The 68,690-nt window shown below is 37.3% G+C and overlaps 1 protein-coding gene across 4 annotated transcripts; it reads right to left on the bottom strand.

Annotated features, from left to right (window-relative positions):
* Nucleotides 1-24,050: 24,050 nt before the first annotated feature.
* SREK1 (splicing regulatory glutamic acid and lysine rich protein 1) lies at nucleotides 24,051-67,195 on the bottom strand. Of its 4 annotated transcripts, XM_019652456.1 has the most exons (13): nucleotides 66,858-67,191; nucleotides 58,416-58,549; nucleotides 53,065-53,188; nucleotides 52,663-52,778; nucleotides 48,072-48,236; nucleotides 47,751-47,929; nucleotides 46,419-46,549; nucleotides 45,362-45,476; nucleotides 39,761-39,880; nucleotides 39,030-39,392; nucleotides 35,427-35,522; nucleotides 27,531-27,672; nucleotides 24,051-26,403 (listed from the first exon to the last, which is right to left on the bottom strand). In XM_019652456.1, exons 4-13 carry the CDS (start codon nucleotides 52,723-52,725, stop codon nucleotides 26,254-26,256), a joined length of 1,524 nt encoding a protein of 507 aa, XP_019508001.1. In that variant the 5' UTR covers nucleotides 52,726-52,778; nucleotides 53,065-53,188; nucleotides 58,416-58,549; nucleotides 66,858-67,191; the 3' UTR covers nucleotides 24,051-26,253. The 4 variants fall into 4 exon arrangements, with proteins under 4 accessions (XP_019508001.1, XP_019507998.1, XP_019507997.1 ...); XM_019652453.1 differs by lacking the exon at nucleotides 53,065-53,188 and having other exon boundaries at nucleotides 66,858-67,195; XM_019652452.1 differs by lacking the exon at nucleotides 53,065-53,188 and having other exon boundaries at nucleotides 27,531-27,675; nucleotides 66,858-67,193.
* Between the last annotated feature and the right edge of the window lie 1,495 nt (nucleotides 67,196-68,690).

Below are 68,690 nucleotides of genomic sequence, written 5' to 3'. Positions count from 1 at the left end.
TCCACAACTAGACTGAAGAACAAAAGGACAGCAACTTGTCTGTTCCCCTTCCCCCAATTCCCCTGCACTGTTCCCCTCCCCACCAATACCCCAATTAAAAAAAAAATAAAAAATAAATGTGCTGTAGAAGATTATTAAATAGTATGGAAAATATTCACTATGGATCAAGTAAAAAACAACAAGTTTCACAGTAGCATGCATAGCAATTCATATACATACAGTGTTTAGAAGAGTAGAAGGGTACCCATCAAAATGCTAAGAGTTATTTCTGGGTGGTGGGACTACACATCGTTTTTGTTTGATCATTCATGATTTTCTCCTTTCTCCAACATTTCAACAATAAATGTATAACACTTTGAAATCAGATTTTAAATATTTGACTCATATATTAATAATATTTGGGGAAATTCTCACAATAATATTGAATTACTAAACTATACACAGGGCGTGATTACAATTGGGTGTATGTGTTCACAAAGAAAATAGACTGGAAGGAAAGACACCAAAATATGAACAATGTTCATTTCTGAGTAATACGTTTCCAGGTCTGGGGGAAATGGAGTAGCAGATGCACCCTGTCTTTACCCACCACTGAATGAACTTATAAAACCTTAGACAGAATGCAAGGAGCAGCGATTTAAGGACTCTGCAAAATAAAGAGTAGCAGGATGACGGGGGGGGGGGGGGGGGGGGGGGGGGGGGGAACAGGCATTTGAAGTAACCCAAACCATTGGAGCGGTTACCCTGTTTTCAACTCCAGTGTACCCTTGCCTGGACTCAGGGTGCTGGGCGCAAATGGGGAGGAACCAAATATGGACTTCGGTACAGACAGCTCCAGGAGATACCCTGCAGTTCTGGCTCCAGGAGCAGTAAACAGGTCCTGTAGTAGTGAAAAAAAGGGGACCCAAGACAACTAAAACTCTGAGGGAGGGGACCTTCTCTAATCAGAGAAGAATGGGGCAGATCCCACTACTTTGTTCTCTGTGTCCTCCCAGCACTTGGTTCCATAGGCAGACATAGTTGTGAGCGTGCATGGCAGAGCAGGGTAATTAAAGCCACAGCTTTCTAGAAATACCAAAAAGAAGATTCCCCAGGGAATTGCAAGGTACTAAAGAAATCAAAAAGGAAGAAGTTTGCAAAATCAATTCCATAAAGTTGTTAATGAACCCCTGGGCTCACCACAAAGCTATACATGCATGGACATAATGTTAACCAGCATAACAACTTTGAGAGCCGAACTAAATGATAAGCTACCACCCAAGTGTCAGAGTGGTGGCACACACATGGGACAGGTCTGAATAGCACTGTGAAGGCCTTGAAAAGGAACTGACATTGAAACTCATGAAAGGCTGGTTAAGAACTTGCAGCCTGGACCCAAATGAGTCAGTGGCCTTAAAAGAAAACATGAACATGCTTCACAGATTTTAAACAATACCCAAAGTGTCATAACATAATCATCAAAATGTCTAATATACAATCCAAATTTACTTGGAGCATAAAGAACCAGGAAAATTTCAACTTCCAAAGGAAAAGACAAAGAACAGATGTTAACACAGAGATGCTGGAATTATCTGATTAAGACTTTAAAGCAGCTATTATAAAATTCCTCCATCATGTATGAGTGAATATTATTGAAATGAACAAAGAAAGAATGTGTCAGCAAAGGAACAGAAGATAGGAAGAAGAGTCAAATGGGAAATTTCCAACAAAAAGAACACATTAATAGCAGAATGAAGAAGACAGAGAAAAGAGTCAGTGAAGGTAAAGATATATCCATACAAATTATATAATTTGAGCAACAAAGAGGAAAAAATATTTAAAAAAATGAAACTGTGGGTAACTTTAGATACCTGTGGGACAAATAAAAAGGCCTAACATTCATGTCATTCGAGTCCCAGAGGAGGTGTGGTGTAAAAAAATATTTGGAGAAAAAATGGCTGAGAATTTACTAAATTGGGTGTAATACAAACCTACTGATTCAAGAAGCTCAGCAACTCCAACAAGATAAACCCCAGTAAATCCACACCCAGACACATGGTAATCAAACTGAAACTAAAGACAGAGAATAATGATGCACTACTTGTAGGGAACAGCGATTTGAATAACTGCAGATTCCTTTTCAGAAGCCCTAGAGGCTTAAAAGAAGGCAATATAAGTCCCCAGAGGAAAGGACTAACAGAATTCTATATCCAGGATAATATCCCTCAAGATGGAAGACATTCTCAGATGAAGAAAAACCAAGAGAATTCATTGCTAGCCAACCTGCTCTAAAAGAATTGCTGAAGGAAGTTCTTCAAACAGTGAAGAAATGATATCAGAAGGACACTTGGATCTTCAGGAACAAAGGAAGAGAAACAAAAAATGGCAAATATCTGGTAAATATAATAGATGAGTATTCCCCTCTTGAGTTCTTTAAAATATGCACGGCAGTTAAAAACAAAAGTATAACATTGTCTGATGAGGTTTTTGTTATATGTAGATGTTTTAAGATCACTGTAGCATAAACAGAGGAGAGTAAAGGGACCTATTTGCTGGTGACGTTGGAAAAAGAACTTGATTAATGGGAAAGACATTCATGCTGTGGGTATGAGTTGGGAGCAGGGAGAATGTTCTCCAGGCCAGAGCAAATCCCATAACCACTTTCATCTACTGAGCTAACTAGCCGCCCCTCTACACTTGTTTTATTTACAATAATTAGACTTACTAGGTTCTGCTACATTGTATCTATCCTGGAGCATCTTCTGGGTTCATAGAATTCCAACTGGAATGAATGACCTTAGTAACTTTAACCCTCTTATGCTACAGCTGACAAAATTGGCTGGTTTGCTTATTTCAAAATTAAGTTCAACCCATAAACGTGAAAAAAGGACAGGCCAATAAAAGGTTTGTGAACCAGTAGGTCTTCTTGACTGTGGCTCTTAAGCCTCCTCCAAATAACATGCGGGGGGGGGGGCCAGGGGAGAAGGCTGAGACAGTTGGAGGGAGCTTTGTGCAAATTACAAAGCCATTCTTGATTCTCGCTGAGATCAGAATGAAACAATTTACGTTTCTAAGCATCAATACCTTTCACTGACCTTGCTGCTCAATGCTTATTGTGATTTTTGTGCTGTGGCACATTCCAAGTTCAAAGTAAGATGGATATATCTTAGTAATACATGTTGGAGAAAAATCAATTTCTATGATAAATGGTGCAATGCTTGCCTGGTCTTGGGGCTGTGTGGGCAGCCCCGTCAGAGCACAGCATACCCACTCCTGAAAGACCACAGCTTGCCTGGTCTTGGGGCTGTGTGGGCAGCCCTGTCAGAGCACAGCATACCCACTCCTGAAAGACCACAGCTCTCACTCTGAGCACCATAAAGTGCTTGTTATCTTGGAATGTTTGGGAGCAGTGCACAGGGAAAGAAACAATATGTAACTATTTGATTATAATACCTGCTACAGTCTCAATGTGTCCCCCTCCCAAAAAAAATTCATGTTAAAATCCTACCCCCCAAAGATGATGGTATTAGGCGATAGGGACTTTGAGAGGTGCTTACGTCACGAGGGTGGAACACTCATGAACAGGCTTAGTGCTCTTACAAAAGAGCCTCGGGAGAGCTCCCTGGCCCCTTCTAATAGAAGGACACACTGAAAAGGCCCTGCTATGAATCAGGACAAAGGCCTTCACCCGACCATGCTGGCACCTTGATCTTGGACTTCCAAGCCTTAAAATTTCTGCTTTTAAGCAGTAAATTTCTGAGAAAATAAATTTCTGGTTTTTATAAGCTCCCCAGTCTATGTTATTTTGTTATAGCTGCCCATATGAACAAAGACAATATCTGAGGGAACTTTTCATGGAGGGGGCCCATTGTGTCGGGCATTGAAGAAGTGTAATTTGGACTTGAGAAATGGGATTGGAGGGGATGGGGTGCAGATGGTGTTCCCAGCTGAGAAGGCCAGGGCAGGAAACGGGGCCACGTAGCAGGGAGCCGAGTTTGACTAGGATGGGGCCTGTATTAGGCAGGATTCTCCCAATGGAAGTACTTGAAACCCAATTCAAATGAGTTGAGTCAAAAAAAGAAAATCCATTGACTCTTCCAACTGGAACCTCCAGGGATGCTGCCAGCCTCGGGCTCAGTTGGATCCAAGAGCTAAAAATACCCTCCATGTCTCTCTCCCCTCCCTCAGCTGTCTCCTTCTGCAGGCCAACTTCCTCCAGGCAGTCAAGGAAAGCAAGCGTCCACAGGTCAACCTCTGGCCTTGCCTGAGCCACTTGTCTCTCGTTGGGGCCATCACTGGGCCCTGGGGAAGTGGGTACCATGGTTGGCGAGGCCTGGGGTACATGCCCACACTATTGCCAGAGAATAGAGTCTGTGGCCAGAAGAAAGGGGGAGACAAAAACAAGGCTGCACATGGTCTACCCAGAGGGCCAGATCACAGAGGACTTTGAGCATCAGAGTACCAGTTTGGAACTGTTGTTTAGACAATGGCAGGGAAAGAGCGAATGCTTTTAAAGTGAGAAGCATAATCCGTAATGTGCGACAGAAAGAGGAGCCTAGTGGCGTGTGCAGGATGGACTGCAGGGGTGAGGGGAAGGGTCCCTCCAGCCCTGAGGCTCATGTCTGAGCTTTTACCCCATAGGGAACCAGAGGGCAGAGGACAGGTCCTGCCACGGTAGAAGGACAGGGGGGAGTAGAACCCTGGGAGACAGCTGTCCTTGCCCCTTCACCCTGAGAACCATGACAGCAACAGAGAACAAAGGCCCTGGTGAAACAATCAGCGTTCAGGGTTCTCACAAAGTCTGATCACATCAGACTCACAAAGCTTGTCTCCAACTGAACATTGGAGGAGAGGTGGGAGGCAGGATGAACTTTTCCCTGTGCATCAGATGGGGGCTCAGAATGATCATTACGTGAACTTTGCACGTGTATGCAGTGAGATCTAGAAGGATGCATACGAACCGTCAACAATGACGTATTTACAGAGGAGAGAGAGAACTTTCACTTTATAACTTGAACACTTTGATATTGTATAAAGTAAGTAGTTTTACATTTGTAATAAAAATATACCTATGCAGTGCCTGCATATCTGTCATGTACGCTATGCAGAAATGTATATCGTAAAGGAAAGAAATTGTGACTTTTTGTCCCTTGAGCTGGTGACTTGGGACACAACAGATTTGCTATGACAGGGGACGACCTGGGTACAGTGAGGGCACAAGAGGAAAGCAGGTCCGTCTGAGGCCCTCAGGAAAGTTTCATTGAGAAGAGGTTCGTTGTGCTGAGACTTGAAAGAGGAGCAAGTACTGACCAGACCAACAAGGCCGAGAAGAAGAGATGTTTGAGGCTGAGGAAACGGGGCAGATGGAGGGACGGGGCCCGCAGCCGCCTGGTAGGCCTGGAGAGCTAGCATACAGGGCAGTGACCACGTGGCGAGGCAGGCAGAGGCCAGCTCAATCACCCCAGGGAGGGGGCTTTGTTCTGAGGGCAACAGAAAGCCACTGAAAGATTTTATGCAGAGATGTGGCATGAGCAGCCTTGAGTTTATAAAGACCACTGAGTGCCAAGTTTAGAGGGAGGGAGAGAGACGGGAGGCCTGGAAGAATCAGAAAAGAACGAATGAGGGCCTGGTCCCGGGCCGGAGGATGGAAAGGGTTTCTCACATCTCTGAGGACTGTTTCCACGCTGAGCAGGGCGTGGTGGTCGTGGGAGTACAAGTCGGGGATCCTGGATAGCTTTCCAGTCTGAGTTGCCAATGGATGATAGGCTATGGGAGGAGGGGTATTTTCTCAAGGTCAAGTCTAAAGCTCTCTGGTCTTTATCATTATAAACCAGTGTTGACTTTTTCCCCCACCTGTTGGGTTAGCTCTCCACTTGGTGTCGGCCATTTAGGGATCCGATCATCCGACTGACACTAGGGAGGCCAGTTCGGTGGCAGCATGTCATAATGTCAACTACGACCACCCCTGAACTTCTCAAAAATGCCCAGCCACTCCTTGCCAGTGCATTCCTCATCCTTAAGGAAGGGTCCTCTGATTCTGAGTCAGGGGGTCAGTTCTCTGGCCTCACCCACTAAATCCCTTCTCACTTTCCCGTCTCCCTGAGCACCTAAGCCCTTCCTCCGCGCTCTGCTCGGGCAGCTGTGCCTTCCACCTGGTTAGCTACAGCTACCATGCTTGTCCCTGTCTCCACAGGCAAGCAGGCAGCCTGTCAGGACCAGCCCAGGTGTCTTTGCAAGGAGGACTCCCACGCCAATCAGCTCTCCGTTTTCATCCTTACATTCTCCCCATCCCCATGTCAAACCCTCATGATCCATCCACACCCAGCCCCCCAGGTCCTGTGGTCACCTGTGACCTAGGTCTTGCAATTATTTCAGCATGTGCTCTTCGGCTGTGCTTCACTCTCACTCTGGTTCTTGTCTAGAGGCAAATCTTGATGGGGGGGGGGGCAGGGGAGTGGTTCTTGAGGAGAACAAACACTCTCTTGCGAGACCATGCCTACATAAGTGCCTTGCAGGCTCCCGCAGGTGCCAGCTGCCATGGTCCAGGAGACTAGGAGCCAGAGCATAAGAGGCGTCTATTAACCAAAAGGCATTTGCTCAGCAATTTCAAACTCAAGTACAATCTTAAGGTTGCTCAAGAATGCTTTGGGAGATAATCATTATTTGTGAGCATTTTCCCCATGCCTCCGACCCACACTTTCACCTCTGCTTTCTTGCCCTTCACTTCCCTCCTCTCCCAGCTAAGAAGTTTTACAGACTTGGCTCCCTGCCACTGTTCTGTTGGACTTGGTCTGGAAAATGAGGACCCCGAGTCCCACTTAGAACAGGAAGCGGGGGAAGTTGGGCTCCGTGGAGCCTGAGAGCATACTCAGTCATTTTAAAAGCTTGTTATTTCTGAGGCCCCAAGCTCAAGAAATGAATTCAGAAAGAAAATGAAAAAAATAACAAGACGTATAGCAGGCGTGCAGCCTGCACGAACAAAAGCCGTCAGCTGAAACCAATTTGGACAGCTCGGCTCAGTCGCAGCTCATGAACTTTGCTTTACCTCAGAAAAGCCCTTCGGCCCAGCACACACACATGCACAGTTACAGAAGGCAGGCTGGGCTGCACGGCGATTTCAGCATGAAAGAGGCAAAGGAGACTTGCTTCCTTTTATTGAAGTGATAATCTCTGTGGTTTTGATCTCAGTGGTTTAACGTCTTTTGACAAGATCTTAGATGGAACTAGCTGCCCAGTCATCCTGGGACAGCAAAATGGATTTTTAGGAGACAGTTTGGGTTACTGAACCTCAGGACAAAAGTGGAAAATTCCAGAAACAGCTCCTGGTGCCCTCGTTTACACTAGCCACTTACCCCCGAAATACACCATCTTTCCACCCACCTTTATTTCTTCCAAACCTGGAAATGAAGGCTTCGAAGTCCGAAAATATTGGAAGTGCCCCAAGCCGGAGCTTACCAGAGAATGCCTGAGTCCGAATCTCTTGAAAAGAAAGTGTCTGGCCTACTCCTCAGGGAGATTAGAGGTCTTCCATGTCTGCTGGCTTCCATCACCTGGTGATGGGAGAAAGACAATGAAAGGCATGTTCTCTCCCCAGTTCCTTTAAGACCCCAGCCAAGTCACACCTTCTCCTGGGAACCTTCTGAAAACCCAAGCCAGGCCTCTCGGGTTTTAGAGTGCATGCCCCTGTTATCACCTCCCCCTGCACCCTGGCCTGAGGCACAGCCTTGCTCACCCAGTGCCTCCTGGCGTCTACCCAGCAGTGTGGATGCTTTCCCTGGATGACAGACAGTGCTGCACCTTCAGGCCATGACAGGAATGAGGTGGGAAATTGTCACTGTAATACCGAGTGAAAAAAGCTACGTGCAGAGCCCTGTGTATGGTGATCTGCTAATTGTACTAAAAGGGGAGACAATGAGAACATGAATATAAATTAATTTGCTTGCTGATAAATAAAATATCTCTGGAAGGACACACAAGAAATGAATTACGTTGCTTGTCATTGAGGAGGGAAACTATGTGAACGTATAGCCTATTCAAAAAAAAAGTAAGTAAAACAATTTAAAATACACATTTATTTGTAAAACATTTTTATTCACCAGAATCTCAAGGTAGACTAGGTGAGGTAGGCCTAATAAAAGTGAACTTCTGGGGAAAGGATTGGTCTACAGATGGCAGCAGAGGGAGAGACACAGGTCAGGACCGAGGACCTTCGGGAGACAAGTGCAGCTGTAAACAGTTACAGCACTAGCGTGGAACTGTACCCCCTCAGACCTTCAGCAGCATTTCTAAACTCACAAAACCATGAGCGTAATAGTGCTTTCTTAAACAGCATGAGGACCAGGACAAGGCTAAGGGACTGGCTCGTATGGGGCCAAGCTGAGCAGCACACTTGGATGCAGAAGCTTACTCCAGGCCACCTTGAGGAAGAAGGTCAGAAATTCAGAGAAGTCACAAGGAAGGTGTTGATACTCACCGACCAGGGATTTGAGCCAAGTCGCCCAAGAGCATGCCAAATGCCAGTACAGTAGTTTATGGGTTTCTGCTTACACTGAGATCAAGGCTATTCTTGAAGGGAAATCGCTTCTGAGACTCGGGGTTCTGAGGCCCGTGGGGCAGCACCACTGCTGGCCCACACAGAGCTTTCATGTGGTGGACAGAATGGCACTCCTTCCTCAAAGCCCTTTCCTGACATTTGCCAGAAAATGGTCAAACCTGTGGTGACTGCCTTGTGAATGGCACCCCCTAGGGCTGTGTGACCCACCACACCCGGGGTTGTAGAGGACAACTCTGGGCAGGTCGCAGGGAGCCTGCAGGGACGCATCTGTGACTCTCAAATGGAGGCAGGATTGCCTTCTAGAAAGCCTTAGTAACACACACACACACACACACACACACACACACTCACAGGTTTTTATAGAACAAAAACTTTAATGGGTAATTCACATTTCAAAAAACTATTTTATGAAAAAGACCAACAAATAAGCTCTGTTTTCTCAGGCTGAAAAATGGGATTTGTTATTACTCTATGTAATTCTCATATTTTTCTATTCCCTGAGATTTAATGTGTGCCCTGTTTCTCATGGTTCAAAAAATGTTGGAAACTCATGGTTGAAAGACTCTTAGAGGTGAAAGACCAGAGGCAACGCCTTCCCTAAGGAAGACATACTTCCTGCAGACTGCACTTGACACAAACTTAATTTAGTGATAACAGGGGGCTGAATTAAATTATTGTTTTAGTGATCTACTATGGCTAACAACCTTTGCAGCATACAGAAATTATCCTCAAATTCCCACCTGCATAAGAATCACCAGGGAAGCTTGTGAAAATATAATTCCCACCTCCCTCTATCCCTCCCACAGCCCCATTCTGACTCACTGGTCCCTAGTTTTCTTAAAAGCTAGGACAGTTGCTGTATGAACTTCACTCTCTAGTGTGAACTCAGTGGAGACCTGACAAACAAGAACAATAACTGTGATCTATTTTATTGCCAGTGGCTTTTAAACAAATATGCAATAATTGCATGGCTCCAGCAGGTACTTGAAGTGAATAAATCTAAAGTCCAGGGTAAGGGCCGGCTGAGTGTCTCAGTTGGTTAAGAGCTCACTCAAGAGTTTGAGCTCTGAGCAACAGGGTCCCGGGTTTGATTCACAGCCCGGGCTGAGCTGCCACTGAGCTGCCAACAGGTGGCAGGATGGCTCAGCTTAAAAAAAAAAGAAAAGTAATAAAATAAATAAATAAATAAATAAATAAATAAATAAATAAATAAATAAATAAAGTACAGGGTAGTCAGAATTGCTTTTGATGGCTGTTTACTCACTTGGGTCCCAGATGAAGAAACTGACTTGCGTTCAGGAGCTTTCTTACATGAGAAATAAATATACAGAATCCCAGTAAGAAGCATACAGCGCATAGAAAATGAGACTGACGCAGAAGACAACAGATTGGGCTCTCCCAATTCACGCCAACAGAGGAATAAAGGGACACACATGCCCTCAACAGAGGAATTAGTAGGCATTAAATTAAATAAAATACCTGTGTCATGCGATTTTGGTTTGGATGGCTTTAAGCAAAGGACTAAATAAGTTTAAGTTGTTCTAAAACATGTTTTTCTTTTGTCCTCTCTCCTCCTCCCCATTGCCCCAGTCCTGAAACACATGCCCATGAGTAAAGGGAGAGGAAGCCAACACTTACTGAGGCTCTGTGACATAGATGGTGGCGTTTTCATTTTGCAGGTGTGGGAACAGAAGCTCGGAGAGATTAAATGACTTGCTCTAGTCACACGGCCAGGACAAATCAGGGTAAGGATTCTCACGCTGGTCTGCTGGGGTTCCGAGTCTGACTCACTGCACCTTGCACATCTTGCTATGCACAAAATAATGGTAACTAACACGCTTAGTGGTTGCGTCGCTTGTTTTCAGTTTCTTAAGGCTTACTCCAATGACACTGTCTTCCCTCTACCCCCTTTCTTCAAATCTTGTGTATTGCCATGACTTTAAACTCTATCTATATACAGTTACCAGCTTCCAAACTTATATTGTCAGCCAGATCTTGTCTCTGACTTCAGAGACGTATCCACTAGGTGACATAGCCACTTGGATGACTTATGTGTCTGAAATTGAATATGTCAAACACTGAACTGTTTATTTACAGCCCCTCCCTCTCCAACAAAATCTTTTCCTTCCCCAGGCTTCACCATTTTACATCCTGGCACTGTCTTTGACCCAAGTGCTCAAACCAAAACGCCGAGCGTCATCCTGAATTCCTTCACCCTCCCACACACCGTATGGTGTGTGGGATGCTGCCTCCAAAATGTAACTGAAAATCTAACTACTACCACTAACTTCTCGTTTACCATCCAGTTGTGTAGATATGCATCTATGTACGTGTATTTCTCAGCTGTCAGGTTGCAATCAAATAGCTTGGCAGCCGCTCATTGCCCATCAGTGATGGCTCCTGCCTCCGTTCTTTGGTCTCGTCTATCATCTTGCACTCTGTTCCTTCAGTCCCTGGAAAGGGTTGAGCTCTTTCCCACCTCAGAGCCTTAGTTTTTGCTGTCGCCTCCACCTGGGACATTCTTCTCCTTGTCTTTTCCATGGCTGGCTCGTTGTCATCCTTCCAGTCTAAGTGTCATATCCTCAGAGAGGCCTCCCCTAAAAACACCATGTCCTACACATATTCATTTTGTCTAACACCTATCGGTTGACTTGTCATCAGTGTTTTCATGAGACTGAGCTTTGTGAAGACTAGGATGGTTTGTGTAAATGAGTCCCTGCACCCCACTTTTACCTGATGCAAAGAGCCCACAGAAAGGTAGGGTGATTAGTGGCTGCCAGTAGTGTTTTTGTGTTCATAGTAGTAGTAGGGTTGCATGCAGCAATGGGTAGAGTTGTGCCCCCAAAAAAGGTATGTTCAAGCCATAAACCCGTGAAGGTAACCCTACTTAGAAATAAAGTTGTTGCAGATACAGTTCTTTAAGATGAGGTCATACTGGGCCTACCAAGTGGCGCATTGGTTAAGAGTTGGCTTGGGGCACCAGCTCTGAGCAACAGGGCCCAGATCCCAGATCATGTGGTTCAGATCCCATATGAGGGCCAGTGACACTGCACCCTCTACAGCTAAGATGGTGAACAACAACTCAACCTAGAGCTGGGCCACCGTGAGTCTCCGGTGACAGCATGGACTGCAGTGGGCTGGCCAGCAGTTGGTGTGAGCTTTCGTGAGCCACCATGAGTGGCCGTCCAATGGCTGGCGAGTGACTGCCTCACCCGGGAAGAGCGCAATGATAATACCAACATGGGCGAGTGAAGCGACATTCTCCACAACTAGACTGAAGAACAAAAGGACAGCAACTTGTCTGTTCCCCTTCCCGGATTCCCCAATGCTGTTTCCTACCCCAATTCCCCAATAAAATCTCAAAAAAAAAAGTAGAAATAAGATGACGCCATACTAAACTAAGAAGGGCTCTTAATCCAATATCTCTGATGTCCTTATAAGAGACACAGGGACACATACAGGGAGAATGTCCTGTGACAAGGGAACTGGAGAGATGCATCTCTAAGCCACAAAAGGCCAAGGATTGCCAGCAGCACCAGAAGCTAAAAAAAAGGCCTGAAACAGATTCTCCAGAGGGAACGTGCCCCTGCCAAACCCTGGAGTTCAGACTTCCGGCCTCCAGAACTGAGAGAATGAATTTCTGTTGTGTTATGGCAGCCTTGTTGTCTGCCACTTGAGTAAAATGAGATATTAAAGGGTTTCTAAAATGAACTCTAGCTCTAAGGTTTGTGGATTTCATGAATAGTAACTAGTGAGGGGCTAAAGTTGGGCACAATATAGGATTTGGAGAACCTGGAGATGATTTCTAAGGCAGGTTTTATTCCTTGGAGGTAAAATACTCTAACTAAAACTCTTAATATTTCATCTGAACCAATGTTGCCTGAACCCTTTGAGCAAAAAATAAGACATATTTGATTCATCAAGCAATAAAATTGTTCATTAAACTTTTGCCACTTGACCTGGGAGAACAGAAAATCATATTAGAGTGATGTTAGAAGATGTTCTCATTATTTAATAACTATAATACTTTTAAAAGTCATTGTACTGATAATGAAGTTACATTGGCCTTTTTGGACATCTTCAAACACAAATAGCCTTAACACAGATGTCTCGGTTCATCAAGAGTGATGGAATTATTACTGTCAGAAGCCATGATTCTATGGAAATAAAAACTGTATTTTTCCAAATACTATAAATAACGTTGCTTGGAAGGCCTATAATCATTGAATCAGAGAACTTATCTTTTTATCTGTATTTTCGAGGTGGGTTGTACTATATGGCACTTTGGGGTTAGAAATCTATCCAAATTTTAATTTATAAAAATGGTATTAGATACTGGAAAGGCAACTGCTGAGAGTCGAGCGCTGGGTGGGTCCTGGAAAGAGCGCAGCCTAGAATCACAGCCCTCGGAGCCTGTCCAGACTGCTGCTTAGTGCTGAGACCTGGGGCTGCTCACTTCCTCTTTGAGCTTTGGGATTTCTCAGCGGTTAAAGAGCAGAAAGTAAAAAACTACATTTCCAAAAACCTTTCAGCTCTAAAACACTGTTGTCTGTGGACACTTTATTCCATTCCTCTGCAGCGTATTTACATTGGCTCAGGATTTCACAGTTAGGCTTTTATTCTTTTTGAAGCTAATAAATTTCTCACTGATCTCTGTCCCTGACCTGCCAAACAGGTCAGTCCGAGCCTGAGGCTTGAGGGAGAAGGCTTTTTACCCACAATTGTGTAGTCTTACTGTGCAGAGATTCCCCCACCAGGAGACAAGGGAGCCTGAACTCCAGACTGAGCTCTATTTGCCACGCCATGCACCCCTGAGGTTGCACCCACAGGCAGTTTTCTTAACTCACACAAAAGCACCAAAGAGGCTTGCAGCAGCCCTGCTCCCACCTCCCTGAATTTCATAGTTCCTTTGAGAGGCTGCCAGATTCCTTTCCTGTTTCAGAGAAAGCAGTTAAAGAATACGGTTATTCTTTATTATTGCTATTAATTTATTAATGTTAATTATAAGTGTTCTCAAGAACTGATAAAGAGCCTACAGGCACACGAACCTAGGGAGCTCTCAAAATGAGCTCACTAGGGAATTTCAAAATTCTAGTTGTTCTTGTATCATCATACTCTACAGATGACAACAACCGAAGTTGCTAAGTTGTAGTTTAAATTGTTTAGCTTAAATTGTTCATTTTGTGAGGTGTTCTATAATTGCATTATCCTCATTAGTGTAACCTAATCTCAGTTTAACCTCTGCAAGTTTCTGATATTAGCTTGCTCTCCATGCAATGAGCAGGAGCTTGAAGTTAGAACAACAAAGACAAAGATATGTCTTTCATATCCCCGTGGCAATATTGTGGCTACTAATTTGTACTTCCTAATCCCTTTACCTTCTCCCCCATACCAGGATGTGGAGTACAGCATAGGGAATAGTCAATGGAATTGTAACAGCTATATACCATGTCAGAAGGGTAGTCGATTGGGGGAGGGGAGGTTATCACTTTGTAAGGGGGGTGAATGTCTTAACTCTTACTTTGTTTTGTATACCTGAAAATAATAATAATAAAAGACAAAGGTATGCAACACAGACTCAGCTCCCGTGGTAAAGAAAGGCCTGTCCCATGCAGGAGGGCAACCTCATGGATAGATGGCCTCCTCATCAGCCCACTCCTGAGCCCCAGGGACTCCAGGCTGCCTGACCCTGGAGCCACAAGCAGATCTATTGTGTCCAAGCTTCTGGCTGAGTGGTTTCCCTGAATCTTTAAGCAAATGAGTTTTGATGGTCTGCTAAGAAATCAGTCCTTGTAAACACTACCTGCTTCATTGGTTGTCACTGGCCATGTCGCATTTGGGAAGAATCTAATCAGACGGGTTTGAAGTCTCTGTCCTGCCAGATCTCGTCCTTCCTCTTTTCTTAAATCAGATCCAAAGATGGATTTACTGTAAAGATAATAAAGTTTAAACTTTAGGACCAATCACTTACACCAGTCCTTTCCAAGGTTCTAGTCAAATTTATTTTGTAGAGAGTAATACGTATTATCAACATAAAAAGTATATAACAAAAAAAAAAAATGTAGGTTACAAAGTACTACAGCAGACGTCCACTTTAGGACAAGATGGAATCACAGGAACTATGTTTACCATGTCACTTGAAACAAGAAAACATTGCCAAAAAATAAATACACATAACAATGGTTTTCATTGGACATCAGGCAATGCAGGTCAGTGATCCCTGGTCAACAAATGATGTAAGCCCTATAACTGCCTCAGCTTCCTGTCTGGGAAAAGCTTACAGGCTGAATCAGAGGAGGGAGAACCAAGGCAGAACCCAGTGTTGTGAGTTGAGGAGATCAAGTTGGGTGTCCACTGAGGACAAGGTGGCCACAGATCACAGGACAGAGTATAGAGAAAAGAGTTGCACAGAGAAAGAGCTCCATAGATCTGCACATGGGACAGTCATTTCTTCAGTTGAGTAATGACCAGCATATGCATGTGAAGAAGCTATTGGAGGCCCAGGAAAAAACATCAGAATGGATCAAAGGGGGAAATCCCCAAGCTTTAAACAAGAGTGAAAATTGTGTTCATGCGCGCACCGTGGGGGGCATAATTCACAGGGAATCAAGTACTCAGAACCGAGTATTGCTTCAGTAATGGGGCAAAAGCAGACCTAGATAAAAACAGCTGAGCTGGTCCTCCCTAACAGTTCCCAAGTAAATTAAGTGCTTCTCAGAACAAAGCTCACTAATATCTGCAGCATACAAAAATATTCAGCACACACAAAAAGGGAAAAGGCACCAATTATATTTTGTATGCTTAAATTATAGTTACATTTAAACATGTAGAGACATGGAAGATATAAAAATGACTTAAATTGAACTCCTAGAGTTGCAAAATACTGTATCTGAGATTTTTTTTAAAAGATACACTGGATAAAATGAACAGATTAGACTCTACAGGAGAAAATACTAACAAACTCAGATAAAACATAACTATCCAAAGAGAAACAAAGAAAAAAGCTGAAAAAAATGAACAGAGTATCAGTGAGCTGTGGGACAACTTCAAGTGACAATGTATATGTAATTGGAGTCTATAAAGTGGGAGGGAGAAAAAAACATATTTGAAGAAACAATGGTTAGAAATTTTCCAACTTTAATAAAAATTTTAAACATACAAACCCAAGAATCTCAAGCAGCCACAAGACATGAACCATGAATAAAATGCATATTACAGTCAAATTGATTAAAACCAATGAAAGAAGAAAAAAATCTTAAAAGTGGACACAAGAAAAGGTCATCATCTGTATAGAGGAACAAGAAGAAGAATGATAGCAGACATCTTGTTGGAAACAAAATAAAGCAAAGGACAATACAGCCACATCTTTAAAGCACTGACATGAAAAACAAAAAAACAATACCCAGTCAATGTAAAAGTCTGTATGCACCAAAAATGTGTTTAAAATATTAATTTGAAATAAAAACTTCAGCATGCTAAAAAATCCATCACCAGCAGACCTGAACTATAAGAAATGCTAAAGGATGTCTTCAGGCAGGAGGAAAAGAATACCAAGTAGAAATCTGGATCTACACCAAGAAATGAGGAGCAGCACCATAAATTGTCAATCTGTGGGTAAAGATGAGGTTGTTTTTCTTCTTGGTTAAAAATCTCCTCGGGCCGGCTGAGTGGCGCGATGGTTAAGAACTGGCTTGGGATGCCAGAGGGCCCCGGTTCGGATCCCACATATGAGGGCCAGTGACACTGCCCTCTTCAGCTAAGATGCTGAACAACAGCTCAACCTGGAGCTGGGCTGCCATGAGTCGCCGGCGACGGCACAGGCTGCAGTCCCCTGCGGCAGTGGGTTGCCATGGGCTACCGTATGTAGCCAGCAGCCAGCGTGAGCGGCCAGCAGCCACAGTGAGTGGCGGTCCAGAAGCGGCGACTGATGTGCCTCGCCGGGGAAGAGCGCAATGATGGTGCCAACTTGGGCCAGTGAAGCAACGTCCTCCACAACTAGACTGAAGAACAAAATGACAGTAACTTGTCTGTTCCCCTTCCCCCAATTCCCCAGCACTGTTCCCATCCCCCAATTCCCCAATAAAAATGAAAAAAAAATCTCCTTAAAATTGAATGTTTGAAAAAATAATAATACCATGTTATGGGGATTTTAACACGTTACAAGTAAAATGCTTGACAAAAATAGCACAAGTCTAGGTGTGGGAAAATGAAAGAATATAACTGTAAGGTTTTTATACTATACATAGTGGTGTATTACTTAACAGTAGACTGTGATAAATTAAAATGTGCACAATAAACCCTAAAACCACTAAAAAATTAAAACGAAGAATTACAGCTAATAAACCAACAAAAATGAAATGGAATAAAAAGTATTCAATTAGTCCAAAAGAAGGCAGATAAAGAGGAAAAGAGGAATGAAAAGAGGAGATAGAGAACAGCGAGACGGTAGACAAACCCAATGACATCAATAACCACATTCAACGTAACTAGTCTAAACACTCCAACTAAGACAGAAGTTGTCAGACTGGATTAAAAAAAAAAAAAAAAGCAAGACCAAACTATATGCTACCCATAAGCAAACTTTAAATATAAAAACACAAACAGGTTTGAAGCAAAAGGATGGGAAAAAAATAATAGTATGGTATTTTTCATTTAACTGGACTGCTAGTATAAGAAAAAAAATTCAAAGCAAAGAATATTACCAGAAATAAAAAGGATAATTTAATAATAAAAAGGTCAATTCAGTATGAGAACATAGTAATCTTAAATATTTATAAGACCTATAACAGAGCTTCAAAATACATAAAGCAAAACCAGATAGAACTAAAATGAGAAATAGACAAATCCACAATCTACTCAGGGATTTCAAGACCTCTCTCTTATGAAGCGATAGAAAAAGCAGACAGAAAATTAGTAAGGATACAGAAGACTTGAACACTACCATCAACCAACAGGACCTAACGGACATTATAGATTATTTAATCCAACAGAAGATACATTGTTTTCAAGTTGTGGGCTATAAAGCTAGTCTTAGAAAATTTAAAAGGAATCAAATCATACAACTATTTCCTAACCACAATGGAATTAAGAGTTAGAAATCAGTAACAAAGGTCTTGGGAAATTGCCAAATTTTGGACAGTAAAAAACACCTTTAAAATAACTCATGGATTTCACATCATAAGTTACATAAATGTCAAATCTCTATGTTGTACACCTGAAGTTAACATTGTATGCCAACTATACTTTAATAAATAAGATAGCCAATTGATGAATTGGAAAAGTATAGTGTTTTGAACAGAATAAAAATGAAGACACATGTATCAAAACTTGTTGGAACCCAGCTAAAACAGTGCTTGGAGAAAAATTTACAGCACAAAAATATCTGTATTAGAAAAGACAGCCTCAAACTCACACTTTAAACTAGAAAAAAAGAGCAAACTAAACTCAAAGTACGCAGAAGAAATCATAAAGAGAAGAAATCAGTGAAATCAAAAGCAGAAAAACAATTTTAAAAATCTGATAAAAGTAAAAGCTATTACTTGAGATAATCAGTAAAACTGATAAATGTCTAACTAGACTGATCAGGATAAAAAGGGAAGACTTTTGTTAACAACTTTAGGAATGAGAGAATATATTATAGGTCTTAACATATATTACAAGGGAATATCCTCAACAATTTTATGCCAATAAATTCAACAGAAAAAAATGGACAAATTCCTTTAAAGACACACCACCAAAGTTCACTCAAGAATAACATAAATAACCCTAAATCTACTTTTGAAATTGAACTTCTAGTATAAAATGGAAATTCAGGCTCAGGTTGACTTTATTGGAGAATTCTAACATTTATGTAAGAAAGGTAGCATGACCCTTATCCCAAAACCAGACAGGCATTACAAACTACAGGCCAATTTAAAGCGATTTAAGTAGCAACATATTAGTTGAAATGAATTTGGAAAAAGTCCTGAAGTTGGAAGACAAATTAGTAGGCTACAGAAATAGACTGAAAAAGGAACTTAATTCTAATACCGTACTTTTCTGTTAGAGTGGATATTGTTTCCTGTAACTAAGAATCATGATTGATATAACGGTGCATCTAAAATATTGCAGAGGAAGGCCAGTTAGCTCAGGTAGTTAGAGTGCAGTGCCCTCACACCACCAAGGTTGCCGGTTCTGTCCCCACGTGGGCCGTGGAGCTGCGCCCTCTACAACTAGATTGAAACAATTACTCGACTTGGAGTTGATGGGTCCTTGAAAAACACACTAAAAAAATTTAAAAATAAATTAAATATTGCAGAGAAAATGCAGGACTAGGACTTAGCAAATAAATTGAGGGTGGGGGTCAAGACAGAAATTATTAGTGGCAATGAAGAACTAAAAAGCTGTCAGTTCTGGTGAAAAATAGTAAACAGCAGAGGCACAGACATGAAATTGGAAATTCAATGTTTTGTTTGGAACAGGATAAATGTACAGTGCTATTAAGATATCCAGTATTATAAAAGTTAATATTCAATGAAAGCTTTGTGCTAGGTGCTAATTAGAAGGTAGCTGGATTAAGACTGGAGCTGAGGAGAGGGAAATACAGTAGTAGAGGTCACACCTACATATCTGATTCCATTTACCACCTCTTGAATTATCACACTGTGGCTATTACTACATTAGATTACTTTTTAAGAGACTTAACTATTCTTTTCAGTGAATCTTAGGATGTTATTCCTAAGGTAAGAAAATGATAATTATAAAAATTAAATGTACTATAACTATACTCCTTAAGCAATTACTATTTAATAACCACCATTCATAACAAAAATAATGCAATGTAAGAGCCATTTTGTTTGGAAGTCTGTTGTCAAATACACCTACTACTCAACCTGGCATTCCTCTAAGTCCTGTAGAGGTCACACCTGAAGAAACCCAAACCCACTACTGGTAAGGGGTACACTTTAAAGGTCTCTCCTCTCACCCCCACCCATCTCCATGCACGTAGTTTAACACATTTGGAAACCAAAATGGCTCATGGCTTTTTTTTCTTCTTCTTCTTCTTTTAGCTGAGCCATCCTGCCACCTGTTGGCAGCTCAGCTCAGGCTGGGAATCGAACCGCTGTTGCTCAGAGCTCACACTTTTGAGCAAGTTCTTAACCAACTGAGCCAACAGCTGGTCTACACAGAGAAATCAATGCATACAGCCACATAGCCTCATTGTTTCTGGACCTACAAAATCATCAGGTCATACAGAATTCCAAATTTGATAGCGGACTTCTTTTTTAAGAGAGGTACTTTTGACTAACAAGTTGTCTCACTTACATGATCACCCTGAGTACACAGCTGATTCACCAAATGGTGAGCCACATTACTTTTTTTTTAAAAAGATTTTATTGGAGAATTGGGGGAGGGGAACAGCGTTGGGGAATCGGGGAAGGGGCAGACAAGTTGCTGTCCTTTTGTTCTTCAGTCTAGTTGTGGAGGACGTCACTTCACTGGCCCATGTTGGTATTGTGATTATTGCGCTCTTCCCGGATGAGGCAGATCGGTCGCTGGCCATCGGAGGGCCTCTCATGGCGGCTCATGGCAGCTCACACCGGCTGCCGGCCTCTCATGATAGCTCATGGCAGCCCACTGCAGCCTACGCTGTGGCCAGTGACTCACAGCAGCCCAGCTCCAGGTCAAACTATTGTTCACTATCTTAGCTGTAGAAGGCACAGCGTCACTGGCCCATGTGGGATCCCAACTGGTGGCTCTGCTGCTCAGAGCTTGCACTCCCAAGCCAACTCTTAACTAACGAGCCACTTGGCCGGCCCAAGGAGCTACATTTCTGAAAAATGAAAGAAGGCATTCCACTTGCTGTTAAAAAATAAGCAGTGACAACTTTCATGGTACAAATACCCTAGTAAGAAGCTAATTCTGAAAACAAAGAGATTCTAAAATCAGCTATCACTTACTAGAACGCTACAAAATGCTTGAGATGCAAAGCCTCTGACCAAAGTTATTGCCACAGATCATGAAGATTGGCCAATGTTCTAATATCTCTATTTTGGCAGTAATTTTGAAACCCTGGGATAACCTATTACATTTGTTATAAAAATCAGCTGTAAATATGCAAATAAATGTCAGAAATTAGTACTCAAGAGTGGCAAGATTTTAAGAGTTTCATTTTATTAAAAATATAACAACACAATAGCAGCATCATTTGATAAATCTTTACTAGTGCCATTTAGTTCTACTCACATAAATATACACCACCTATGCAGCATCTTCATGTTAGTTTTAAACTCTTCCCTTGATAATCCACAGCATTATGTAAAGAGCACTATTGTATTAACCTAATTAAGGAGCGATATCTAACCATTAAACTGAACTACCTATACACCTACACAGTACATCAAATGTAATCTGTGGAAGTCAGAGAATTCTGTAGGCTGTTCCTCAAGTTTTCTGCCTAATGACCTTAAACTAGAACTCAACCTCTTCAACTAATTCTTTCAGTATGATTTTCATGAATTTGAACTTAATATAGTTAAGAAATTATCTATCTAGCAAACAAAGAAAGGTTAATCAAGAATGGAGGGAGGGCCGGCCGAGTAGCTCAGTTGGTTAAGAGATCACTCAAGAGTGTGCGCTCTGAGCAACAGGGTCGCCGGTTCGATTCCCAGCCCGAGTTGAGCTGCCGCTGAGCTGCCAACAGGTGGCAGGATGGCTCAGCTAAAAAAAAAGAATGAAGGGAACTATTATTCATTCCAACCCTGGGAAAGTAAATATTAGCTGTAAAATATGTGAAGTTTCCCAAAAGTTGGCAATTTTCAAAATTAAAATGTTAGCTAGATATACCTAAGTTTAAAAACCAGGCAACAGGCTACAAATTTACTTTTAAAAACAGATTAAGGAATGGTATATTGGATATAATCTAAAAATCATTAATAAATTGCTAGGAACTATGAGTATATTAAAATACAGTGGAAAAAAATCTAGTTATTAGCTACTAAATCCAACTTAACAGAATATGGACCGAAAATCATTCCTAGCTTTAGCTTTTTTGAAATAATGTATCAGTCTTTAGGCAGAATCACCAATAAAAATGTACTTAGAAAAACAAATTTACCCACAAACCCAAGATTAAGTAGGGAAGTCAATTTTATTTGAAAAGATTATTTTATTACATATACGAGGTGTGATCAAACAATTCAGTGAATGTTTAAGTTTAAAAATATTTATTACAGTAAAAGACAACCATGAATCCCCCTCAAAATGCTCGTTTCAAACACTTATCCCATCGTTCTTGCCACTTTCTGAAGCGGTTCTGAAAGTCCTCTTTCGTGTCTCTAGTTGCGCTGTCATGGCTGCCTCGATGTCCTGAATCAATTCAAGATATTTACCTTTCGTGGTCATTTTGACTTTGGAGAAGAGCCAGAAGTCACAGGATGCCAGATCTGGTGAATAAGGTAGATGAGGACACACCATGTTTTTATTTGACAAATATTGCCATTCCAGAAGTGATGTGTGACATGAAGCCTTTCCATTGTGATCAAACAATATGGTCAATGCTGCTGCCGAGTGCGGTCCAACAGAAAGGCAGGGATCTTCAATACGGGAAACGGTGCGTCAAACCTTACTAACAGTGTGTGACAAGTTTCAACTATTAATAGTTCGGTGCAGTAAATCACGTGTGAGCTACGGTTGAGAGGTGTGTTTTAAAGTGCTGTAAATCATCCTCTATCATTAACAACACTGTGTCATACATCGTTTCTGGTATACGGCAATTTCTGTCAAATAAAAACATTACGGTGTGTCCTCATCCACCTATTCACCAGATCTGGCACCATGTGACTCCTCACTCTTTCCCAAAGTCAAAATGATTCAGGACATCGAGGCAGCCACAACAATGCAACTAAAGACACGACAGAGGACTTTCACAACTGCTTCAGAAAGTGGCAAGAACGATAGGATAAGTGTGTTCGAAGCAAGGGGGAATATATTGAGGGGGATCAATGGCAATGTGTCTTTTACTATAATAAATTTATTTAAACATTCACCATAGTTTTTTTGTTTGTTTGTTTGTTTTTTAGCTGAGCCATCCTGCCACCTGTTGGCAGCTCAGCGGTAGCTCAGCTCGGGCCGGGAAGCGAACCACTGTTGCTCAGAGCTCAAACTCTTGAGTAAGCTCTTAACCAACTGAGCCACTCGGCCGGCCCCTCACCATAGTTTTTGATCACACCTCATATACTGGGCTTCTGCATCCAGAAATATAATTTAGTTCTTTAAAGAGCACTACTTTTGAAACTTGAAAGCAATTCAATGTTAAATGAATTAGTAAATAAACATGAGAAAATGATATATTAGTGAAAATTTTTTAAAAATGTAAACACATAAGGAACAATTACCTTTTTGAAATGGCTCTACTTTATAACCCACCCAATTAAACTCCGATACTATCTTTTATTGAATATATAACAAATGATTCATTGAAATGTTGTTATTCAATGCATCCTTTCAAAGGGGTTCATTTTAATTGCTAATTCTACTGAAGATTTCAATAAAATCAATTATTCCTAATAAATTTTTCAACTTTTAAAAGCCTATTACTATATATTAAAAAATTCTTAAATTTGACTATCTTCACTTGAAAGATTTAGATCAAGTTTTTAAGTTCTCAGATAAAGACAGCAACATACATATATATATATATATAAATGATATATACACTATACACACATATATATGATATATATACATATGAATGGGGGTTCTGAAAATATCACGATACTATTTTTTTGACAAAAATATTGATTCGATATGCCAGTTTCTATTTTTAATTGGGAGTGTCAAAATTTAAGCCTCTAACACTTCTGAAAATCAACATTGTACACACTGAACCTATTGAGAAAAAGAATTCTAAACAAAATCATAAGTTCACTAGTGTTTGCAACTTTAAGTTAGATTAGATGGAAAATAATAACTTAGGAGACAGTTGCATAAGTTAAGGATTTATACTTGTTTCTCACATGAAACCGGCTACCTTTTATGAAGGACCATCTTATACTACCAGTTCAGTGTGCACTGCTGAAAAACAAGAACAAGAGGGCCAACAGAATTTGTCTGGAATGATGACGAGCAATTACAATTTAAGAAACAGAGTGCACACTCTGTATGATGAAGCTAAAAAAGATAATTACAGAAGGTAACAAGGATAAAACGGCTGTCTTCTTGGCCTTATCTCAAGTTTTTCTGACATCTACCTGGGATAAAAAGGAAGTTTTAAAGAAAAAACAAAATAGCTTGAAAGAAATAGAAATATATCAGCTTTTATAAGTGAAAAAAGAGAAAATATATCTCTCTCACACACACACCCCAATATTTCTAGACCCTAGAAAGCTGTGCTTCCATAAGCCCGTTTAACAATTTCACTTTCTCCAGATCGCTTGTATTCCTATTCATGCCCAACTTTACATATCAGTGTCTTTCATTATTTTAAAGCTGAATAAATAAGAAAAATAATTAGCAGGACCCAAATTAAACATGTTAATTACAACATAAAAAACATTTAATAGAGTCCAGAGTACAAGAAAACACTCAAACTTTAAATGATTGTTTTATAGATACCACACAAACATGCACTCTCCATGTCAAAACAATTTCTACGGCAACTAAAATAAGAACAGGATAACACTAAGATGCTGTTTGAAATGCATAAACAAATACTTTCCTCTAAAATATTTAGCTTTATTAGAGAAATGGTACTAAAAATAACAAAGATTCGAACATTTGCTCTATTCTACTTATATATCATAAATAAGACAGCTGTTGATGCAGGCACACTCCTTCACGATCTTTCCATATGCACCAAGCATTCCTGTATCAGAATAAGCTGTTTACCAGCCAACCGTACGTGGTTGAATGATTAAAATGACCATCTATACTTTACATAGTAAAGCATTTTCAAACTTTTTAATGTACACAGTGATAAAAAGGAAAAAAATACCACAGTAATTCTGGACACATGAAGAGTAATTGAGCAGCTTCATAATCAAACCAGGCTTCATTACTTGCAAATAAGGGCAATTGTTTCCATTCTCCACCAAATACTTAAGTTTCAATAGTATTAACGTTAAAAGAAAACTCAAGTTGAAACCAAGTAATTGATGTGCTACTTAGCTTTTTAAATCTATAAGTAACTTCCCATGAGGTAAGGCAACTGAGTAATTTGATTGTATTAGATTGCATTAAAATAATTATACTTGATTTTTCAGTAACATGATAATTAAAGGTTTAACTTTTCTGGAAATATAACAATAATGAAAAGAATTCTGAAACCATGATTTGTGGTTTTGGGGGAAAATATTAGCGATGTTGTCATTTTACTACTTACATACTTTCTGCAAAAGTGAATCTAAGAATGATGGATGACCTGTATTTTAAACTCAAGTAAACATATCCTTAAACATAAAACAAATAACCTCATGTATTCTCCTTTAAGTACAATTTCTGTATAACATCACTTAGGAAAAGATGATTGAGAGGTAATAATTAAGGCCATTCAATGTAGACAACTAAAGGGTTTGCTTTCATATAAGTAAATTAAGAACATACTTCATTTTCAATTATCACAGTATAAAACTGATGGTCCCAAAACTGTACTGTCGTTTTCAGCTCTAAAGTCATTCTAGAAAACAGGACTTCCCTCTCATATTAGGAGAACTAAGACGCTCTTCTGACGTATGACTTACACACTTCTCTGCAGGAGTGAATGGGATCTCCATCTAAATTCCATATGAATTGAGACTGACTAGCACATATAAAATTCTAGAAAACAGTATACCACATTGTAGAAGGCACTAAAGCTTCAGCTTGTGCTCCCATAGGCCATTCTGAACACCCAGTTTTCTTTTTATAATGACACCTTTGCCACCTACAGCTGACAACACACACTGCGACATTATTCATAATAAGCTTGGAAATGTCAAGAAAGTTCAAAATGAAGTGCTGACTTTGTGGGGAAACCCAATGATTCTAAACACTGAATACTAATGAATTGTTATTAGTATTCAACACAGTTGTTCTTCCTTTTGAAAGAGAACAGTAGTAGCATGCATCGTCAGTTGTTTTTAATCCACTTATTTAAGCAATTTTAATATGTATAACTATTTTAAAGAAAAACTGCTGTCCTAAACAGTGAGGAAAAGAAAACACAATAGTGAGAATGTAACACAATCACTATAAATCCTGTGAAGTAAATGTTAAAACTTCTTACATACTCTGCACTGACAAGGGTGGGTATATATTTGCACCGATTTCAAGCACATTATCAATCTGTATATATTGAAATAAAATAAAAAAAATACAAAATTCAGTAACTAGCACTTTTTAAAAGAGCCTCCAACACTTATCTCCAGTCTTTATGGGTAGTACAAATTTGGATCTTTGATGTCCCATTTATTTGTAATGTTTCCTGGCAAACACTAACAAACCACATGACAAGTGTGTCAGCCACCATGGAAATGTACAGATTTTAGAAGATGAGTTTGGGTAACATCTGTTACTTTCATGATGTCCATGCTTTATTTTGTTACTCAGAAACAAGATGGCCACAAAGTCACTTAACAAGCAGAAACGCTGTTAGCTTGTATCTTTTTGCTCAACAGGATTTCTTCACCGTCTAACATCTTGTTAAGAGAATTAAAAGCTTTGGATTTGATTCTTGCATGTGTTTAGAGGTGCATCTGTCGGTCCTATACTGCTTCTGTTTTGGTGGAGAGGTTTTCTTCATTTGGCTGACAATTCCCGTTTTGCTGTACTTTGTTTTCCTCAGTCCTCGGTGCATCCTTGTCATCTACTTCTTTGCCCACGCTTGATTCTGGTTCTTTATTGTGCTCCTTCTCCTACAATGAATGTTAAGATAAACATTTAATTATTTTTCTGGAGTTGCCAGCTACTACATCTGCTTATAGCTAAAATATGTAACTATATCTTTTCTGAATTAATAAACCTGGATATTTTCTCCCATAACCTTTTCATATAGATAGGGTACACAAACATGTATCAATGTCTTTTGTATTTCTCATAAAAGATGGATACTCCATGGAAATTAAGTTAGAATAAAATAAATGAACAGAAATTCTTAGGAAGTGTTCAGTAAATGTTGTTCACTGACTTCAAAAAGTGGACAGGTCTGCTGAAAGAGTAAAATAGCTCCCAAAGATGCCAGGGTAGATTTATAATCTGCATACCAAAGAAGCAAAAATAAGGGAATGTAGAAAAGGAAGTCACTCCTCCTCCTAACAAAGGCTGTTCAAGAACAGTCCGAATTCTGCCCTCAGCTTCAGGGGGAATTCAATGAGAACATGTTGAAGAGTGCTTGGCACATACTGAGTGCTTAGGAGATGCACGTGATCAATGTTATTCACAATGATGACCTACCTCTATCAGTTAGAGAGTAATAAAACTGCAATTGATTTCCAAATACAAATTATACCAGTATAATAAGGGAATTAACATAATTTACAAGCTCTTAAAATAGTCAATGGAATAGTAAATATAATAAACCAATGGAATTTGGTTTTCCATTAATTATTCTAATTCAACAAACCTAATTTCAGTATATATTACAAAACCAATAACAAAAGAACATCTGTCAAATCTGCTGAAACAAATATACTGAGAAAAATGGCATCAAGTAGAAATCTTAGCATAAAATCAAATACATCTGCTACATGTAGACATTCTAAAAATTTTCTTATTGTAAGCCATTCTGAATTTCTGAAAGACGGAATGTAATTGTTTAAATTTTAGTTAGCTCTTATCTCATCACTTCAAAATTTTAAAACACTGCCAATTTAACAAATATGAAAGAATACCAAAAACATGGAAGATGCTGTTATCCTCAAGGAGCTATTTTAGCCTAAAACTATTACACATATATTAGCCTAAAACTAATACTTCTATGCAATAAAGTAAAATCTCAATTGTTAATTATTCAAAGCCTAAACACTAAATGACCATTGCTTACTTTTACTGAAGTATTGTTCTTTTCCAATTTTTCCTTCCCATCTCTGTCATTAGAATTCTTTCTTGTAGAGGTTGAACGTTCTCTCTCTCTTCTTTCACTTATATGGTCCTTTTCTTTTTCTCTCTTTTTATCCTTCTTATTTCTGCTATAAAAGTATTGATAATATGTCAGTTAACTTCTAAGAAATTAAAAACCTGCTATATTGTTGACAATATAGTCCTATCTAACTCTAATGCATTGTAAATAAGCCTATCAGTAACCTGGATTGACCAACATAAATGGGACCTATAATCCAACCTACTCCACTCCACCCCAATTAATTTTTTTTATTATTATTTTTTATTGTGAAATACAAATTTTTTAGAATTAGTTTCAGCTGTATAACACAGTGCAATAGTTATACTTTTTACCCCTCGAGGTGACAAACCCAACCTCCCCTAATCCACCGCCCCACTTCCCCCTCCAATATCATACATATCTATTACAATTCCCTTGACTCCACTCCCACACTATACTCCACGTCCCATGACTATATATATATATTCACATATAGCTGACATACAATATTATACAACATCAGCTTCAGGTGTATAGTGCAGTGCTCAAGCCTCTACCCCATCCATGATGCGGTCTCCCTAGCAAGACATGTGACCATCTGACACCCTACACCAATTAATTTTTTAAAGATACACAAGTTGTTGGGGCCAGCCCAGTGGCACACTGGTTAAGAGTTGACCTGGGAGCATGAGCTCTGAGCAGTAGGGCCTCGGTTCGGATCCCACATGAGGGCCAGTGACGCTGCGTCCTCTACAGCTAAGATGGTGAACAACAGCTCAACCTGAAGCTGGGCTGCTGTCAGTCGCCAGTAATGGCGTAGACTGCAGCCCCTGGGCTGCCGTGAGCTACCGTGTGTGGCTGGCAGCCAGCATGAATAGCCGGCAGCCGGTGTGAGCTGCCATAAGCCGCCGTGAGCAGCGGTCCAATGACCATTGACCAATCTGCCTCACCCAGGAAGAGCGCAATGATCACAACACCAACATGGGCCAGTGAAACAACAGCCTCCACAACTAGACTGAAGAACAAAAGGACAGCAACTTATCTGTTTCTCTTCCCGGATTCCCAACGCTATTCCCCTCCCCCAATTCCCCAATAAAATCTTAAAAAAAAAAAAAGATACACAAGTTGTTTTTACAGAGGCCTCCTGTATTCACATAAAACACAATTTGGAATTATCAATTAGTTTTGAAACTTTTGAGATTTACATATCTATTGTAATTAGGATAAAATAAAACCAAATATAACTTTTTAACCCACCTTTTCAAAGCAAAAAAAATGAAAAAGAAAGAAAAAAATAAAAAAGATAAAGAATCAGATGTGGCTCCCAGGTAGGACTGAATGACTATTAGCAAAATTAGAACTTCAAATGACCTATTGTTCCAGCTGCCCTCAGCATTCACCATTACAAAGAAGTCCCACCAATTCAAGGGCAAAAGCTAAGCAGAAGACGAATGATCAAGTTATATTTATAAAAATAACAGACCCTTTAAATTAGAGAGAAAGAATTATGCATTTCACAGCAGAAGCATAACAGATAAGCTTCTACTCAAAGTAATTAACCCTAATATAGAATTCTAAACTTTATTAATTATGAATAGTTTTAAAATAAACACAAAGACCAGTAGAACAAATAAAGGCACTTAGGAAACAAATTCAAGTTCGTATGAAAATTTAGTGTAACAAAGGTGGCATCTCAAATCACTAGGGGGAAGATGGTGATTGATGAATAAAAGGTTTGGAGACAAATGGATTATTATTTGGTTAAGTCATAAAATTGTATCCATTCCACATAAATAAACAAATAAATAAATACAAATGAAGACCTAAATTTTTTAAATGAAATACATGGTAAAAAATTTCTTTATAATGTGGGTGAAGGGAAATATTTTTTAACCATAACTAAAATTTCAGGTCCAATAAAAGAAAAGGTTTGCCTACATAAATTTTGCAAGGTAAAAAAACACTATTAACATATTCAAAAGAAAAATGATAAATCAAGAAAACACATTCGCAACATATTTGTGTGTGTATGTTTATCTTTACAAATAACTCTTAAAGTCAAGAAAACAACCACATCAAACAGAAAACTCTGAGAAATAAATTTAACCAAGGCAAAAAAAACAAATTACTGAAAGGGATAAAGACAAATACTGGAAAGACATTTCATGTTCACAGAGCAGAAGACTTAAATATTGTTAAGGTTACAAGACTACTCAAAATTATCTACAGATTCAGTGCAATCCCTATCAAAATCCCATTTGGCATTGTGAGTAGAAATAGAAAAAACAATCTTAAAATTCACATGGAATCTTGAGGGACAACAAATAGCCCAAACAATCTAAAGAAGAACAAAGTTGAAAGACACACAATTCCTGATTTCAAAACTTACTATAAAGCTAATCAAAACAGCATGGTATTAGCATCAGGAGCAGACATCCGAGGTATGATCAAAATATATGGTGAATGTTTAAATTTAAAAAACAAATTATTACCATAAAAGACAAATTGAAATTAATCCCCCTTCCTTCAAACACACTTATCCCCTGGTTCTTGCCACTTTCTGAACCAGTTCTGGAAGTCCTCTTTCGTGTCTTTAGTTGCACTGTCATGGCTGCCTCGATGTCCTGATTCATTATGACTTTGGGGAAGAGCCAAAAGTCACACAGTGCCAGATCCAGTGAATAAGGTGGATGAGGACACACCCTAATGTTTTTAATTGACGGAAATTGCCATAAACCAGAAGTGATGTGTGACACAGAGCATTGTCATGATGGAGGATGAAACCGTTTGCCCATTTCATATCAATGCATTGCTCATGATCAATGATTTATGGCACACTTAAAGTTGAAATGTGTGGGCCGGCCGAGTGGCGCGATGGTTTAAGAACTGGCTTGGGATGCCAGAGGGCCCCGGTTCGGATCCCACATATGAGGGCCAGTGACACTGCCCTCTACAGCCAAGATGCTGAACAACAGCTCAACCTGGAGCTGGGCTGCCGTGAGTCGCTAGCGACGGCGTAGGCTGCAGCCCCTGCTGCAGTGGGTTGCCATGGGCTACCGTATGTAGCCAGCAGCCAGCATGAGCGGCCAGCAGCTGCAGTGAGCGGCCGTCCAGAAGCCGGCGACTGATGTGCCTCGCCTGGAAAGAGCGCAATGATGGTGCCAACTTGGGCCAGCGAAGGCCAGTGAAGCACAACTAGACTGAAGACCAAAACGACAGCAACTTGTCTGTTCCCCTTCCCCCAATTCCCCAGCACTGTTCCCATCCCCCAATTCCCCAATAAAAATCTTAAAAAAAAAAAAGTTGAAACTTGTCACACACTGTTAGTAAGGTTCGACATGCTGCTTCCCATATTGAAGATCCTTGCCTTTCTGTTGGATGGCACTCGGCAGCAGCAGTCATCATATTTTGTGATCACAACGGAAAGGCTCGGTGTTACACATTGCTTCTGGTATGGCAATTTCTGTCAAATAAAAACATTACGGTGTGTCCTCATCCACTTTATTCACCGGATCTGGCACTGTGCAACTTCTGGCTCTTCCCCAAAGTCAAAATGATCATGAAAGGTAAATGTTTAGAATCAGTTCAGGACATCGAGGCAGCCATGACTGCGCAACTAAAGATACGGCAGTCAACTTTCAGAACTGCTTCAGAAAGTGGCAAAAATGATGGGAAAAGTGTGTTCGAAGGGGGGGGGGTTAATGGCAATGTGTCTTTTACTGTAAAAAAATTTTTATTTAAACATTCACTGTATTATTTGATCACACCTCATACAGACCCAATGGAACAAAATAGAAAGCCCAGAAATAAACTCACATATTTGGTCAAATGATTTTTTACAAGGGTACCAAGACCCATTCTATGGGAAAAGGACAACCTTTTCAGCAAATTGTGCTATGAAACTGGATATCCATATGTAAAGAGTGAAGCTGAACTCTTACTTTACACTACATATAAAAATTAACTCAAAATGATCAGAGACCCAAACATGTAAGCTAAAACTATAAAACTCTTCGAAGAAAACATAGGGGAAAATCTTCATGGCATTGAATTTAGCAATAAATTCTTGGATATGACACCAAAAAAGCACAGGCAACAAAAGGGAAAAATAAATTTGACTTCATCAAAATTAAAACCTTTGTGCGTCAAAGGATACTATTAAGTAAGTGAAAAGACAACCCACAGAATGGGAGAAAATATTTTTAAATCATATATCTGGTAAGGGATTAATATCTAGAATATAAGAAATCCTACATCTTGGGCCAGCCGAGTGGCGCACCAGTTAAGAGTTCACTTGGGACGCCAGCTCTGAGCAGCAGGATACCAGTTCGGATCCCACATGTGGGCCAGTGATGCTGCACCCTCTACAGCTAAGATTGTGAACAACAGCTCGACCTGGAGCTGGGCTGCCATGAGTCGCCGGCGACAGCGTAGGCTGCAGTGGGGCTGGCTGGCAGCGGGTGTGTGCTTTCGTGAGCTGCCGTGAGTGGCCATCCAATGACCGGTGAGCGAATGCCTCATCTGGGAAGAGTGCAATCATGACACCAACATGGACCAGTGAAGCGAAGTCCTTCAAAACTAGACTGAAGAACAAAAGGAGTTGTCTGTTCCCCTTCCCCGATTCGCCAACACTGTTCCCCTCCCCCAATTCCCCAATAAAACCTTAAAAAAAAAAGAAATCCTACAACAAAAATCAAACCCAATTTGAAATGAACAGAAAACCTAAACAGACATTTCTCCAAAGAAGATACACAGTCTATAAGTATACAGAAAACAAGCTCAGCATCACTAATCATGAGAGAAATGTAAATTAAAAGCACAATGAGACACTACTATACACTCACTAGACTGGCGATAATCAGAGACAAACAAGAACAAGTGTTAGTGAGCATGTGGAGAAATAGGAACCCTTGTAACTTGCTGATGGGAACGTAAACTGGCGTTGCTACTTTGGAAAACAGTTTGTCAGTTTCTCAAAGAGATAATGAATTACTATATGGCTCAGCAATTACCACTCCTAGGTAATTGAAATGTGAAATGAAAACATGGGTCCACACAAAAACTTGTACATGAATGTTCATGGCAGCATTATTCATAATATCCAGAAAATGGAAACTATGCTAAATATCCATCACCTAATGCATAGATAAATAAAACATGGTTGTACCCACACAATGAAATACCATTCACCCATAAAAAGGGAATAAAGTACTGATTCATGCTATGACATACATGAACCTTGAAAACATTACATGTTCAGTCAAAGAAGCCAGATACAAAAGACCACACATATTATATGAGGCAAATCCACAAAGACAGGAAGTAGATTTGTGGCTCTCAGGAGCTATGGAGAATAACTGCTAATGGGCACGAGCTTTTTTTGAAATGACAAAAAAGTTTTGAAATTACATAGCAGTGATGGTTACACAACATTGTGAACATACAGAAAAAACCCCAAACAACTGCACATTCAAAGGGGTAAATTTTATGATATGTGAATTATTTCTCAATTTAAAAAGTTAACCAGGGTGAAGGTGGAGCTTGGTACAATCACTGACACCACCCCCGCCCCCCCCACACACACACACACAGTGTATATATTATATATTGTCTTTTGTGAAGAAAGGAGAAATTCAAATATATGTATCTGCTTAATTTTGCAAAAAGAAAGGAAGGCTAAAATAAACAATTGATCACTTACAGAAGGAAAAAGGAACAGGGGAGGGAGCGACACCTTGTGAATATATATCTTTTTGTCTAATTTGAGTTCACAACTGTGAAAAGTTTGGATTTTCCTAAGCAATTTTGTTTTAATACAAACATGGCCACTTCTATAGTATCCTATGCCTTCCATTATTCTCACCTAAAAACAATAACCCACAATCAAATAAACAAAAGAGCCCTGCTGGGAAATATGTTCCTTACACTATGGCAAAGCTTTTTATAAATTTCTTTTCTATACCTAGAAAACCAAATGAAAAACTATGACTTATCAGTAAGGTAGTGGTATGAAAAAATAAATATACAGAAACCAATAACTTCCTATGTACAAACCCAACCTCCAATTTGATGACATAATGAAAGAAAAGACCTCATTTACAAGAACAACAAAAAAGTTAAAAACACCTAGGAATAAATTTAGAAAATGCATACAATCTACATGAAACCAACAATGAAAAACACTAAAGATGGACCTAATAAGCCGAAAGATACACCATGTTCCTGGATAAAAAGATTCACTGTCATAAAGCTTTATTAATAAAGCTTCTTACTAACTTTCTCTAATAAATGTAGTGCAACTGTAGTACAAATCATCAATAGGTTTTATTTCTAGAACCTAGACAACTGGTTCTTATGCGCAAGTGGAAAAATAAACATTCGAGAATGGTCAGGAAGGCTCAAAAAACCAGCAATGGGGAATGTGGGGAAGAACAGGCCTTACTAGATATTAAGAAATTCTGTACAATCGGAATAACTAAAAAAGCATGTGACACTGACCAAACCAACAGCACAGAAGGCCCAGAAACAGACCTCAACAGATAGAAAATTTAGTATATGACAAAGGCAACATATCAAACTAGTGTTATAAAAACTGAGTTTTTAATAAATGGTATTATAACAACAGAGAAGCATTTGGAAAAATAAAATAAAATTGGACCCATAAGTCATATGTACCAAATGGATCAACTCCTGATGGATCAGATTTAAATATAAAAATAAAACCATAAAAATACAAGAAGAAAAAATGAAAGAATTAGTCATAAACTCGCAATAGGAAAAAACCTTTCTAAGTTTATGACTCAAAATCTAGAAGTCATAAAATGAAGAAAATGAGAAATTATATATAAAAATCAAAAACATTTATAAAATCAAGTCTCATAAACAATTTCTAAAAAGAAATGAAAAACTAAAAATGATACTTGAAATCAAATCACTAAAGAATGATCTCCCTAATACCAAAAAGGCTCCTTTTTGAAAATAAAAAACAGGCTCCATAGAAAAATGGCAAAGTATACATACAATTTACAGAAAAGGAAATACAAATGGCTTTCAAGCTCTATATGAAGAGATTATCACCTTTAAGAGAAATGCAACTAAAATTACTATATGTTGGTACCATTTTTCATCTATTAAAGGGACAAAAATTCTACAACTTTGATTATATAACCTGACACAGCTGTAGGGAAACAGGCACTCTCATACACAGCTGGTTCAAGTACAAGGTGCTGCCAACCCTTATGGAGGGCAATATGGAAATCTCTCTCAAAATTACAAACACACTTATCCTCTGACCCAACATTACCATTTCTGAAAAATGTTCCTACATATTTGCACATTACAAAGTGATGTAAGTCCAAAGCTATTCATTACAGCATTGTATAGTTTATAATAGGAAAATTAAGCAAACCCATTCTGCAGGCTGGTTAAATAAACTAAGGTGCCCATGTAGCTGTAAAAAGGGATGAAGCAACACTCTCTGATGAGTATGGAAAGATCTGGTAGTTAAGTGACAACAGCTAGTGAACAACAATGTATATGTTGTGCCACTTTTTGTATAAGAAAGATGAAAATAAAAACTATATATCCTTATCTCTTATGTACACAAAACTGGAAGGACATACAAAAAAACAAAGTCATTATTTATGGGGACAGAGTAGATGGGCACATAAGTGGAAATTAAGACCTACCAATGTATAACTTTTTATACTGTTTTGATTTCCAAACTATACAAATGCATTATATATCACAGTCTCAAAATATAAAGTTTAAAGACTAGACTGAAGAGAGAATTTGTTCCCCCTGCTCCCTCCTCACTTTCAGCACATGCTTTCCCCCTACCTTCTCGGGGATGGAGACCTAGAAGATTTCCTTTTCATGGTTTTGGATGTCCGTGGGGATCTGGAAGTACTCCTGCTCCTCCTCCTACGCCTTTCCCTGAAAATCAAGATATGTCATTTTTAAAAAAGCAATTTAAATAAAGGGCAATTCAAATACACAAAGGCAGAAGAGTTCTTAATGCTCTCAAGTAAATAGTATTCTTCAAAGGCCAGTTCAAACTTATGTCCTTTCTGAACATGTTCTATTATCTAATTTTAGTGCAGGTCATATTATAAACCATAAATTTTACAGACTGATGAGATTTCATATAAGAAAGGGGAGAGGATGTTCGTTTCATCTGTTTTATTTGAACAATTATTTCCCAAGTAGAAAAAAATATTAATGGATGTTTCGGAATCTCTCAAGTTAAGTATATTCTTCCTTATCATCTAAAACATGTTTTGCTTATCAGATCCTGGTCATGCATCTAGCTCCTTGCTGCCCCATTGTGGATTACTTTGTAACAAGGTAACAAGGCCTTTTCAAGAACTGAAAGATAAGTTGGCTTGCAAAATGTGAACTTTCTAGACCTAAGTACTTAGAAGATCTCTAAAAAAGTATTTACATCAATTCATCTTAGAAGAAATTGCTTAACCCTCCAATCTCCTACCATTCCATTACTGTTGTTCTATCCATTTAAAATTGAGTGCATGAGTTGCTTAGATATAAGTAAAATATTTAAAACCTGGAATTTAAATATAACAAAGTAAAAAATAATTACTACATAAACTGTTTACTACTATTTTGCTTAACATATTAGCGAATATGCATACCCATAATTATTTCATTTCTAAGGGTGGTCAACTTAGAAACAATGAATTTCAAGATGTCCATAATTCAGAAGATGAGGTATGAGGATATAGGTATTTATTTATTAAGTGATTGATATATCCAATGATCAATCTCACAAGAAGCTCTGATAATTAGTGACCACATAGCTAAAAGCATCAAGTCTTCTAGAATTCAAGTTCTTATCACGTCAGTAACTCGATTCTAGGTTAATGAAACATTTTGTCTACATTTTTCATTTATAAAATTAAAACCTAACTAATGCTTGGATGTGGATATACATGGTAGATGTTAAAACCAAAAAGCTCAAGAACTTTGAGAATACAAATAATTCCAACTCTACCTAAGGCTCTCTCCATTAAAATTTTATTTCCAGAATACCTCAAAATTATACTTCCTAATGAGGAACTTAGATAACAATATTCCAGTTAATCAATGCTATTCCGTAACAGCAGCACAAAAACCTGAAGTACTTATTCATAGCAGGAGAAAAGTCAGAGTACACCAGACTTTAAGTTTACATGAAATGGCTCCGCCTTGATCAGTGTATCTTTACTTGTTTGTTCAGAAAGCACTATGTACAGGTACAGGTGGACATCTAATAACTACCAGCTGATGATAATGACAGCTAAGACTGGAAAATCAGCAATCTAGAATATCAATTATTTGAGAAAGCAGCAGCCAGCTGTAGGATGAACTAGTATTGGTTAGAATTAGATTTAAATTTTAGTTCCATACCTTACCAGCTACACAACTGGGGTCATACTACTTTTAATCTGAATCTCAGTTTTTCCAACTGGAAAATGGAGCTTAACTCAAGCCTTACAGAGTTGTTATGAGGATTTAGGATAGTGTCAGTAAAGTACCAAGCATAGTGTCTGGCACAAGATAGGGGCTCAATAAATGTTTTCTTCTCTTTCTTGGACTTATCTTTACTGATAGCAATTTTTAAGCATTAAACATTTTTTAAACATCAAAATTTTCTTTTAAACTGTAGATTAGGAGACAATGTTGGAAATAAAAATATTAAGCAGAATATTTTTGTGAGTAAAGTGTTTTCCATTTACTAAACAAACAAGAGCACTTGAAAAGTAGAAAAATGCTACAAGTAGAGAAATTGTAACTCTTCAACGAAGCTCTTCTGAACATACGAAATATTCCAAACTGCTGAACCTTTAGGAACTAATGTTAGCATTTGACTCTCCAGGCCACTGGGGTTATTTAAGAATATGTTTAGGTAGAGCCGGCCGAGTGGCTCAGTTGGTTAAGAGCTCGCTCAAGAATATGTTTAGGAATGAATGTGAACATCTGAACTTTCTTAAATCTCAAGAGACTTTAAAATGGGCCATAAAAAAATTAAACATTTCACAGTCATGAGAAAAAATAAACTCAACTGAATTTAAAAGGAATCAAAACATTATTTGGTGTTGTAAAGAACACTGTCTAGACAATCATATAAACACTAAAGAATGTGTGACATACAATCAATAAAAACACTGTGCAGTATATGTGTAGTTGCAAGGCTCAACTGATACCCACAGTAAATGAGGTTAAATTAAGTCTTCAGTTTTCAGTTCAATGTGCTAAAATATGGCAGTGATCTGTTTATTTTAAGCCCCATTTTAACATACTGTTGCTTTCAACTTTATGCTTCTGAGGCAGTTTTTTAAAGCAGGCAGCATGTACTAGTTAGAGCATTCTCAAACTTAATCTCTAAAAAGAGAAAGCTAGTATGCTTCTGATACTGAAGTACAGATCAGATGGAAAGTTTCCTCTAAGCTTCAGTTTCCTCATGTTTTAAAACCATGGTAATATAATAGTCTTGTCACAGGCTTACTGTGAGGATTAAATAAGGTTAGTCATGAAAAACTGCTGAGACATAAAATCTGGTATATTGAAAATGCACTCAATTAACATTTGCAATTATCTTGTATTACCTAACCAAAGACTAGCATTAAGAATAAGCTATTAAAAACAGTTTAAAATATATATATATATATATATATATATACACACATTCCTGTCTCATAAATTATTTTCTCTGAAAAATTATGTTTAAAATATCTTTAAAACTTGCTGAACTATATATACTTTTTAGTTTTTAATATGTCATTTAACACAAGTTAGAAACTTCCATTTATTTAGTAACAGTATTATCTGGAGTAATGGATGTAGGTTTAGGTAATCTTGAATCAATGAAAGTCCTCATTTTGCCACTGTTACTATGGCAACCTGCTGCCACCTGGTGGCAGTGTACCTATTAATAAATTGAAAGAACAATCCTAAAAAGAAAGCAAAACCTTAAAATGAATAAAACCAAAATTTAAATGCCATGCACTCAATGAAACAGTGCAGTAAAAATTAATTTAAATGACAAAAAGGACTAACTGCAACTTTAGAAATAATTTTGCATATTAAAACTTATACACAACTATTCCAAAGAAATATAGATGCCTAAGAGGTCAATTCTTCTACATTAAAAAACAACAGCAAAAAAAAAAAAAACTTGCCCCTGCTCTCCTCCCACCCTCCAATAAAATCAGCAGCAGCCCACTGCCACCACAACCAGGTTAAAATAATGGATTACAAAGGATAAAGCTTTTCAAATTGGTTCAATACTGTGGGCAAGCCCTCTGTTAGAGAAATATTACTCTGCAATTAGAGGGAAATGTCCTGATATTATTGTATGATTCCACTTGTATAATCCTTTCCCCTCAGTTAAAATTCATGTTTTCATTTGTAAACCCCTTAGTAAAAATTGTAAGTATATCAAACCTGCTGGAACTACGAGATCTTCTTGATGCATTGTAACCTCTGGGTGGTGTTCTGGATTTTTTATCCTTCTTTCGTTTCTCGTCTATCTCTTTGGCTCTGTCCTTTTCGCGTTCCTTTTCTTTATCCTGCTCCTTTTCCTTCTCTTTGTCGCGCTCCTTCTCATGCTCTTTTTCCCGCTCTCGCTCTCTGTCCTTTTCCTTGTCTTTATCTCGGTCCTTTTCCCGTTCTTTGTTTTTACCCCGTTCCTTTTCTTTTTCACGTTCCTTTTCCCTGTCTCTCTCTTTTTCCCTTTCCTTTTCTCTGTCTTTTTCTTTCACTCTTTCCTTTTCCTTGATCTTTTCTCGGGTGTCTTTTCGCTTGTCCCTTTAAAAACAAAAATAAATTAAGTTCACAACTGAAATAATTACACTCCCAAAAAGAACCTCCCTCTCCTTCCTCAATAAACATAAAACAATTTATAATAGCTGTAAGACATTACATATAAATTTATATATAACCCAGCTGTACATGAAACTGCTAAATGAAAACATCACCAGGCAGAATTAAGTACAGGTGTCTGGAAACCTCATGAGTCATAATGGCCATCAGATTCAAATCAATGGCAACCAATATTAATCATTACTAAAACAATCAGAAAAAAGTTTGTTTTCTCTCATTAAAAACCTAAACCACAACAGATTTTTAAAAAATGAAGCCATACAAAAAGTATCTTTAATTTTCCAAAAACTCACCGTGAATGCGAACGACTCCTTGATTTCTGTCTCTCCCTTGATTTAGATCGTTTTTTATGTGGGCTCTTAGATCTACGTCTATCTTTTTGTCTTGAACTTGATCTATTATGGGATCTACTCCTAAAGAAAAACAAATTGTTAGAATGTCAAACCTTTTTCTTAGAATTTCAATTTTAAAAAATTTAGGCTGTCTATCAAATAAGAAAAATTTAAAACCTATCCCAAAAGTATGTATCAATATTTTTAGATTCTCTATTATGCAATGCTTCAGTTAGATTATCTGAAATAAATGTATTTACTGGAAACTTTACCAGATAGATCACTGTCCAGGATACAAAGATAGAAACAGAGAACTTATTTTCTATGTCAAACTTAAGCTGATATTTTCAGATGTGGCTTTCCTTTACTAATTTTTTTTCTTTTATCTTTTTCCTTTTTTCTGAGAATGTCTTACAAAACAGAATATACATCTGTGAAGACAGAAGGCAAAATAATGCTAGCTCTATGAACTGTCTCTTCTTCTCATACAAATCTCTTTTGCTAATTACTATATGTCTCAATCAGTAGAGAAGACTTCTCACCTTGTGGTCCAAGTTTTCATACCATAAATTTTCCTTAACTTTATCTAGGCTTGTATGTAATATGACTACTTGTGGTTATAACTTATCTTGACAGGGAGTAGTGGTTATACAGTTCAACAGTTTCTATAAACTGCCATGTACGGTTTGTCATAACACATACTAAGAAGAATATACAAGCAGTACAGTACTAATGACAGTACTAGTGTGACAGGAAAATAAACATCATTACTCACAAGTTAAAGCTAGATATAATCAAATGTTGGATTTGCAAGGCCTTGGTTCTATAACTATATAAACATAGCTATTAAAAGAAACCTTTATTACGGGAATTCTTGCAGGAAAAATAACTGTTATTCCAACTGTGAAATTCTCCAGGCTCCTTTATCCCACTGAAATAACAGCTTATATGATGTGATTTTTTTTTCCATAATGAAGTATCCTAGGAACTGTGTATTAAAATATAACAAAATTCAACACACACAACTTGAATAGCAAAGTTCTAAGACTCGCCAGCTTTGGAGTCAGAAATATGGCCGACACTCTGCTCTGCCACACACTAGCTGCTGAGAACTCTGGCTAGTCAATCTCTCTAAGCATGAGTTTCATCATCTATAAAGTGGAGAAAGAATCATACCTACTTCTCCTAGGGCTATCAATGAGGATTAAATCAGATGATGTATGAAAATTGATGGCTTAGCAGTCTCTGGTACAGAGTAAATGCTTAACTCACATTATTATTATCATCATCATCATCATCATCATCATCATCATGAATTAATATAAATGAAAACTTTAAATTCTATCATCATCATCATCATGAATTAATATAAATGAAAACTTTAAATTCTATCATCATCATCATCATGAATTAATATAAATGAAAACTTTAAATTCTATCATCATCATCATCATCATGAATTAATATAAATGAAAACTTTAAATTCTATATTTATTCCATGGAGGCCAAATGAACTTCAACAAGTATGCTTTATAATTAAAACTCATCTTGATAGTCACGTTTTCATGAATTAAGTTAAAACAAGTATCTATAAAAGAAATACATATAGTCAAAAGCTTGTGGTATGCTATGAAACCGGAAAACCGCTAGACCAGCGGTTCTCAACCTTCCTAATGCCGCAACCCCTTAATACAGTTCCTCATGTTGTGGTGACCCCCAACCATAATAAAATTATTTTCATTGCTGCTCTATAACTGTAATTTTGCTACTGTTATGAATTGTAAATATCTTTTTGTTTTCCGATGGTCTTAGGCGACCCCTGTGAAAGGGTCGTTCGACCCCCAAAGGGGTCGTGACCCACAGGTTGAGAACCGCTGCTCTAGACAATCCTCAATTGATGATAAAATCTTGTTTTTAAAACACATTTTCAGTTAGTTAAAATTTGTTTTCCAACAGCTAATTTTCAAGTGAGCCACTCATCTATTATATGCCTTTAAAAATTACACATTTATGGGGCCGGCCGAGTGGCTCAGTTGGTTAAGAGCTTGCTCAAGAGTTTGAGCTCTGAGCAACAGTGGTTTGATGCCTGGCCTGAGCTGAGCTGCTGCTGAGCTGCCAACAGGTGGCAGGATGGCTCAGCTAAAAAAAAAAATAATAAAATAAAATACACATTTATCGTCATACCACATTTTTAATAAGGAGATAATTCAGTTTGTTGAAATCTTTATCACTAATAATTTAAGTAGTAGGTATTAAGGCAAAAATGCAAAACTTAGAACACTTTTAGTCTATTTACAGACAACCACATAATTTCAAGGGCTTTTATGTCTATGCAGTAATAAAAAGTCTTAAGATTTCTGTTCTAGTTAACCTTGCTAAAAATATAATTAATTTTGTTTTAACTCAAACAGTGCTTTTCAACCTTAATTAAGCAAAGAAACTCCTTTTAAAAACTTAAGCATAACCCTAATAAATAAAATGAAAAGCACTGATTACTTGGCTTTCCACCTTACCCTGTAGGTCCTCAGTTTGAAAATTACTGCCCAAGAATAACAATTGTATTTTAATTCTGACATTAAATATTTTCAAGCCTCTCTCTCTCTCTCTCATTAGTTGTCTTCAAGTTTTCTGACTAGGAATGTTAAAAAACCTTCAGATCAAGAACAAATCTAATCCAACCAAAAATAAAAATGAGTTATTGTTAGCAGTTCTCATTTTACCATAATATGCAAAATTGCATTTATAAATTAAACTGTGAATAAAAGTAACTTACCATCATGTTGCATCAAAGTTCATTTGTAAGTCAGTTGTTTCCCATTAAAATATTGTAAAATGTCTTATAGTTCCTATGCTGGTCTGTAAAGGTTACTTAACTTTAAAATATAATAATTATAGTACTATTCACCTTTTCTAACACTGTCCCTATGAAAAAAACACATATAAAAATTTGGAAGCAAAAAAGTGGAAAACATCTTCCCAGTCCTTGCCAAGCTCAGAGTGACAAGAAACCCCTTCCTCCCTCCTAACCTAAGAAGGGGAAGGAATAGGGAAAGGGTGCAGGGGAGGCTTCAGAAGCACCTGAGAACAGTAAGGGTAAAGAGGGTGGGCCTTCAAGAGTAAGGGTCCCTGCACCCACTCCAGCTAAGTCTAGGAGTGTGCCAGAGCTGAGGGTATTAAATCCCATCATCAGGGGAGGGGAAGCCAAGAAATGCTGCCATCCCCTCCCCTATGGAGGTGGAGGGAGCTCCTTTCTTCCATGTCAAATGTATTTTAGGGTAAGAGTTGTTTTTTTTCCATTTAAATAGAACTCATCCTTTTATGTATTTAAGAACTTAGTAAAAGGTACATGTGTTTTATAAACCATGTATAAAAATAGTATATGCTTACAAAAAAAAGTGTGCGTAAAAGTGTGTGTGTATATATACACGTACACATGCATATATATATGTAGATGTATCTGTGTACACACACACAACACACACACACACAGTACTGACCCCCTCCCTGCACAGTTGAAAATCTTGACTCCCTCAAAACTTCAGTCATCCCTCTGTATCCACGGAGGATTAGTTCCAGAACCCCCGCCCCCTCCCCCACTCCACCCCGCCACCTCTGCAGACAGCAAAATCGGCAAATGCTCAAGTCCCTTAAATAAAATCGCATAGAACAAAGCGTATAGTCAGCCTTTTACATCTGTGGATTCCTAACTGCAGATCGAAAATTCTTTGATCTGCAGTTGGCTGAATCCACAGATCCTAAGCCCGTGGATGTGGTGAGCCAACCATGTATTTATTGAAAAGTATCCACACATAAGTGGACCCACACAGTTCAAACCCATGTTATTCAAGGATCAGCTGTATGCATGCCAAGAATAAGTTATTAATAATACTACATAGATAGATCTACATAACACCACCTCCATGAATAAGAATAATTAAATTTAATTTTAGACTGAAGAAGCCTCCACTCACCTCCCTACTAACCCTTGGAAGGGGAAAATATTCAGATATATTCCTAAAATGATTAAAAGAGCAAAAACCTTAAAGTAGATAAACTATTTGCCCCAACCGATAAAACTTCCCAGATATTATCAAGGAAACAATGATGCTAATCATCAACTTTTGCTTTATTCTAGCCTTAGAAAACCACTTAGGTATTAGATTTGGAGCATGTCTCTTGTAATCAACACAAAATGAGATCTGGGTCACTGGTCTTTTTTTTTTTCCTTCAGAAAAGCTGTTACTCTTCAGCTCAATTCTGTATTTCCTTGATCTCCTTTATGTTCACCACATCCTGTCAACTTATGAAAACATCCACAATCTAGTACCACTGGTTGTATACCACTTTCCTTCTCCAATTCTGGCTTCCGCTGCACTACCTCATTCCTTGTACATGAAACAAAGTCCTTCATTGGATCTGAACTTGCCTTACTGTAAGTCTTGAATGGAAGGAAAGACACTAAAACCATATCCCAAAAAAGATTTAGCAAACTAAGAATAATAGAGAAGTACACACCAGTACATAGCCAAGAAGCATATAGCCTACTAGAGTCAAAGAAAGAATATCGTATCTTATTGTTTCAATTTCCTTGATCATCACAGAAAAACAGACTAAACTGAGCTTGCTGATGAGGTTCAACATACAGCATACTGGTTCCCTCCCCTCCAACCCTCCCTCCTTCTAATAACCCCATACCATACACACATACACATGCACACACACTTTTCTCTATCTCTTCTCTTCAGACTAAGTATGTGTGTACATATAGAATGCATGCAGTAGGATCCACTATATACATTTTCACATTCCAGTAACAGCCCGCTCCACATCTTAAAGAAGACAACAAAACTTAGCACTTTAGACGTGATTCTTAGGGCACTTGCAATCAAAATGGTTTTGCAAGTTTACATTTTGAGGTCCACTTTGCACCAAACACAATATGACAGATTTAAAAAGAAAATTAAAATAACAGAGCTAAGCTCAAAAATAAGATAAACAGAACAGACACAGAGCTTAAGCACAATACAAGAGTTTGAGCTAAAGGTGCAAGTTACTCCAGTGTTTCGGGTCCCATAGTGGGTGAAGGAGGCACTTAACTCCAAGAGTACCAAGGACTTAGTGTCCCATTGGACTCCTGGTATTTGAGATAGGTAACCACTTGAAATCAAGATCTGTAACTCCCCAGCCCTTGAGGGGATGGGGTGTGGGGGGGAAGTTGCAGTATTTTCAGTATCACCATACACATGTTCCCTTTTCTCAATATGAAAAGTTTCTGCCAGTTCTGTATGAAAACAAGTTTACTCTTTAAAAAATCAGATACAGAGCATCTTAAGATAGAAAACCAACTTTTAAAATGGAAAATTGAAAATTATATATTAATTGGATAAAATTTAATTCTTAACTACAGTATTATAATGAAAGCAATATTTAATGGTAACCATACTTCCTGGTGAACTCGTCTGAAATTTCTAAATTCTGATATTTAGACAAAAACTCAGAAATCTTGATTATTTTAAACACAAACCAAAAAAAAAAAATTAAAATGACAGCAGAAATTCTCACCTGTGTTTTGACTGTGACCTTTTCCTTCTAGAATGGGATTTTGAGCTAGACCTGGACTTTGAACGAGTGTGGGAACGAGATCGACCGCCTTTTCTTTCATTGCTCTTTCCAGACTCTGGGAGGAAAAAACCACTTTGCAGTGTAAGCTCAGAACAATTAAAGATCCCAGTTAATAATCAGGCACAAGTGGAATGTACCACATATAGTGCAAGGGGCCTACTCTCTGTACATCCTCCTCCTGTGCAATTATCCTTCAGAAACATCCAAGAAAGTCATTGCATAAACTCGTTGAGTGCAGCCACCCTGCAGCAGTACATATAAACCAGATGATTATAAACAGCTGTTCGTAATATTTTGTTGCTGCCATAATGTACGATTATAACATGTCTGTAATTCCTATGACAGTGATTTTAAATCCTTTCTCCATTTATTTTGCTAGAATTGAAGCTTAAATTCTGAGTGCTAATTTAGAAAATCTGCTCAAATGTAAACAATCTAAACATTTTTAGATTGGATTTTTAAATTTTAGTTAGCAACACAAAAGTTTGAAGAGGTTTCTTTACCTTGCAAAAATAGAATGTACTGGGTCGTCGGGAAAATCATGACGTATTTTTCTATGTTTTTCAATGTAAAAATGCGTCATGACTTTCCCTACAACCCAATATTTTTCCTAAATCATGGGCTCTCTTTAATTTAAACTAAAACTCTGAAAAGTGAATCTGCTTAATTATAACACTAAATATATTTATTTGTTTTTTAGCTTCACCATAACATTTATACTTGGCTTTAAGCAAACCAGTTTTGAGTGCTATTTTGCTCTAAAATATAAAAAACTGATCAACTCAGGCTAATGTGTCTCAATTCTGTATCATGGGAAAAGACATTTGTGCTAAGCAGTTTGTTGACCTTTGACACTAGTAAGTCACTTACTCTTTCTTGAGTTTCAGTCTTCTTGTTTGTAAAACGAAGGGACTGAACAATAATTTCTACAATTCCTTCCAGTTCTAACCTTCTATGATCTTAATCTATGACCTACGAAACAACACGATGGCCTTACCTGGTTCAATAGCTGCTGAGATAAATGACTGAGCCTCTCGTACTCGCTTCATTACTTCTTCTAACTCCTTAGCAGCAGCCTGAGGTGTCATCTCAGGGGGTTTTACTATTGCATTGTTGGAGTGATTTATTCTAAATTAAAAACATTAGTATATCACAAAAACACACCATATCTTACAAAACATGGAACAAATGTTTACATAATGCACATATTTATAAATCAACATCTCGAGAACACATCAAGAATATAGCTAAATACAGAATAACCAAAATGAACCTGCAAATCATGATTAATCTCATTCCCAACTGCCATCATCTCTTGGTAACAAAGCCAAAAGCAAGGAAAAAAGAAAAACTGAACCCTCGCTGACTTCTTTATCAACTCGAATAGACCAGATCAAGTCTTTTCCCACAGCTTAGAATTATAATAAATTAAAATGCTGACAACAATATTACAATAAATCATTCCTATTCTTAGATTATAGGATTTTGTCGAGAACCTCTGCATCCTGGGAAGATAAAGGGGAACTGTATATTATGTGCACCATTTTAATCAACCCTGGATCATGGCTGAATCAGACACAGCTTTGAATGTGGGAGAAATTTAATAAAACTCTTCCCCTACTAGGTTAAGAGTCGTTTCTCTGATGCACATAAATGAATTTGGTGTGTCTCGCTTTACCCCTTCTACACTGAGAAAACAAGCACTAAGAACATTCACTTATCCTTTAATAGCAGAATCCTGATTAAACTGTATAAGTAAGGCAATTATCTATGAAATTCAGATAAAACTGTTACCTCAATAATCTGCATGAAATAGAATTTCTGTCTTGAGTATCTGACAGGCTACAGCAATATTTCATTTTGCAAACAAGGATGTGAGCAACCTTAAACTCAAAATGTATAATTTAAAACATTTCTGAGTACTTAATATTATTTTCTTCGTGGGATTTTGGATTTAGCAAAATTCTTATTTTACTAAAGTTCAACCCATATGTTAAATTGTCCATTAATCTAGTCATAATGAAAAACCAACCTGACTTAAAGCTTATGTTAAAGCTTATGGAAAAAGACCTACAATCATTATGTAAGGTATGTAAATAATGTTAACATTAAATTAAGACCTTATAATACAGGAAATAAGATGTCTTCAAATACAACCTTAAAGACTAAAATGATAAGTATCTCAGGTGTTCACTTATACTTAACACAAAGTCTTCCTTTCCACAAATTGCCAACTACTATTAAAAAGAAAAAAAAAAGGCCTTAATTACATAAAAAATACTTAAATATTTTCAAAATCATTAAAATTTCTTTGTTTAGGGTTTCTTACTTCAGTGGCCTGTCTCCAAACATAACTCCATTAAAAGCAAGGGCCCTTGGGACAGAGTTTTGGTCTGCAAATTCCACAAAAGCAAACCGAGTTGGCTGAGTCTCATCACCTGCCATCCGTACAAACTTCACTTCTCCAACTTGTTTAAAAAATTCAAGTAGTTGATCAGCTGTCGTTGTCTGAAGAAACAAAGTAACACTTTAATAAAGGATATTCTTTTTCTAAAAAAATCAGATAAATGTTACTTTATCAATCAATATGATTTTTAGCAGGGCAAAAGAGCAGGAGGTCCTACCACTCAGTTTCTTCTAAATTAGTTACCTGGGAATTCAAATTGCCAACGTAAACTGTTCTCCTAATTTCATCAATTTTGGAAGGATCCACATTTCCCATAAGTGGTGGTTGTGGTATCTCTCCAAGCGTTGCAATGTTGGGGTCTAGTGCTGCTGCTGGTATAGCTCCCAAACTACTAAGGGAAACACCCAGCTATTTTAAAAAAAACACAAAAAAACATTTTATGTTAATATCAAAAATTACCATTCTCTAATCTTGAAAAGAAATGATCAATTCAACAAGAATGGAAAGAAATTAGGAACGCCTAACTTTAAGCCAGGTATATGCCTGAATTATACCTGAGGTCACAACAGTTTTGAATGTAATTAGAAATGCAACGTATTTCTTAACTATCTGGATATTTAACTACTTTTAAACTTAACACTAAAAACAGAGTCAATTCTCATTATTTGCAGTAGTTATGTCCTATAAAATTTCCACAAACACTGAATTACTGAATACTGAATCGTTGCTACTAGGGAAAATACAAGGCTAAGTTCCTAAAAGCCTCTGGTCACAATATTTTTATCAACCAATAAATACATAACCTTGTTTTATGTGTATTTCCACTTTAAGGCATATTATTTAATATATATTGATTCATTAACATTGAACTCACAGCCAGAAGCACTATGCACTCATTCCTGAATGAATTCTACCTGACACATATTTCCTTTATAAGGCACAGCACAGCCTTCCAGTCCTTAGAAACACTAGACAGCACTTTAGCACTACATTTGGGGGCTAATTTAAAAGTGAAATCACTAACAGAAAGTATAAAAATGTGAAAAAGCATGGCACTAAACAGACCACAAAAAAGACACTTCTTTACAGGCATACCCCGGAGATATTAGGGGTTCAGTTCTAGATGATCACAATAAAGCAAGTTATCTTTTTGCTGGTGGAGGATCTTCCCTTCAACTTGTAAAAAAAACACAACATCTGTGAAGCACAATTAAGTGCAGCACAATAAAATGAGGTGTGCCTGTACAGCATCAGAGCTAAAGCAAGAAGACAGAGTGCTGCTCTGTTTGACCTCATCTGGGAAGGTACCTATCGAGCAACTCATATTTTTCATCATTCTGTGTTTGTCAATGAATGGCCGTAAAAGCACTGCCAGTGTTAATTTTGAGGTTTCAAATAAATTTTAGCTAGTGAGTAAATTCACAAATAATGAAAACCAACTGAACCTTGGGCATTCAACAACACTAATGTGTAACCAAGTTTCTAATATTTAACAATAATCAAAGCGCCTAATTTTTGCTGTGTTAATCCTCGTATCAACCCTAAGAGATAGGTATTACTATTATGCCAATTTCACAGATAAAAAGACTCAGAGAAGAGTACCACCACAGAACAAAATTAAAACAGCGTCAGAGTTTACCTAAAAAATAAAGCCTAAAATATTAAACCCTTAGTCATACTACAAGAAAAGGGAAAAAACCTCGACTGATCTTCCACAGCACTACTAAATTCAGTTTTTTATTTCAAGCATTAAGAAACATGTTTTTAATGGAAACTTAAACTTTCTCAGAATTTGAAAATGGAAAGTTTTGCAAAATTAATGGAAAGACCTATCAAGGAAAAAAAAACACACTACCATTTCCATTTATGCAACTTAAGAAAATTTTGAACATTTACATATTACATTGTTGCAATACTATTAAGATTTAACAGCTGTTAATAACACTTCCTAAAAGTAAAAATACAAGTTTATTAAACAACTATCACTTGTGCTTATCATATCAGCCAGTGTATGATCTTTTAAAAACATGTCAAATCATGTCTCAACCTTGGCTAAAACTCATCAATGGCTTCTAATTACCTTTAGAATAAAATTCAAACTCCTTTCTATGGTCTGAAAAGCCCTATTTGATCAGTGCCCTAACCATCCCTCCAATCTCAAAAGGCATACTACTCTCCCCTCACTATGCTCAACCACACTACCATTCTGTACAGCGAACACAAATTTTTCCCACTTCGGGGCTTTTCACATGGTGCTCCTTCTGCCTAGGTAGCGCTACTCCCTGCTTCTACCAGCTGAATCCTTGAAACATCATCAGATCAACCATCCCCTCCAAGAGGCTTTCCCTGACCTTATATAAAGTCTCATTTAATCTCTACCACATCACTCTGGTTTTGTCCTTCATAGTATTTATTATATAATCTGTGGTATCTTATTACTAACAGATCTTAGATTTGTTGCTCACTATCACCATTTCAAGTTATTATATAGAAAACACCTTAGTTCAAAATGGGTGAGTAATCTCTGTGAATCAAGGCTACCACCCTCTGAGCCTAGCCTCTATCCATGTGTTGCTTCTACAATCACTCCTTTTCCCCCACCTTGTCTTCTACGGTCTCATGTACACATTGAGGATCATACCTTAATATTTTTTTTTTTACTGTGCAAGAGAATTATTATATACAATTAAGCTAAATCACAAATTGAATCTTATTATATATTTGTTAGTTCTGCATGGATTTAAAGCATTAAACAGGCCTTTCCAGGTGTTCCCAACTGTCAATCGCTTTGATCTGCAAATTTCTCCACTGTGACATATTAATTATAGATCTGGAATGCGCTTTTCAAATAATCTAATCCAAACCCTTTGTTTTTCAAATTTAAAGATCATTTAGTTCTTTTTTAGAAACCTTTTCCTGTCTCTTTCTTTTCATTATACCATTCTTCTAAACCTGTGCTATATAATATGGTAGTCATTAATCATATGTATGTGTGTGTGTGTGTGTGTATATAGTTAATTGAACTTTAATTAATTAAAATTCAGTGCCTGTCGCACTAGCCACATTTCAAGTGCTCACTAGCTCAACTGCTGGTGGCTACCATACTCAATAGTATACAGATACAGACATCTACATCATAGCAGAAAGTTCTATTGGATGTGGCTGCTTTGTAACAATACAATTACCCTTCTTCAGATTAATCTACTTTCTAGTCCTGGTCAAAGGAACCTGCCCTTTCCGTCTTGGACAGGTTAGATGATATGGACTCTAGATGTAACACTTCAGCCTTCTGACACAGAAACTGGCCTCCCTGAAGATGTGACTTTTAAATAGAAACCTGATAAACAGTTCCACTCTTACGAGTTTAAAAGTGAACCTTTTAAATGTCTGAAAAATAAAGCTCTAGGCAGAGGATGAACAAGTACAAAAGCTGCACAGCAGAAATACGCCTGGCACATCCAAGAATCAACAAAGGCAATATAATGTGGATGAAAAAGGTTTAGCCAGGGAAATGAGTAGGAAAAAAGGCCAGGGGGTAGCCAGGAGCCAAAACACAATGGACCACCTTTTCCCTGTTTCCTAATTGACATTATTCCTCCTAAATTAAATTTTATAACGATATCTACAGGTGAATTAAGAGAAAACAATTTCCCCCTCAGGGCAACAAATTAAATAATAAAATTTTATAAATCTTAAGAATTTTCAAGACATCAAGAAAACATTTTTTTGTGGGGAGTGGAGTCAATGGAATTGTAACAGATATGTATGATATGGCGGGTGGGGGGAGACTGGGGTGATGGATTGGGGGAGGAGGGCTGTCACTTTGTGAGGGGTAAAAAGCATAACTATTGTACTACATCATGTGTACACCTGAAACTATTAAAAAAATAAATTTTTTTAAAAAAGAAAATATTCTTTGAAGAGGTGATGATCCAGGAATAACATGTTAAAATATACCATAATATACCCAAAATAAAATTTCAGGAAAGCGCAATTCCAATGACCAATGTTCAATTAAAAAGCATTTCCCCACTATGGATCACAATGCAGGTCTCCAGCAGAACAATGTCATGTAAAAATTAAAAGACCTAAAATTTTGTACTTCAAAGTTTCAGAAACCACTCTTACAACTTGGATAAATTAACTACAATTATAAAACTCATCAGCTCACTCCCTAATAATAATCCAGTACCACAAAGCTAAATAAAACTTTCAATTACAGTGAGTTTTATATTTTGTCTTGGATTTATTTTTGACGAAAAATGATTCTTCTTTTAAAATAAATGACAATTTTTTATATAAAAACCAAGAATCCAGTAACAGCAAAATCTTTTTTTAACCCCACTCAGAAACCACAAAGGAGGCATTAAATTAGTACTTAATTCCAGAGTTAATGAAAAAAATTTTTGCCATGTTTTTACCTTGTTATATTTTCTCAGACAAATGCTTCTGAGGTTTTTTTTCCCCATTACCAAAGTTGTGGATCATTCCATATTTGTTAAATAAATTTAATCCTCATGAACTACGAAATAGTTGCCTACATTTTCCAATTCACAGTGCTATCTAAAATGCTGAGTTTCAATAACTGATTTTCTAGTGAATAATCAACTTTAGTTCTCAAATTTAAATCAATCTCCAATTATTTCAGAAGTAATTCCAAAAGGTAGTTTAAGTCAGTGAAAATGCAAGGACAAAAAAATTCAGTAGACATTTCAAATCCTCTCCATTAAAAAAAAAAAAAAGAGATTTAAAATAAACATTTTCTAAGTTCTTTATTCAACTGATTACCCAGTTGAACATTCACCCCTTATGGGAGAAGGTGTGTAGTACTTACTGTAGTCAAGGGATTTGGGGTTGGTATGGGAAGCAAGCCTGCACCAGGCATCAGGCTTGTCATGGTTGGAGCTGGAGCCAATAAAGAGAGGGCTTTGGATTCCTCTGGGATTTTACCTGCAGAGGCAAGTTCCAAACATTACAGAAAGCAGAAACACCACATAAACTTTACACTATGATTTTACAATTACCCTTGCACTTAAAAAATAATAATAATAAATGAATCTATCTATCAGATCCGTATAAAGAAATAAATTAGAACTTAAGTCTTTCCTTTTATCCTGCTCTACTAGGAAAAATAAAAGTGAGCAAAACTTCAAAGACTAACAATCTCATTAATGGAATATTATTTTAAAAATTGAATAATGTAGACAATTATTTAACACTTTGAGCTATGGGTCACCTGTACTGGAAACTTAATGTTCATGAACCAAACGATATCAAGCATGGACGCTTTCCCAGGACGGTGTTTTCGCGCTGATCGAAAGTTGTGTTACACATGACAACCGTTCGTGTTGGCTGCATCACTAATAGCACACAGAACATCAGATACAGAAAAGAAGAACATTTTTTAAAGTTTAATCCCCAGAAATGGCAAATAACCAAATTAGTCAAAAAAAAAGAAAAAGAAAAACCAATATGTGCGAATTTAAATTTGTTCCTGAGTGCCCCTATCCTGTTATTGAAACTACCTATTGTGATGCAAACAATTTTGATAACCCTTCCAATAAATTCCATTTCATTTCAAGTAGACAGAAAAAAACCAAAAGCCTACTGCATGTGATCAATTTCAATTTAAAAGGAAGCCTACATCCATATTCAGTTAAAGAGGCACCTCATCAACAACTAAGAGATGCCCAAAAGAATCCAGCTCCAAATATGTCTTGGGAAACTGCTAAAAATTTTTGACAACTAACAAAAAAATTTCCCAAGTCTCAGGAAACTTTTCAAACCATTGACTTTTAGAACCAATTTATGTATACTAATCTGAAGAGGGGTAATGCCTAAATGGCTTACTTATAAACATCTTAACTGCCTATTAATAACGACAGTAACACTAAAATAATATTAAACACTAAGAAAAGAAATCCCTACAACTGAAAAATTTAATCTGAAATAACTGCCTCAATTTGCCATATATAATTACTGAATTTTAGTCAACTAATTTTGATAAGGACTGCAACTTTAATGCATTTTTCCTGGTCCTCTCTCTCTTACTCCCCTCAAACAAAAAAAAAAAATCTAAAAGTTATCTACATAATAGCTATTTGAGAACTAGTCATAATTATGTGTTAGTTGGCTACACATTTTTATGATAAATTCTTCAAAAGTAATTTAAAACACAGTGTACAAAATCATTCTAAAATGAAAATAGCATATGGAGTAAATTTTCAAAAGCACCATGCTGAATTTTAGGAATAAAAATTCTATAACAACCAGATGTGCAGGAACCTCTAAATAATATTATCTGAATATATCTCTAAATATGAACGGAATTCAAGACAGACTTTAAAACTGCTTTAAATAATGGTTACCTTATTTATAGGAACAGAAAAACTACATTTTATTAGCTTTAGCAAATGCCTATTTTTTTCTAAGCTTTGCAATATCTAAGTCTATATTACTAATTTCAAAACCAAAGTCATTCTATTATTTCAGTGTAAATTCTGCATAGGCACAGTTTTTATTAACATGCATGAAGATAAAAAGTAAGTAGGCCTTACTAAAAACACCAAATAATTTATTTTATTAGTTACTAATATTAACACATGTATCTGTATACCCACATATATACTATACTATTTATACTGCTACAAGATCTGTTTTGTTATAAATAGGTATTCTTTTTTAAACATTTGTAAAACCTGAACACATCTTGATAAATCAACTGAGGTCCTGAGGTACAAACCCTGTGCTTTGCTAGCCTAATTTATGCACCTAAAAACCAAATTAAGGTTTCCAATCTAATATTGTCCTAATTTAATATTACTTATTATCACTTAAGCAAAACTATCCATACACAAGAGTATGATAGACTACACAAACAAAAAGGGTCTTCAACACATGCCAAAAGTTGATCACTTACTATTGTAAAGCCTTTCACTTTTGGCTTAAAAAAAAAGTATCAGTAGGTTATCTGACTCTCACTACTTCTTCACAGTAGTAAAAAACTATTATAAATATTAAGTCTAACTATAAACACACTATTTTTTTCCTATTCCAATTATTATTAAAGATACTTAAAGTTCCATTGCTTAATTTCCAACATAGAATTCTATCAAATTTACCCTCTAAATACTATCAGAGTGTATAAAAAAAAACCAGCATTTAAAATTTTTCCCAAACTATACTCAACCACAACTGAGAGGAAAAACAATGTCTCTCTCAGTGTTCAAGTACAAGTTCTAACCTCAGAATCCATTTAGAATCTAGTAATCTCTGAATGTTTTTCAACAAAAAAATTCAAGCAGAGAAACACACACGCAAGTAAGCAAGCAACGTTTCTCAAATATCCATTCCCCACATAGGCAACTACAAGTCTTTATAAGTCAGGGAAATAAGTTATTTTCTATAATTAATAACTATCATAAAAGTCTTTTTTTCTTCTACCCCCAGATTTTTATAAGAAATGTACTTATTTTCCTTGACTCTATATGTCTAAAATTCCAGGGGGAAGAATGCTATCAGCGGGTTTTATGAGAGATGGAGACTTGGGAGAAAAACTGCACAAATGTTGCACTGACATCACAAAGTGTTCCTAAGAATCTTACCAGTGTCTTAGTGTTTCAAGAACAAAATGTACCTCAGCAGTCTATAAACACCAATTAAGAATCACAATGAGCCTCACAACACGGTATCCTAATTTACTGTGAAAATTTATCTTAAGGTTGAGCTCTGCTAACCATCTCCCAATATAATTTGCAATGCAATGTTATGAACCCTTAATGGAATACCATTTACAAAGAACTGGAAAACCAGCTCACAAGTTAAAAGTGAAATAGATTTAACAAAACAAAAACAAAAACAAAAAAAAAAGGGACAAAATAAAGAAAAAGAAATGAAAATAAAGTAAAACAATAAAAAACAGAGACAGGGCGTCCATCTTCTGCGGTTCAGACTCCGATCTCATTTCCCCAATGAAGGTTTCACTTGACGGCAGGTTTAGTGGCATGGCAAACAATGCCTAACTCAGGCAAGTGTACAGGTCTGCCTTGGCCAGTCTAGTCATCTAATAATGCACAAATATCACATAGAGAAAACATACAAAACCAAATTAATAGTCAAAATCCATCTACCAGAAAATGTGGACATAAAGTTATGACTGATGATTAGGTTGACACCCTTGTTATGTTTGACCTTATCTTTTTCTAAATGTTAACATTTATAAAAATAAATCTGAGATGCACGCAACAACAAAAAGAAGTCATATTTGGACAAGTATAATGAAAATGTTTTATTTTCAAATAGCATGTTTTATTGACAATAGCTAATACTTAATATGCATGAAACTTACACATCAAACATTACTTATATAGTTTAAGATCGTCTCACAATACTGCCTGCATTAAAAAAAAAAAAAAAACAGCAATTGAAAGAAAAAGAAAAAACTTAAAATTTTTTCTATGGTTTTTTCATTTCTTTCACAATGCTGTTCCTATAACATCAAGGAAAGAATGCAATCAGCGAAGTAAATAGAAGACTACTTACTGCAGCACCACAGAACATCTCTCTTACAGAACTTACTCCACTGGAACTCTTCTTTCCTTTGGTTTATTTCAAACTCACTTTGCTATCTTTTTTGGTACCATATCGGTATATAATACATTATTACTTTGCTTGCAGTGCATAATCAGATCTTTAACAGCTCACTATAATGTTCTTTAGGTTCTATAAACTTATCTGTTGTATTTAGATTAACTAATGAAAAATATGTATCTGAATGTTTTTCTAATTTTCAACTATTTCACAGGTTAAGTGTTCTAAATTACTTAACTAAACCAATAAAAGTGTTTATATTTATGTTCAAAAACAGTGAAACTTCATCTCAAAATGGTAATATTAGAAATAGTCAAAATCTGTAATTTATGTGCATTTATTCATCTCTATCAAGTAAAACAAAAAAGGAACCGCTACATGACCATAACCTTGAACATTTATGACAAATTATGGTCAGGGCTTCTCAAATACTATATAAAAATTTCTATGGGAATATAGTAAGGTTCTAACAAAGCAACAATAAAATTCTTCCTTCCAATTCAGTAATGAGCTAACATATCATAACAAGATCCTGTGCTGCTGGTGGCATAATTTTCTGATATAATTAATATTCCCGTTTAATAAAACTTCTACCTGATTTCTTTTGTCCCATGCAGTTTACTTGGTGTGAAATTGGTATGCACTTAGTTTGCAAAACTAAATAAACCATTACCACCTCTTTTCTCACCTTTTGCTCTCCAATTCTGGGCTCACTGTCCCCTTACAGATGAGTAGATAAGGACAGATTTAGCAGGTAATTACCTTAAATCCATTTGTATTCTTCCTACCTTACTCTAACCCCCAGGCATGAAAAAAATACTTCCAAATTTATCTAAAAACAATCCAGAATGTCCTATTCTGAAATATTAAAAATAATGGAATGATACTCCCTGTATCTAACAGTAATGTTTTTGACATCCCAGAATAGGCATTCTGAAATAAGCATAAAACCTTGAAAGTACAACACGCTGTTCATTACACACTAAGTTATTTTAATGTTAGCCTGATTTCTAAAAGGGGTTTTAAAACATTACATATGAAAGCACATTAAATTGTTTCAGGTAATTTTTTTATGTTGTAAACAGTTACCACCATCCACCAGTGAAAATATATTTTAAAGACATTTTAATTATAACCCGATTCTAAAATCCATGTACACATGCCATAGTCAGTACTCTGAATAAAAGTTAATTACACACCAGGACTGTCAAATTCGGCACAGCCTATTACATGAGTGGGTCTGTAAATAGAAATTACTAAAAAAATAAATATTAGTAATAATTAGCTTTTAAAGCAGGTTAAGTCATAAAATGTAACAAATAACTATAAGGCTTTGGCCATGTTCACATCTTCAACAACTATTTCCGGATGGAGGAAATTTGCTTTTCATGATTTTTCTTCAATTACAACCCCGCCACCCCCAAAAAAAAGCCAGTTAAGAGAAAAAAGTAAATTCTGGTTGCATAGCAAACATATACACTGAATACGAAATAACAGTCACAGTAACAATTAAGGTAAATTACCTTAAAAGAATACTTTAAAGCTTAAATTATGAATATTTTTCTTATGAACATATATCACTTCACACCAATCTGGCAAAATGTGTACACTTTTTATTTATGTAATATCACTAATATTGTATACACCAAGGTAAATGCTTATTTACACATTTAAAATAATTTCCCCTATCACCTTAATTTTTAATTTCAGGAAGCCTTCTTTACAACTGGCAAATTGACTAAAAAGCTAAAGCAAACCAGAGAAGTCATTTATAAATTTTTACATGTTTAGCTATTTCTCAAACTTAAATAATAAATGAACCATTTTAATCTATTTTATTAAAAATTCTTCCCTTCTGCAAAATTCATTCTGGCATACATACACACACATACAAACACACACCAGAGTACTGTCTACTTGCCAATTTCTAGGAAAGCCAAAGGTAGTAACAGACAGGACAGAGATTCAAATAATAGAAAAAACACATGAGATACCAACCTTCTGCACAAGGAACAACTATCAGAGCTCTGTCAATAAAAACCGTGTTAGTTAGATGCTGGGCCACGCCAACACTTGATGGGTCACGAAACTTAACATAACATACTTTGGAAGAAAAAGCAAGAGGTGCGTTGCTGCAAAATAAAAACAAAAACAATTAGACTAATAAACATTTGATTGGTTTTTGTCATTTTCATTAATAATTTGTCTTAGCTTTTTCCATAATCTTACATAATCAAGACTTATAAACTTCTGTTGCTAAGGATCAGTAAGACACGAAATAGCAAAACATTCTTTTAATGGTGATTTGTATACAAAGACTGCAGGCAACCCAGGCAGGCCCATAGTCTTATTTGTAAAAACTTGAAATTTAAATTAATAAATTCTTAATCTCAGTGGAAATAGCTGATTTAACCCAAAGATGTTCAACCACTGTATCCTCATCAACAGGCAAAAATCCCTTTTTAAAAGCCCCAATCCCAGGGTGACTAGTTAGCTCAGTTGGTTAGTGCACCATGCTGTTAACACCAAGGTTGCCAGTTCGATCCCCGCACAAGCCACTGTGAGCTGCACCCTCCTTACAAGAGTCAACTATGCCATTGTAGCATGAAAGCGATGTGTAACTAATGACCATGGCTGTTCCCCAATAAAATAAAATTTAAAAAAAGCCCCAATCCTCAAGACTTCAAATTTTGTATCCACTTTTAACCCTTCCTAATGTGATTCCCTGGTACATTTACGTAAATCACTAAAAACTTCATAATGCTCTTAGAAACGAGATAATATAGAATTGAAATTAAGGTCTTTTGCGTATACTAGACTACTTCAAGCTAGGCGGCAGCATTATGATTTTCCAGGCAAAAGATTTCAGGAACAAAATTTTACATATTTTGTAAAAAAAAATTTACAAAATTTTACATATGCAAAGGAGCAAAGACTCTTGTAAGTCCATTTAGATTTAGTTCACTCTAGGCAGGCCTATAGTAAATAGAAACCAGACACAGCACAAATGAACGCAATTTTGTTAAGATTCCAAAATATACTATTTTCAAGAACAATCATTTTGTCAAACAGTCCATAATTACTTTCAATTAAAGTCTTTAATTGTCTTTAGCAAGAAAAAAAGACCCAAGCTAAATATATGCCTTATAACATAAATGTACAATACTTTAAAATATTAATATTTTTCATATTAAAAGATCATTTGAAAAATATTACATATGCCTTGTACAATAATAATTTAGTTTACAAAACAAATCAAGAAAGTGGACCATAATCCTAGATCTAGTAAATGGCAAAGATGAAACTTATAGTCTAATCATCTAATTCCAAATCCAATGCAAACATTATAAATTAATCAACAACAACATGGATGGCTCTAGATGATATTATGCTAAGTGAAATAAGTCACACTGAGAAATACAAATACCACATAATCTCACTTATATGTGGAATCTAAAGAACAAAATAAACAAACAAATAAAACAGAAATAGGCTCAGATACAGAGAATAAACTGATGGTTGCTAGATGGGTGGGGATTGGGTGAGAAAGGTGAAGGGATTAGGAAATACAAATTGGGAGTTACAAAATAGTCATGGAGATGTAAAATAGAATATCAGGAATATAGTCAATAATGTTGTAAAGACTATGCAGAGTGTCAGATGGGTACTGGACTTATCAGGGGGATCACTTCATAGATTATATAAATGCCTAACCACTGCACTGTACACCTGAAACTAATATAAAATAATACTGAATGTCAATTATAATGATATATATGTGTGTGTGTATGTGTGTGTGTGTGGTCACGGGATGTAAAGTACAGCATAGGGAATATAGTTCATGGCAGTATAATAGCTATCTATGTACAGTGTCAGATGGATAGATTTGCTGGGGTGATCACTTTGTGAAGGGTGTAAATGTCTATCATTACGTTGTTTTGTACATCTGAAGCTGATAAAATAATTTTAAAACAATTTTAATGTACTATTTAATTAGTAATTCCACAAATATTTATCATTTTTAAAAAATTCTTTCACATAGCAACAAACTCATCTTGATAATGATTAAATATACATTTATACTATTAATCAAACACTTAATAATGAAATATATTTGCATTTAGAATTTGAAACTATTTATATTATTATTATCATAATTAGTTGGGCTAATTAAAGTTGCAAAAATAAAACTCTACCTCTTTTTCACTTAATCCAACTCAATTCACTCCTGCCTAAGGCCATCATTTCAGGCTTCAGGCCAGCCCACTCCAACTATTCCCCCCTACTCAACATCTAAGTCAAGCACTTGTATTTGTCACTGAGGTAAATACACTCGCATCCAGACTTAACTCACCTTCACATTACCAAATCTCCAATTTAGGCCTCTCCTGCGCTCTAGACTTTCAGACCCAAACGCCTGCTAGAATATCACACCTTGAAAGTCACAGGGCCCACCTTTAACTTAAGTCTTAAATTCGTCATTGTCCTTCACCAGGCCTGCCAGTTGCCCTGTACGTCATATCTCAGTTAAAGACACCACCACATTACCCAAGTCAGAAATCTGGCAGTCACTAATGTGACGGCCATTAGTACTGTTCACCAAACATTTCCAAATCGTCTGGCTACACAGTAAAAATTCCATTTCTTTGTTCCTTGAAGTCAAGTGTAGCCATACAACTTGCAAGCAGAACTGACGTGTGTCACTATTCCAAAGCTTTAAGGGCCTTTGCTCAGCAATTTTTATCTGCCAGTTACCGACAACATTTAAGAGATGGGTGGCTGATACATATGTCAGCTTCATGCCAGAGTGAGTGACCATAATCAGTAGTGTTTCCTACCCTACCTGTTTAGTATAAGAAATAATCTTCTGTCTCTATCAAATTTGTGAGAGTTGGGATCCATCCTTGATCCTTCCCTCTTCTTCGATCCAATTGTTCATTAAATCCTGTGAAGACTGCCCCTCAAATATTTGTCACATTAATTCTTTCACAATTCTCTTTATCAGTGCCTTAATTCAGGCCCTCACTATTTCTCATCTGTATTACTACAATGGCTCCTAACCAAACACATCGCCTCCAATCTCAACTCCTTATTAATGGTCTTCTACAAAAGCTGCCAGAGTGATCTTTCTAAACTCTCAATTTCATCAGGTCATTCCACTGCTTAAATTTCCTCAAGGCACCCTTCTGTTCTTGCTTCATCATCTAAATGCACCCAAAAATCCAGGCATAAAATTACTTGTGGTTCCCAGAACATATCCAGAACACCTGGGCCATCTTTATACATGTTGTTCCATTTGTTTATGATGTCCTAACTCTCGTTTGGGATGTTAATTCCATTTTTCTTCAAGGGTCAAGTTTCCAAGTCTTCTGAAAAGCCATTTTAAAATATCAAAGCAATTAGGTGCCCCCTCCTATATGTGCTACCAAGATATTCTATATGTTTTTAGCGCAGGCCTTACCAGTTTTCTTAGGTGAAACCCTCAACAAATCTTGTAAGCTGCTAGCCACAACTGACTAGCCTAGCCACATGACACCAGGGCCCATTTCACTGGCTAACCAGCAATCCATGATTTGATTGGCTTGACCAAATGAACTGGGTGAACAATCACATTCTTTCTCTTGGGCTGGAAAGTCACTTACAGTCAGGGCTTGGGCCTGATGCCAGATGCCAGGTGAGTGAGTACAGAACAGATCTATAAACTGAACAAATACACAGAAACAAACTGAGTTGACAGTCTCTGGGAAGAAGCTTTATACCTTGGATACTGATACCTACCTCTCTGGGTCACAGTCCCAGGTCCCATGAGGCCTGGCTGTACCATATAGTCTTTATTCTCCAATTTTGAGAAATCTTCATCTTTTCAATAATGTCTTTACTTGAGCTAAGTTGGGTAGCACTGTTTCTGTCTTTTGAACCAAAAATAACTATGATTACAATGAGCTACTAAAGCCCTAGCAATCCCAACAAATATACTCTTTTAGCACTGAAATCTTCCAGAATCTGACAAGTCACCACTAAAACTACATTTCCAAACACCCCTACTTGAAACTGGTATCATTTCAAATTTAAAACAGGTATAGAAAATGTGAACCTGGTTAGTAAAGCAACTACATGTTAAGACATGCCACCAAGATTTGAGCCCAGGAACTGATTAAAAAATTCTGGTCTGTTCTCAACAGCATTATCATAGGAGCATGGATGCTACAGATGGCTATTCCATTGCTTTAAGCAATTTTCTTCACTTTCATCTCCAATTACCTTCCTTAAAAGAGAGAGCAAATATCAATGTATATTTACTTTATACAAATGTAAACATTTGAGCTTTTCAGGAGAGGTAGTAACCTTATTTTATTTTGAACGTTATAGGCTAAAATATGATACAGTGGCAAGCCTAAATACAGATGATGAATATCTCAGTAAACAAATGCGTATTTTATTTATTTATTAATCAGTGTGTTTCCAAATCTTATATTTAGAGCTTTCTCTCTAGGATTTCTAAGCTATTAAATAGATTTATGTTTTTTAATTAAATAGGATTATCATTTTAAAATGTAATTTTTAAAGTTCTAATTTTTAAAAGGGGGGGTTACATATTCCATTTGTCTAAATGTATGCCTCTAAAGAAAGCAGATTTAACTTTCACCTCATTGGTTGAAGCAAGTTTTGTTTTTTTAAAGATGAAACTTTCTCCAATTATTTTCCCCCAAAAAATCAGTATTTCTCACTGAGAATTTAATGCAGAAATCAAAGAACCAACTTTCTGAGCATCAGTTAAATTTCCTGCGCCCTAACTGGTTATTTTTTCATTAAACGTGGTGATGGCACTGTACAATTTATTAAAAAGTCAATGAGGAAACAACATATCCAACATATTAATATACACCCTTTGAGGAGCTATGAAAAAGGATATAACCTAAAATATGGACAATATATAGTTTTATGTATGAAAATATTGACACAAATTATAACAAGGTTTCTCAGTAGGGCTCCAAAGGCACTCTGTCTGGATGGCACACTTCTTCCTTGTATAAGACTTTCTTATGAATGACTGACACCCTGTAAATGCCAGAATGCCCTCCAAATTATTGACGACAATCAAAACAAGTACACATTTTCAAATGCTTCTAAGATTCACTGACTTATAAAACACACACCCCCAAAAAAGCAACCAACATATCTCCAATGATAGAATTTCCAAAACACACACACACTTAGGACAGATTAGTCTTTAAATATTATAAATAAAACACAGCAATATGAAAAGTGCTTATTACAAGTTGAATATAAAAGAGTCTACAATCATGCTGTATAAATCCTTTGATTATACCATATTAAAATATACACATATAAAAAGGGCTGGAGGAAAACACATGGAAATGGACAAAGGTTTTGATAGGGTGATAGGATCACAGGTGGTGTTTCTTTTTCTCTACTTCTCATAAAGTGACTATATTGACTATATTAACTTTTTTACTAAACTTAAATAAGTAGTTGACAGATTTGCCTTTCTTATTAGTACCTCTGAAGACCAGAGAAGAAAAACCAAGCAAAAAAATCAACACAGGTATTGATGTTAGGATATGATTACCCTTTAAAGGGAGGCCCAGGGGCACTTCTAGGGTGTTGAAATTCCTGATCTGGGTGCTGGTTACACAGGTATGCTCACTTTGTGAAAATTCAGAGCTGTACACTTATCTCTGCATTTTTATGTATGTACCTTTTCCCTCTATAAAAAACTAAATGAAAAACTACGAAGATTTCTTGCTGCTATAAAAATGTTTTCAGAACATATGAAATGCATTTACTATGCAAAAAGTTAAAACACAAATTCTGGATACTTATCATCTGGCAGAACAAAAAAGATGACAAATAAGATTTTTAATGTTTACAATGCATGTTTACACTAATCCTTAATGTTTAAAAACAATCACTGCCTCATGCCAAAAGAATTAAATTTAAAATCTGAATTTTCATATTAACAACTGAATTCTTAAAATGTTAATGAGAAACTATTTTCCGTTCTACTAAATAAATATATTTCCAAATTTAAAACAAATGAATTTCTACTCAGCTTCCAAAGATTAATCATAAAATACTGTTTCCGCAACACTGCAAAACAATTATCTGTCTTCAATACAACTACTACTATGGCATTTTTATCCATTTCAGCCCAAATTTTCAAACACATTCTTAATATAAGGACCGGGTTATGATAGCTTCGTTACAGAGCAGAAAACATGTGGTTAGTAAAGCATGTCAATATTTTCGAAAAACAGGAATAAGGGATTGCATTCATGTAAAGACAAACTGGTTAAGGATTTTGTCAAGGCCATGTGTGTTATATTTGTTACAATTTTGCAAAAACATATTACAGTTTGTGACATATTCACTACATATTAATGTACCATGTTTAAGTTTATTCTCTTTGACTTTTAAACAGCAATTAACACTTGATTTCAAAAAAGATCCCATTACTAAGTGTCGTAATAATCGGAAGCATAATGCCACCCAAACCCAGGTTTCAACTATATAAGTGGTATGCTAGCAATGAAGAATATTTTGTGATATATTTCTTCTCCCTATAAGACACCTTATTACAACAACCTTGAAAGCAAGGCTAATTTACAAAGGTTCATGCACAAAATATGTTACTGTTTTATTCCAATTCTTGCAGGATACAGCACTCCTCCAAGCATTTCTCGCTTTTATTAAGAAATTCTGAGCATTTAAATGAAAAGATAGCTGAAAACATTTTCAAAAGACACCCAAGCTTATACACACGGCTAGTCAACAATAATTTATGTGTGTGCACTTGCGCATTATTGACCAAATGTACAACTTTTATCTAACCATGTAGAAAAAAATCTATATAAACACAAATTATGAGTCGTTCTACAAAACAAACTACAAGACAAAGTATCAATGTCATAAAAATGACTCTTAAAAGGTGATGGGAGCCCATTCTAGATTAAGGGGATAACTAAATGCAATGGGTGATCTCTGATCATATTCTAGATCAAGAAGAGAAAAAGAAAAAGAAAAAACTATTAGACTATTTGGCAAAATATACACTACATTACACATTATTTTATCAACGTTAAATTTCTTGGACATGTTAATAGCATTGTGGTGTTGTAGAAGAATGTACTTGTTCTTAACATGCTTAAGTGTTTAGGGAAGAATAGTCATGGCGCCTGTAACTACATACTTTCCAAAGGATGGGAAGGAGGGAGAGTGTGTATGTGTGTAGAGGTGGAGGGGGGACAGAGAAAGAAAGAAATCAACTGTGGCAAACGAACGCGCGTTAAGGGAATATGGGTATTCGTTCTTTTCTGTACGCATGAATTACTTCAAAACAAAAGTAGAGGAGAAAAACTTAAAACAGTCAAATTTCAAAATCCAAATACCAACTTTTATCAATATCTAGCCAGTAGCAATGATATATTCAGAAGGAAAACGAGAAAGTACATCTACATGCATCACTGTGAAATAAACCAAAAAGTCAAATACAAGTTTTTAAAACAAAAAAGAAATCTTGGGCAACTAATTACTTTCCGTTCAAAGGATTTTGACACAATAAACAAAATACTGAGGGTTTTAAGACTCTAAGCTCTATCTTTAAAAAATAAAAAAGTTTACGCGTGTTAAGAATCTGAACAACCTGCAACCCCCCTACAAATTTTCTGAGTAGACAGTACCGTACAAGGAAAATTTTACTTCAAAACACACTACTTGGGAAGTGTCCGCGACCTGTGAATGCCAGTCGAAATCCAGAGTTTTAAAAGTATACAGTAGAGATAATCCTGCACCAACTAATACTTTTTCTGGAACGTTTAGGACAGGGTGACCTTCCAGGAGGAAATTTTAATCTGTTGCCAAAAGGGGGAATGGACATGATCTTCTAATACCAGGGATGGGTTCGGTTCAATTAACCAAAACGATGCTACACTTGTGAACACCGCCCTGGGAACAAACACAGCCCTAATGCCAGGCTCTCTCCTCAGCAGTAACGGCCTGACACTAGGCCCCAAGAACTGGACAGTTTCTCAAGCAGTCTCCGCGATTTTCACATTGCACAGCAGGCGTTTGTCTGGGGCTATCCAAGGCCCACCTGCGGCCATCTTAAGTTCGGGAAAAAAAAAAGGCGAGGGAGGCACTGAATTCGAGAACTTGGCGGCGACAAGTCGGGGAGGCACGAAAAAGGCAACCTTTGTAAGGGCTCAGTTCAGAGATATAACCCCTAAAATGCGACTAACAAGGAGAGCACGACCGCGGGTCCCCGGGCTCCGGTGCCCAAATCAAACGTGGGCAACAAGGTAAACCCCGGACGGTCACGTGGTGGGCACCGCGCGCCCCCGTCCGCGCTCTCCCCCAGCCTTGGTTCCCCAGGTCTCCATGGCGCCTGCGCCCCTCCCCCAACCGAGCTCGAGCACTCACTCTGGGGGATAGAGCCGCAGCTCCTCGATTTCTCCTAGGAAGGAAAAAAGCGTCCGCATCTGCTCGCTGGTCACCGCCGACGACAGATTCGTCACCTGAATCACCGCCGTAGGGGTGAGGCCGAAGCCTAAGGCCAACCCGAAGCCGCCGCCGCTGTTCATCCCGACCCCGCTGCCGCTCCCTCCCACTCCCCAACGTCTACGACGCGTCAGCGACGGAGCCAGGAAAGCGGAGATCGCGCGGCCGCGAGCGCGCTCCCGCAGGCGAATTCAAGGCGACAGGCAGGTCTAGCCGCCCATTTCCCAACTCCCCTGCTCCCAGGGCGCGCGCCAACCGGAAGTGTCGCTCCGGCAACCCGGCGGATCTCGCGAGATTGCGGCCTGGGGGCGGGGGAAGAGAGAGACCGTCCCTTGTCTCTGAAGCTGTAGTTCTTTCTCTGTCCTGCTCTCCCCTCTAAGGTTTTTATGTTTTTTGCCCCCGACTACAACTTGGTCAAATCTTGTGCTCCTATACACGTGGGAAACCCAGCTCTTTCCGGTCTTTAGGTAGGACTGGGGGACGGAAAGGCCCGGCCTGCTGCTGGTGCGGGGCTTCGAAGGAGGAATGACTCTCGGGCATCACAGAGAAATAGTTCACTAAACTACAACGCGTCATTATTATATATAGGCAGCTTCCCCGCCCCAACGAATTAAAAAACTAGCCAGTTGTGGGGAAAAAAAACTTGGAAAATTTTACAAAACGAGCTATTGAATTAAAGATATAGGTGTTAAAGGCTATGCGGTCGTTGTTTATAACGTCATTTATTCGCTTATTCCTCATGTATTAATATTTATTGAGTTTTATACACCAGACGCTGTTAGGCACATTAAAGAAAGCTACAGACGGTCTACATAGAACTTGCAACCTAATGAGAGACAGGTAACAGTATGTGAAGCTAGGGCAGCTGTTCCCCGAATGCCATCTGCAGAAATCGGAGGGTCCTAGGGCCAACTTTCAGTGGGTCCGCAAGGCCAAACAATTTTAAAAATAAAACTAAGTCTTTGTTTACCTTTTTCGTTTTTATTGATAGTATAAAAGCAACAGTCGATTAAACCGCTTGCACCCCCACCAGGAATCAAGGTAGTGGCGCTGAACTGCACTAATAGCAAGATTTGGTATTCTTCACCTCCTTGCGCTCATAGCATACAAAATTTAAGATTTTAAAAAATAAACTAGTTTAACTTAAGAATGACCTTGACAAAGGAGTAAAGATTTTATTAAATCTTCAGCCAAGCATACGGGTCATGTCTTGATTTTTCTTAGCTGAGCCATCCTGCCTCCTGTTGGCATCTCAACTCTGCTGGGAATTGAACCGCCAACCCTGTTGCTCAGAGTTCACACTCTTGAGTGAGCTCTTAACCAACTGAGACACTCGGCCAGCCCGCAGGTCATTTTAATATGTGTGAAGTAATGATAAGTACTTCTGCTACATGCCCATGTAAAATGGTTGTTTGCAGAAAAATCACTTGTATGAAGTTTTCCTCATTGAATTTTTACAAAATCCAAATTATGTAAAACAGATCCACCACCTTGACAGCTTTCCAGTATTCACAGACTTTTCTGCTAAAAGTACCAGTGATGTTAACAAATGTATTTTTGACATTAAAACAAATTATGTGAACATTGGGAAGATCTCTGCAACTCAATGAACTGGTTCAAAGGGTAAGTGGTGAAAGTAATGGGAAGCAAGGAACAGTCCCAAATATGGGATTCCTTGAACCCATTTGAAAATAAAAGGAATAAAAGCTCTCCACTAAAAAAAAAAAAAAAAAAAAAAAAAAAAAAAAAAAAAAA

This window comes from Hipposideros armiger, unplaced genomic scaffold (assembly GCF_001890085.2).
Source record: "Hipposideros armiger isolate ML-2016 unplaced genomic scaffold, ASM189008v1 scaffold_179, whole genome shotgun sequence".
NCBI lineage: Eukaryota > Metazoa > Chordata > Mammalia > Chiroptera > Hipposideridae > Hipposideros > Hipposideros armiger.
The sequence above is the reverse complement of the archived record's forward strand: the minus strand, read 5'-3'. Positions and strand labels throughout refer to the sequence as shown.

Coding starts and splice junctions, on each gene's coding strand:
- SREK1 (XM_019652452.1), bottom strand. CDS start 67,018: ATGAACAGCGGCGGCGGCTTCGGGTTGGCCTTAGGCTTCGGCCTCACC. Junction 35,523..39,029: donor AGATCTCGTAGTTCCAGCAG/GTTTGATATACT, acceptor CTTGATTTTCAG/GGAAAGGCGTAGGAGGAGGA. Junction 26,404..27,530: donor AGAACAATACTTCAGTAAAA/GTAAGCAATGGT, acceptor CATTCATTGTAG/GAGAAGGAGCACAATAAAGA.